General features: G+C 43.8%; 2 protein-coding genes across 8 annotated transcripts in view; one reads left to right on the plus strand and one right to left on the minus strand.

The window, feature by feature from the left end:
- Positions 1-291: 291 nt before the first annotated feature.
- On the plus strand, positions 292-38,172 carry LOC140422049 (ras-related protein ORAB-1). The gene is made up of 6 exons (XM_072507030.1): positions 292-479; positions 15,402-15,474; positions 25,272-25,367; positions 25,929-26,024; positions 27,389-27,520; positions 36,889-38,172. The coding sequence occupies exons 1-6, from the start codon at positions 457-459 to the stop codon at positions 37,084-37,086; spliced, it is 618 nt and encodes a 205-aa protein (XP_072363131.1). The 5' UTR covers positions 292-456; the 3' UTR covers positions 37,087-38,172.
- Positions 38,173-45,619: 7,447 nt separating this feature from the next.
- Positions 45,620-72,089, minus strand: part of cep68 (centrosomal protein 68) — a 57,257-nt gene continuing 30,787 nt past the window's right edge. For 4 of the 7 annotated variants that reach the window (XM_072506962.1, XM_072506988.1, XM_072506981.1 and 1 more), the window contains exons 2-7: positions 68,166-68,562; positions 64,306-65,850; positions 57,758-57,880; positions 54,320-54,416; positions 52,400-52,566; positions 45,620-46,749 (exon numbers count right to left, since the gene is read on the minus strand). In XM_072506962.1, the coding sequence (XP_072363063.1) occupies positions 46,678-46,749; positions 52,400-52,566; positions 54,320-54,416; positions 57,758-57,880; positions 64,306-65,850; positions 68,166-68,195 (2,034 nt within the window). In that variant the 5' untranslated portion in view covers positions 68,196-68,562 and the 3' untranslated portion in view covers positions 45,620-46,677. Of the gene's footprint in view, positions 46,750-52,399; positions 52,567-53,317; positions 53,585-54,319; positions 54,417-57,757; positions 57,881-64,305; positions 65,851-68,165; positions 68,563-72,089 lie in introns of those variants that run through there. The other 3 variants (XM_072506998.1, XM_072507016.1, XM_072507007.1) reach the window with 3 other exon arrangements.

The following is a 72,089-nucleotide window of genomic DNA, read 5'->3' on the forward strand; positions in this document are numbered from 1 at the left end:
AGCTCCCAACCCCCATCAGTTCCCAGTAACAGCCTCTGGCTCTGGGCTCAGGCCAGGCGAGGCTGCCACGTGTTCAGTGGTGACGCAATCAGGAGAGGTGTGGGGGGGAAGCGTCAGCAGCGCGCGCGCAAAGGCGCGGCGGGGGGACGTCAGCGCGCATGCGACGGTTGCGCGCGGTGACCGGCGGGTATTGCCGTCTTTCTGGCGGGCGGCGGCGGGGGGCTGGGGGCCGATTACGTCATGGGCCTACAACTCCCGGCAGGCAGCGCGGGAGCCGCCGGCTTGTTATTTCCTGGTTTCAGGCCGCCATTTTGGGTTGTCGCTGAGTGTTGTGGGGGGGCGAAGCACTGCTCCCTAACTATTCAATACAGAGTCTCAGACGCAGAAACATAACCTGGAGCCGTGAGAGGAAAGCAACAACAAAAAACATCCAGCTGACGGGGGTTGAAAAGTGAGATGTCAACCATGAATCCCGAGTAGTAAGTGCCTACTTTCTCTTTCTTTTTTCTGTCGGGGGTGAAGCCGCTGCCCCGGTTGGGCCCGGATCCGGACCTCGGTCAGGGCCTGGCAGCTGTCAGGGAAAGGACGAGCCAGCTGCTGCAGTTAGAAGTGAAGAGCGGCCTCCCTCTCTGGGCCAGCTGGCGGTGACAGTCACTGGGAGAGACCAACGGGAGGGTGGGGACCGTCTTCAAACTAGAACCAGCCCTTTGAGGCTTGATGTCAGGAAGCATTTCCTCACCCACAGCGGGGATCTGCCCCCCCCCCCCCCCCCCGGGCCAACTGTTCAGGTAGGGATGGAGTGGGAAATTTCCTAACTGAACGATTTCTGCCAGATTGGTATAAGAGTTACAGGGTAAATGGAATTGGGAAAAAAAGATACGGTTTGCTCTTAACAATTGAATGGCATAACAGAGTGGCTTCCTTCTGTCCCTTTGAAACAGACTCAAAGGGGACAGAATGGCCTTCTGACCTTTGTAACAAGCAAGGGGACTGAATGGACTCGTGCCACAGTTTTAACCGGCTCAAGGGGCCTGAATGGTCTTTTCCTGCCCCTCTGTAACAGGCTCAAGGGGACTGAATGGCCTCCTCTCTGCCCCTTTTGTAACAGGATGTGGAAATGCCAGTGTTGGACTGGGGTGAGCACAGTAAGAAGTCTTACAACACCAGGTTAAAGTCCAACCGGTTTGTTTTTATATCACTAGCTTTTGGAGTGCTGCTCCTTCCTTGGTGAATGAAGAGGTATGTTGGACTTTAACCTGGTGTTGTAAGACTTATTACTTTTGTAATAGGTTCAGGGGGACTGAATGGCCTCCTCCTTTTGTAACAGGCTCAAGTGGACTGAATGTCCCATTGCCCCTATTTTACAGGCTCAAGGGGCCTGAATGGCCTCCTGCCCCAGTTTAACAGGCTTGAGGGGGTGGAATAACCTGCCCTGTTGCTCAAGGGGACTGAATGACTTCCTGCCCCTTTGTAACAAGTTCAAGGGGATTGATTGGTGGTCTCCTGGGGTTTGATTGGTGGTCTCCTGCCCCAGTTTAACAGGCTCAAGGGGACTGAATGGCCTTCTGCCCCTTTGCAACAGGCTCACGGGGACTGAATGGACTACTGCCCCTTTGATACAGGTTCAAAGGGACTGAATGGACTACTGCCCCTTTGATACAGGTTCAAAGGAATTGAATGGCCTTTTGCCCCTTTGAAACAGGCTCAAGGGGGCTGAAAACCTGCCCTTTTGTAATAGGCTCAAGGGGACTGAATGGCCACCTGCCACTTTGTAACAGGTTCAAGGGCACTGATTGGTGGTCTCCTGTCTGTCTCAGTTTAACAGGATTGAAGGCTGATTGGCCTTTTGTCCTGTGTGTATGTGAAGTGAAGAACCTGCTCCAGGTGGGCTCTGCAAATGACTGTTAACTGCTGGCTACCCTCTGTTCTGAACATAACATAGTTGCATCCACCTTTTCATGCCTGACTTGGCATGGAACTGGCACCTGTAATTTCATAGCTGTTGATGTTTACAGTTAATGGTAAATCTATTTCTTCCACTTTTTTCTTACAAAAAGTGCCCGGAAGGTTTTTCAGCATACTTTCCTGATCTAGTCCAATGAGATCCACACAGGATGTGACAGGTGTAGGTCATGTGGACTTTGCTAAATACTGAACACTCAGCATAAGCAACTCTGGAATTCCAGCCGCCTTGCTGCTTTTTGGTAGCCTAGTAATTCAAAACTAGTCGAGCCTCAAAATGTCAGTCAATTTACATTTCACGTTTTTTAATCCGCTACAAGGCCAGCTTATAGAGAAGTGTGCTGAGCTTACAAAATGTACATGTCAGAAATGCGTGATAGAGAGGTGGCTCATCTTTGCCTCTGTTCTCGATTGGCTTGACAGTACGGTACTTCATGTTTGGTCTTGCATAGAATGAGACACTGAAGGAGAGGTAGTGAGTGGATCAACTCCTTAAAAGGAGCCAATTAGGAAATGGTTTCTAGCATGAGTAGCATGTATAAGCAGTTAATCTGGAATTTGAACTAAGGCCATTGAGTTAGTTGATCCAGTTTGGTTCATTGTGAAACAGGGGCAGGTTAAGTGTTGAGGTTTGCAAGTGTCCTGTATTTATGGAACTAATACTCCATCGAACAGTAATCATTTCTATTTGAGGCTGGTTTCATCTCTGACACTTTGGACAATGTAGCACTCAGGTGTGCACTAAACTGTCAACCTAGATAGAATCATAGAATTCCAACAGTGCAGAAGGGAGGCCATTCAACCCATCAAGTCTGCACCGACCCTGCGCAAGTCCACTCGCCCTGCCCTATCCCCATAACTCCACCTAACCTATACATCTTTGGATTGTGGGAGGAAAACGGAGCAGTTGGAAGGACCCCATGCAGACACTGGGAGAATGTACAAACTCCACACAGTCACCCATGGCTGGAATTGAACCTGGGTCCCTTGCAATGATGCTCCCTAAGGCCAAAGTGCTAACCACTATGCCACCGTGTAGTGCTGTTGGCAGGACTTGGAACTGTAACCTTCTGATCCAGAAGTTACCAGTGGAGCTATGCTTACACTTGCACAGTTGTGGAAAATGTGAAATGTAACCTATTGCTCTAACCATTTACCATACTGCCTATCTCTATTCACCTGCTAAACCCCTCATCCACTCCTTAGTGACTATGACTATTCCAGTGCTTTCCTTTTTAAAAAAAAAAAAAAAAATGTTTTTTTTTAGAGTACCCAATTCATTTTTTTTTCAATTAAGGGGCAATTTAGCATGGCCAATCCACCTAGCTTGCACATTTTTGGGTTGTGGGGGCGAAACCCACGCAAACACGAGGAGAATGTGCAAACTCCACGGACAGTGACCCAGAGCCGGGATCGAACCTGGGACCTCGGCGCCGTGAGGCCGCAGTGCTAACCCACTGTGCTGCCCTATTCCAGTGCTTTCCTGACCTACCTTTGTCTTTAACATTGTAAACCTGAGCTCATCAAAAAGTCTGCTGCCTATTTCTTAACCTGCACCATTTACCCATCACCACTTTGCCCACTGACCTACATTTGTTCCTGATTAAAATTCTCACCCACATGTACAAATGTCTCTGACCCTGCACAATCTCATCTCCAACCTCCTCCGGCCCTCTGAGAACTCTGCATTCCTTCAACTCTGGCCTCTAGTGCATTCTCCTCCCTGCCATGCTTATAATTGTCTGAGCCCTAACCTCTGGAATTCCCTCCCTCAGCCCCTTCACCCCTCCTTCCATTAGCCTCAAAATGTGCCTATTTGACCAATTTTCTAAACACCCATCCTAATATTTCCTCTTTTGGTTCAGTGCCACTATTTGTCTAACTTGGCTCCTATGGCAACCATTTAAAATTGTGTTATCAGTGCATGGATTAAAAAATAATAGAATTTACACATTGAGGCAGTTATTGTGAACATCACTTTAGGACAAGTAACGGAAATTAAATTTGTTTATAATTTAACTTAATGTGCCATATGTTTTGTATGATGATGACAAACTGTTACATTAGTGTTGCATCTGAGAGATTAAGAAAGTTGTTTGTGTTTATTCTGAGGTGAGGGGTTAATGTGTTCAATTATGCCAGTTGCTACTGTATTGTATTCCTAAGAGATCTGTGAGCTGCATGCTGCTGGTATGATTTGCTGGTAGCTTCCATTTATAAACTACAAAGTACAGCCCACGTCATCTGAGAGAACTGAAAAGGTGCAAGGTTAGATAATAGAATGTTATGGGCCAGGGTTTACAGAACCCCAAAGTGTATTATGGAGTTCATCTGACCCACAACATTTAATAGGTTGTGCTATGGGGAGCACACGCCCCACTCTGCAGGTGCGGTACAGCAAAAATGGAAAAGTATTTTTTAAAGCAAAACAATGTTTATTCTATGAACTCAAGTTAACTATTTTAAAACATAGTGAACATCTTAGCAACCATTAATTCAAATACAACCCCCAAAGTCTACAACACTACGTAATCCTTTTAAGCTTTTTTAAAAACATCCATACAACTTAAAAACAAAACCTTTAACAGAAGTACATCAGGTTAAAGTCACTACTGAAAACATTTATTATTCTGAATTCACCAAATGATCAAGAGATAGTCTTTTCATGGCACAGAGGACAGCAGTACAGCTGCTTTGTCTGGCTTCAGCTCCAGTACTGAAAACAAAAAGACACAGACACACCCAAGCTTTTCTCAAAGTGAAGCTAAAAAGCAGAGCCGGAGCTCAGCTCCACCCACACTCTGACATCACTGCAGTAACATGAGCAGCCAAACATTTCTTAAAGTGACATTCTCATGACGAGGTGGATTTATGATGTAATCTGAAACTCGTGCACAGTGGATGGGCATCTTTGAGTGTTCAAAAAAGATTTATTTGTGTTTGTTTATTGAATGTATCCAGTCTGAAGCTGCAATCAGTTGCTGGAATGGAGGTCAAGGGCACTTGATTATCATGTTATATCTCACTTTGTCTTACAGGCTGAATTTGGAATATTTTGTACACTTTTTATTCTGGAATAGGTTTGGTGAGGTTTAGATGAGAATTGCAAGTGGTTTTGACACTTGGTTTTGAGATTTGCAGGTAAGCTTGATAGTTATTGAATGCCTTGGAATAGAGGGAATGTGTTTAAGTGAAGAGCATGCCTAATACCAACTGTACATTGGTTATTTACTTGATAATACAATGGAAAAAGAGAGTATAATTTGTTTGAAGTCTTGAGTTGACAAAAGAAGTGGGAATTCTATTCCTGCCACAATTTGTGCTGTGCTGGTGAATTGTTACAGCAATTAAGCAATGCACAATGACGAGTAGGAACTGGAAACTCGAAAGATACTTCCAGAGTGGGTGTAAACACAGTTTAATAATGTTTAATGGCAAGTATAGAAGATTTGTTTTGAAACTTTAACCTGTCATTCATTTCCGTAATATTAAGTATGCAGAAAGTTTGTTCCAGCACCCTTTAACCGATTGGCTGCAAGGATGTCGGCTGAGAGATAGTTGCTGATTCCTTTAATCAACTCTGGATTTTGGAAGGGAATGAATAAAGAATTGGGTCAATGTGTGCTTAATTTTCAGATTTGCTTTCCCTCCCTCTGTCCCTACACTTTTGTTTGCCTCCAAATCTAAGCATCAGTTTGATTCTCAGATTTCTGAATATTTCTCATGGCTGTGAACTCTGGATTAGCGAAACAAGGACCCAGGTTGGCCTAGTTAGCTTCTTCATCTATACATTTGCTTCAGTTTGGGATGTAATTTGGTCCATGCATCAAAAGCAGAATGCTGGAAACACTCAGATCCAGCAGCGTCTGTGGAGGAAGAATTCTCTCTGAAGAGACTTGACAGCATATAGACGGGTTGTTTTCCCCTGGCTGGGGAATCTGGAACACGGGGGCACAGACCCGGGATAAGGGACTGATCAATTGGCACTGGAATGGAGACGTTACTTCACCAGTAGATTGGAAATATTTGGAATTCCCTATCCCAGGGATTCTCCATTTGTCATGTATTTTTGGCTGGGATGGAGACATTTTTGGCCTCTTAGGGAATCGAGGGATATGGAGAATGGGTGGGAAAGTGGAGTTGAAGCTCAAGGGTAACAATGACCGCATTAAATGGTGGAAGTTTTGGGATCAAGAAAACTGAGTGAAGATGTTCTACAAAACTATTGTGATCTTTGGACTTTCCATTGTAGAGGATACCACATTGTGAGCAGTAAATGGTCTTATGGTCTAAATAGTCAGTGGCAGTTTCACCTGGGAGGGGATACTGGACCGGCATTAAACGGTGGAAAGGGAGGTGCTGAAAGAGCACTGCTTGTATGGGAAGGCAGGGAGGTTGGTAAGGATAATTGAAGAGTGGAATGATCCAGTCAGAATGCTGGAGTTGGTGGCAATGACAGAAGGTGATTCAGTGAATTAAGGAGGCTGCTGGGTGGAATGTGGGGATACGTGGAGCTTTGTGGTTCTGGGATAGAGTGGAAAGGGTGCAAACCGAAATGTGGAAAATGGGACAGACCTGATTGAAGACCCCTGCCAACCACAGTGGAAGGGAATCCTCAAGTGAAAAAAAAAAATACTGCTAAAGCATAAATATAGAAAATAGTATCTTCAGAAAATTGCTTAAGAGGCAGAGAAACTGGCCGATTGAAATAGAACTACTGCAGGAAGTGGGATGAGGGGGAGCTTAATCAGGTTTTTGTATGAGTCAATGGGCTTGGAGAGAAGGTTGGTTGATTACTTGTTCCCAGAGATGGAAATGTTAGGCTGGGGAAGGAGGGAGATGGATCATGTGAAGGTGAGGGAAGGGTGGAAATTGGACAACAGTTGATATTTTCTAGTTTGGAGCGAGGGCATGAACCTGTGCCAATACATCATCCATGTATTAGCAAAAGAGAACTGTTAAGATGGGTAATGAGTGTTGCTCTGATGGTGTTTAAGATTTTCAAATCAAGACCAGGAACCTTACAGCATTCCCCTCCTGTTTCTGATGACCCTTTATCCCCATGCCCAGGTTTCACCTGATTCAGTGTGATTAAAACCATGTGCATTGCTGTATTCCGTAATGTTGAGTTTGTGCGGGTTCGGTGGATTGGTCATGCTAAATTGTCCTTGTCAGAAGCTTTGCGGGATAGGGCGGGTGAGTGAACCTGGGTGGCGTGCTCCTTCAGGAGGGGACTGGTGCCTTGATGGGCCAACTGGCCTCCTTCTGCAATGGAGGGATTCTATGGTTCTAAGTATCTGGATGAGATTTCACCTTCAATGGCGAGATGGGAACAGGCAACCTGTTTTATTTTCCTTACCTCCACACTGGTTTAAGGGGTATTCAAGCAAAAGTTAACCTGACATTGTTTTCCTCCCTTCTAACTGATGTCTGGCACTGCTCCTGATACATATATTTTGAAGACTTTATGTATGTGGAACTGCAGGGAATGATTGTCATGTTCGATTCCAGCTTGGGTCACTGTCTGTGCGGAATCTGCACATCCTCCCCGTGTGTGTGTGAGTTTCTTCCGGGTGCTCCGGTTTCCTCCCACAGTCCAAAGATGTGCAGGTTAGGTGGATTGGCCATGATAAATTGCCCTTAGTGTTCAAAATTGTCCTTAGTGTTGGGTGGGGATAGGGTGGCGGTGTTGACCTTGGGTAGGGTGCTCTTTCCAAGAGCCGGTGCAGACTTGATGGGCCGAATGGCCACCTTCTGCACTGTAAATTCTATGATCATCTATGTGCTACGCAAGCTGTTCACTCTGTTACTGGAAGACATTGTCCTTTCAAAACTCAATCTAATTACATGCTTATTTGTAGCAAACTATTTCCAAAAGTTCCATTGGGGTAACATTGTAATCTTTTTGTTCTTTGGACAACACAAGCACAATAACCCGTACTTTGTTCAGATGGCATTTAGATATGTTATGTATATAAATTATTTTTCTGAACGTCTTCAGTGCAAATATATAATATTGAAACCGTGATGTAAGTGACATACTAACACAAGGAGATAGAACTCTATTACCAGAAAACTGCTGTTATGGTGTTTGACCTTGTTCAAATGGTCACATCCTAACAAATATCACAAGATCCTCAGTCTGTAATGTCTGAATGTTTTTACTGTGGCAGCATGGTGGCGCAGTGAGTAGCACTGCTGCCTCACAGCACTGAGGTCCCAGGTTCGATCTAGGCTCTAGGTCACTGTCCATTTGGAGTTTGCACATTCTCCCTGTGTTTGCGTGGGTTTAGCCCCCACAACCCAAAGATGTGCAGGATAGGTGGATTGGCCATGCTAAATTGCCTGTTAATTGGAAAAAATGAATTGGGTACTCTAATTTATTTTAAAATGAATGTTTTTATTAAAAAAATGAATGTTTTTATTGTAACTTAAGGATTGACAATTTAAGGAGTTATTAACCTTTTGAGGATCTAATACGCAAGTAATTAACCAATGCCTACTCGTAGCTGCTTGGTGTAATCCTGAACATTGTAAACTTTGCGAACCACAAGAAAACATACAATGCTTGGAGTAGTTATAATAATGAACTATACAAAAAGCTGATGGTTGGTTTGGTTTCTACCAAAAGTAGATGATGAATGTGAAAAGGACTTTAGGGATAGAATACTGTCATTCCGTGATGGTAATTGTTATTCTCGTGTGGGTTCAAATTTTGTAGTTTTATCTATTTCTGTCATTCCCATTATGTTTTCTCATGTATGCCTGTGATGCTATAACAGAGGGATTACTCTGATAGCTCTTTCAAAGAGGCACGATAGATCATGTAGTTTCCTTCTGTGCTGTTAAATACAATGTATGTCTAATTTCCAGGAGGGAGATTAAAATACAAAGCTGAACTGGTTTTGGAATTATGTGATTGAAGTGTTGGTACATTTTGTAATTTGAGCATTGCTGGGCCAAACCAGAAAGTATCTATTGCTATAGTCTCCCTAATGGAGCATGCTAACATTGAGTTAATCCTGGTGACGATGATTCTGAACAGATTCCAAATTCACTTTTGATCTTTCTATTTCTGTTTTCAGCACTGAGTCAGTGTTGGGTTTTGTCCCTAAAGTTGTTTTTGTACAAAGGGCATGGAAAAAAGATAAGAGACAATCATAAAAAGTACGCAAGCAAGACTTAAAATGAAAATACAAAATGTATTGTCTACTAGGGAGAAAATAAAGAAATTACATTAGTAAATTGTCATTCAACCATGGATTGTTTATTAATGATTCCACCACAATCATTAGTGAGTCATTTTCATCAACTACACAGCTTACAATGTCCCAAACCTGACATTGTGAGAAGAAAGCCCTTCTGTGATAAAAGTTAAGAGTGACACCAGATCAGAGTAGCTGTACTAGACAATGAAGGAGAGGTGTCGGAAGGCAATGGTGTGGTATAGGGAGTAGAATTTTGAAGTTTTTGGATGGTGCAAAACTTGGCAACAATAAATATTGAACAGGATTGAAACGGAGTGAAATGGGCAGACGCAGGAGAGAAAAATTAGGATAAGTGTCAAGTAATTCCTCTAGGCTGGAACAGCATGGAAAGTCATTTAATGTAGGGGTGCATATTCCCAATCTATGAAGGTGGAAGAAGGGCAAGGTGACTTGGTTAAGAAAGTGTATGGGATGTTTGGCTTTTCAAATATGGGCATTGAAAAAACAAGGAAGTCCATTAACATTTTGAGCTCCTTTGTTGGACCAAGTTAGGAGAGACTTATGGGCATGGGTCAGTAATCTGACTTTGTGGATTTAGGATACTTGGTGCAAAGATTACAGGGAAAATGAGAAATGAGTGGGCGGCATGGTTGCACAGTGGATAGTACTGTTGCTTCGCAGCTCCAGGGTCCCAGGTTCGCTTCCCAGCTTGGGTCACTGCCTGTGCGGAGTCTATGTTCTCCCCGTGTCTGTGTGGGTTTCCTCCGGGTGCTCCGATTTCCTCCCACAAGTCCTGAAAGACGGCTGTTAGGTCATTTGGACATTCTGAATGTACCCGAACAGGTGCCGGAATGTTTATTTTTACAAATAATTTCAGTGTTACGATCTGGAATGCAGCACGTGAAAGGGTGGCTAAACCCAATTCCATAAGAATATTTAGACAGCATTTGGACATGTATTTGAGGGGATTAATTTTCAAGATTATGGGGAAAAAGTTGGGGTTCGGGCCGAAAGTGGACTGTCAACAAATAACTGGCTTAGGTGTAATGAGCTGAATGGCCCTCTATTCAGTAAGATTCCATGCTCCTGCTCCAACTTGGACCAGGAACAGAGGATTTAGACGCATTGAAATGGTCGACAACATGTCAAATTCATGAAATTTAAAGTGAAAATGATGTTCCAATATTCGTTTCCAGTAGAATTTAATTATTTACTATCTTGTGTATTTCCATGTGATCACTTGTTCAGTGTGGGCTAAGCATGGCACTGTTAAGTTGTGACAAGAGACCAAGAGTGGATATGACCCAAATTAATGGGTTAATAGCACATACTTGATTGGCTAACTGTTTTGTATCAGGTTGTGTTAACTCTATTGATTTTTGTGCAGGAGTTCATGGTGTTGGAGGTGATATATTGGTATGGATGGAAGCTTGACTAGCTAACAGGAAATGGGTAATTTTCAAATCGATGGCCTAACTGGTGGTGAGCCACAGGGATCCGTGCTGGTGTCTCCAATTTTTGCAATCTAGATTAATAACTTGGATAAGTGATCATAACCAAATATAATGGTTGGGTGGAAAGCAAGTTGTAAGCGGGATAGAGTCTGCTAAGGGATATAGATCGTTTTAAGTGAGTGGGCAAATATTTGACAGGTGATGTCCATGTGGAAAAATCTAGGTTGTTCACTCTGGCAGGAAGAATAGAAAAGCTAAATATTTAAATTGAGAAAGGCTGGAGGGGGAGCTGAGTGCTCTTGTCACAAACACTAGCATGCAGGTTTAGCAAGTAATGAGCAAAAACTTTTATTTGTTGCTAATCAGATAAACTATGCAAGTAGGAAGACTTTGCTACTGCTATAGAGGGCATTGGTGAGACTGCATCTGGAATACTGTGTACAGTTTTGGTCTCCTTGAGGAGGGACATAATTGTATTGGAAGGAATTCAAAGAAGGTTCGCTCGGTCCATTCCTGAGATTAAGGGTGTTCCAAAGAAGAGGCACTAAATGCTGGCAGATTTGATGCGTTTTTCCAGTACTTTTGTTTTTATTACTGTACTTGAGATGAAAGGCTTGTCTAATGATCAACGGTTGAGCAGGTTGGGCCTATACTCATTGGAGCTTGGAAGAATGAGGTGATCAGATTGAAACGTGTAAGATTCTGATGGGGGCTTGACCAGCTGGATGCTGAGAGAAATTCTCCTGCCATGGGGGAATCTGGAACAAGGAAGGGCAGTTTGAAAATAAGGAGTCCCTGTTTAAGATGGGAAGAGGAGGAATTTGTTCCAAGGGTTGTAGTCTGTGGAGTTGCCTTCCCCGGAGAGCAGTGGAGGCTGGTGCAAGGGTGAGTTAGATTTTTGATGGACAAGGGAGTTGAGGGTGATGAGGGACGGACAGTAAAGCGGTGTGAAGGCTGCGATCAAATCAGCCATTGTCGTATTGAATGACAGGACACTCATTTGGCTGAACGGCTCTCTTATTCCAGTTTCTTATGACTTTGTGTTCGGTTAGTGACACTTGTAATGTGTGTCACTCTGATTGAAGTGATTCTCTGAAAATTTAGTCTATTGTGTTTTTCTTGACAGAATTTATCTAAATATCGATTCTATAAAAATCAGAAATTCCACCTCTGACAGTTACTGTAATTGTTTGGCGATACCATGCGGGTACAGCCAGGTACAAGAGCGTCACTTCTGATACGGAAGGACGGGATAACATATCTACAGCTCGAGGTTCATCACTTTTGAAAACGCGAGCAATATCAGTCTCTCAGAAGAAGGCAAGACACAAAGTTCACCCTCACCAGTTCATCAATATAAACTTGCATCAGTTGGAAACAGTCTGTATGTCCATGGTTAGCACAGACAGACTACAGAACCTAATCCTCAATTGATAGCAACACAGATGTTGAACTCTTTTAAAAAAAATTTTGAATACCCAATTCATTTTTTCCTCTTAAGGGGCAATTTAACATGGCCAATCCACCTACCCTGAAAATCTTTGTGTTGTGGGGGTGAAACCTATGCAAATACTGGGAGAATGTGCAAACTCCACACGGGCCAGGATCCAATCTGGGACCTTGGTGCCGTGAGGCAGCACTGCTAACCACTGCGCCACCATACTGCCCCAACTGAAATGTTGAACTCGTCTGTATATTTATAATTGCCAGTTGGATACAGCTGAATTACTGCAAGAGGCCTGAACTGCCTTTCCAGTCATTACTTACATAAACATTGCTGAAGTTTTGTGTACTCAACATTTAATAAACCATTTGTTCATGACTGCAGTCTTGTAGTCTGTTTTTGACCATTGGCACAAAATTATTGATGCACTAATATTTGATATCAAAAATCTGAATTTTTCTCTGAGGGTCATGAATTCTCTGGAACTCTTCCTCAAAAGACAGTGGAGCAGAGTCTTTGAACATTTTGAAGGCAGAGCTAGATAGATTCTTGATTAACATGGTGAAAGGTTATTGGGGTCGGCAGGAATGTGAGGTTACAATCGGATCAGCAACTATCTTCTTAATGGCAGAGCAATTTCAAGGGGCTGGGTGGCCTACTATGCTCCTAATTTGTTTGTTTGTACCTCAAACTGTTGGACACCAGTTACTCCTGAATGTGGTGTGAAAAGCCAAGATCGGCATTTATGGTGAAGGTTTAAGAATGGAATTTGGGCTTTTATTTCAAGGAATTTGGTGTATAAAAGGAGAGCTGTTGCAGCAACTGTACAATGTACCCGTGAGGCCACGTTTAGAATACGGTGTGTAGTTTTGGTCCTTTAAACAAAGATGAGGAGGGTTTTACTAGGATGATCCCAGGTATGAAGGGACTGCCATATGAGGAAAGATTGTATTTGGCAGTTCAGAAGAATGCAAGGTGATATGGTTGAAACATAAGATTCTTAGGGGCTTAAGACAGGGTAAATGCTAGGAAGATGTTTTGACTCGTGGGAGAGCGTAGGACCAGACAGTCACAGAATAGGGGGGTGCTCATTTAAGATGGATTTGAGGAAAAAGTTCTTCTCTCAGAAGAGTGGTGAATGTTTGGAATTCTTATCCGAGGAAGCTGTGGAGGCCGAGTCCTTGAGCAATTTCAAGGCTGTGATTGATAGGTTTAAAATCACTAGCGGAATTGAGGGTTAGAGAGAGAAGGCAAGAAAGTGGACTTGGTGAGTGTTGGATCAGCCATGATCTTATTAAATGGCTGAGTAGGCTTGAAGGGGTGAATGGCCTACTCCTATTCAGGTTAGAATTTACACCCATGTTGTTTGAGACATGAGTTGGAGTATCTCATACTTGCATGAAGTATTGGGGATGCTTCCATTTTGCAGAGGATGGTGAAAGGTGTGCCTGAGAATGAAGTAGAAGAGTGGCTAATAAAGATAAATATTCATAAGGGCCTTGGGAGCCGTTTCGGAACTTCATTAGCTTTACTGTGGCCTATCTACTCAGTTTCAGTATTATGCAGCCAAAGATTTTTTGCTTTCCCTTGTCACGGCTTCCTCTTCCTTTGCCCTGCACACCCTGTTCCAACCCAAATAAAAGGCTTTTGTAATTTTGTTACAATCCCTGGGATTAATGCTGGAATGTTCTGTTAGTCTGTATTTCTGCTTGAATTATTAACCAAAGAAAGAAGGCATTATTGATCCTTCACACGTTACTTTAGGATTGAACAATGCCTTGATCAGCCTTGGCCCCCATCCTATCTCACCCCAAAACTCATCTAGATCTCTGCTGCTCCAGCTCTGGACTCTTGAACATCACAAATTTTAATCACTCTACAATTGCTTGCACTGCTTTTGGATTCCTGGGCACTCAGCTTGAATTCCCTCCCTAAAGCCTCTTTGCTTCTTTATCTCTCATTCTTTCTTACAGATGCTGCTTAAAGCTTAGAGACCTCTGACCAAGTTTTTGGCCATCTCCCCTTGGTGACTAAGTCTCATTCTGTTTGGTTATGCTCCTGTGCAACACTTTGGGACAGTTTACTAACTTGAAGTTACTGTGTCAGTACAAGTATAATAATCTTTATTATTGTCACAAGTAAGCTTACATTAACACTGCCATGAAGTTATTGTGAAAATCCCTTAGTTGCTACACTCCGGCGCCTGTTCAGGTACAGTGAGGGAGAATTCAGAATGCCCAATTCACCTAACGAGCGCGTCTTTCAGGACTTGTGGGAGGAAACTGAAGCACCCGGAGGAAACTCACGCAGACACGTAGAGACCGTGCAGACTCTGGGCAGACTGACCCAAGCCAGGAATCAAACCTGGGACCCTGGTGCTGTGCAGCAACAGTGCTAACCACTGACACTTTCCTGCCCTCCCATCACTCTTGTCTGTGCTGACCTACCTTCCCAACCTGGTCCCCACAACGCTCTAATCGTATATTTGTATCCTCATGTTTAAATCAGCTAGTGATTAGGAAGGAAAATGCAATGTTGTTTATTGCAATTAAATAAAATAGGCATTTTTGCAGCGCATGGTGAGACCACATCTGTGTACAGTTTTGGTCTCTTATTTAACAAAGTGTGTAAAGATATTAGAAGCAGTTCAGAGAAGGTTAATTCGACTCATACCTGGAATGGGGAATGTTCAGAGGAAAGGTTGGACGGGCTGGATCTATATCCATTGAATCCTGAGCGATTTGACAGAGTGAATTTGACAGAGTAGATGCTGAGGATGTTTCCACTTGAGAGATGAGAACTAGGGGATACAGTATTAAAATATCTATCTCTTTCTTGCTTTAAGACTCTGCTAATTACCTGTTTTGACCAAGCTTTTGTCACCTGACCTAATAACTCATTAAGTGGCTTAGTGGCATACTCTGTTTACAACAGCCTGGCATATTGCATTCCATCAAGGCACCGTACAGATGGAAGTTATTGGTACAGTTTACCTCCCTGCCTTCAGGTTGGCAGTTGGGAGAAAATAAACCAGATTGGCACATTGTTAGATGTGGACATCTGACCAGGTATTGAGTGCTGTGTTCAGTGAAGTCTGTTCACTCAATCTCATTGTTGTAAACTGCCAGGCTCTCGCATAAAGAATAATTATTTAGGTGAGGTAGCAGAGATTATTGGTGCCGACAGGAGTGTAATTGTTTTCAGGTGAGGTGACAGTTTTGTATTCATACAACTACAATAATGAAAGTTAACTCTCGGGCATAATGTATTAATAAGAACATGAAGTACCTCTTGCAATCTTTTGATAATGTCTCTTGCTTTTATCTATTTCAGTGACTATTTATTCAAGCTGCTGTTGATTGGAGATTCTGGTGTTGGAAAATCTTGTCTCCTCCTTCGATTTGCAGTAAGTACAGCATTCGCTTTTTAAAATGGTAACCATATGCCATTTCTTATGCCAGCTTTATAATCGCCATGAAGACCGGCTAGTTAATTACATGCAGTGTTTTGCACTTGGGTCTAGAATATAGCTTGCATTTCACAATGGCACACTGAAATCCAAATTTGCCTTTCCCATTGTTGCTGCAAGGATTATACAGTCATTGCAGGTAATGGTGATGAATGCTGTGCACGCAACTTTGTGTGTAATGAGTTACAGTGGGCAAGTGGAATTTCAAATGAAAATGTACAAGGTGCATAATCCTATTTTATCCTTCCAATCCTGAACTATGTCACTAGGTCGGCGTTTTTGTATTTTCAGATTGAGCACCAACAAGAAGAGGTGATCAAGGCTTGAACCTCCCACCCTCCCCCAGTTTGAGATCTGAATGATTGATCACTGAAAAGAAAGTTGTTTTTTTTAGGCTAGAAAAAAATGCTAATTCCCAGAACTGGGAAGAATCAAACCAAAACCGGCAGAACCAAAAACCTAGGCTGGGGTTTAGTGTAGTTCTGTTAAGGTGTTGGTACCCTTTTAGGTTCACTTTGGGAACAATGTCCAGAAAAATAACTGGGCCATGAGCTGATCAGAAATTAAAATGATTTGGCCAGTTGCAAGTTGTTTTTTTTAAATTTAGAGTATCCAATTATTTATTTTCCAATTAAGGGGCAATTTAGTGTGGCCAATCCACACATCCTGCACATATTTGGGTTGCGGGGTGAGACCCATGTAGACACTGGAAGAATGTGCAAACTCCACAAGGGCAGTGACCTGGGGCCGGGATCGAACCTGGGACCTCGGCGGCGTGAGGCAGCACTGCTAACCACTACACCACCCTGCTGTCTGTGATGTGGCAAGTTGGTTACCAGTTCTAACTTCAACCTAGAAGACTCTAAAAAGTGGCTATCTTCTTTCCCAGCCCTCCCAAAAAGCAAACTGAGCCCCCCACCATAAACGTACTTGACCAAGCAATTGCCATTGTAGATTGCTCTGTACAATATACATGATTGATATGAATAAGCTATTAATTTAATTCAAATGTGCAGCTTTTAAAAATGTTTCTATATTTGATACACTTAAGATTGCTTATTTTCCATAGTGTAATTTACTCACTGGTGCAAATGTACCTATTATCTGACCATATCTAGTCTGACTAATTTGTACTGCTGATTGCTAGTTTAAATATTTTATACCTCCTGATATTATTGTGGAAGCTATAAAGTTCTGTGTAATGCTCAGGTTATTTCATGAAGTAGCAGATTACCTACTTTATATTGTAATTTCAGCAATCTTCCAAAATGAAAACACTCCAATCTGTGATTGATGTCAGTGTCTGTTTTATTGAAATGAAGCCTGAAAAACAAGATTCTAAATAAATTGCATGTGCAAAATAGAAATTGCCCTTGAATTTTGGTCAGCTGATGACCAGGGTAGGAGCCTAAACATTCAGTTTGATCAACTCTAAATTAGGGAGAAATTGAGTGGGTGGATATATTTGAATGGGATCTCTGTTTAAGTGCATCCATCCTATTCCTCTTTTTTTTTAACTAAAGAGCCTTTGCTAATTAGGGGGGAATTGTATAAATGAAGGGTCTTGGCATATATTTTTACTTGTCATAGTCGCTGCCCTGATTATGAAGGCGATGCAACTCTGCTTTGAGTTTTGGACCAAATTATCATATGCAAAACTGTGACATAACTTAATTGAAATTTAAAGATAGTTTGTTTTGGCAAGAAAATTGAGGAATGCCTTTTTATACTGTTTTACATGAAAAACATTTTTAAAATGTGATCAGATACAGATTCGCTCCTGATATGCAACCATTTCCAAATCTCAACCTTGTGAATAAAGATCAGGTACTTCATAAAGAGTGGTTATTGACTTTTACTGTTCACTCTGAAGTAATATTGTGGCTTAGGAGCAAGTTGCCTTCTCATCCACATAGATAAAACACATGGGATATGATTTCAACTCTTTCCACCTTGTCTTCACTCGGAACAGAATTATAACCGCTTTGAAAAGTTTCTCGTCTTATTATGCATCCAAGGATATTTGTTTTAGCTGTTTAACACCAGATAAGTCTTTGGAAACTTACATTTTTGGCTAAGTTGTCTATTGTGTGTCTTAGTTTCACAGGTTGGAAGCAAATTTAGCTCTATTATGCCTGCTAACCACCTTTTCTATATACTATCCCAGTGCAAAACCTTGTACTTTTCAATTCACTTTTCACAAGAGAGAATTTTGCAATTCATTTCAAACACAGTAGTGAGTTACATTTTAGATTTACAGCATTCTGAGCCTGTACTAGTTGCATACATTTGCTCACAGGCAGTTTTCTGCATACCGATCAATAGTTTGCATCAATGGTGTGACAGTTTCAAATTTCTAGGTGTAAACATCACTAACAATCTGCCCTGGTGCACCCACATCGACGTTGCAACCAAGAAAGCACAACAATGCCTATACTTTCTCGGGAAACTAAGGACATTTGGCATGTTCACATTGACTCTCACTAATCTTTACAGATGCATCATAGAAAGCATCCTATCTGGCTGCATCACAGCCTGGCATGACAACTGCTCGGCCCAAGGCCGTAAGAAACTACAGAGTTGTGAACCATCACGCGAACCCACCTCCCATCCACTGACTCTGTTTATATCTCCTGCCTTGGGACAGCGGGCAGCATAAACAAAGACCCCTCCCACCTGGGGTATTCTCTCTTCCAACAGAAGACACAAGTCTGAGAACACGTACTAACAGCTTCAAAAGCAGCTACTTCCTCAGATTCCTGAATGGCCTCTTATGGACTGAACTGATCTCTCCATACATCATCTCTACTGTATAGCGCTGCACTCTGTATGCTTCACCCAATGTCTATGTATTTACATTGTGTATCTATCGTATGTCCTCGGTTTTTGTATGGTCCGATCTGACTGGACTGTACACAGAACAATACTTATCACTGTACCTTAGTACACGTGACAAAGCTAGAGGGCAAACCTGGATTTTCAGATTTTCTAAGGTCCAAAAATTCTGGGGTGTTAACTGAAATAGTGCAGAGGGTTTTAAAGAAAGACAGTGTATATCTGTACAAAAACTGGAAAAATCTCATTATTAAGCCCAGTGCTCTGTGGAGGAGTCATCTGTTAAATTAGATCTTGTCTTTGTTTAAATTGTTGCAAACGGGTGTGTGGAGGGGTGTGGCTGCAGTCACACTTTAATTCTTGCGGCTGGTAACAATTTAACAGGATCGGTTTCTACCTTTTTTGATCTAAATGGTTTAGTTCTCGGAGAGACAAAATGTTGATAATGGCAGTGGAGCAACATACTGTTAGAATGGTGAAACTCACTGATAATGTGAAAAATATAATAGATTTTTAATTTCCTATTGTGTTTTGGGGAAAAGTACCTAATTTTTTAATAGTTTGAATCTGTTAAGTTTGCATTGTTATTAACATCTTGTTGAGAGGTCAGGTCTCCCTTCAGTTTAACTTTCAAGTTAGTCAGTGCATTTTGACTTTCAATGGGGCCTGTTTTTCCTCTTTTATTTCCCCCCCCTCCAAATTTACAAGTATACTTTTATTACTGACAGAACTGGAAATAGGGTCAGATAGATACTGTTGTTTGAGGGAGGGGTTGGTGGCGGCATGGACCAGTGGGGCTGGATAGAGGGCCAGCAATAGGTGGAGATTGACGAAGATGTTGTGGATAGAAATGCCAAGGGGATGTAAATGGCAGTGATTAAGGCTAAGAAGGATGCTGATAGTAACACACAGATTAGACTGCGTTAATGGCTGAACCAAGGTAAGCAGTGTGTCAAAAGGGCAATTAGGAACGGGTGCCAAGATAAGCGTTATTGATTTGGTAAAAATGATGTACTTTGAATCGGTAATGAAAATATAAAAATGGAGACTGGTTGACACATTTCAATTTTGATACAAATGGTTTCTAAAGCATTCAGTGATGATACTTCAAGATGAAAAAAATTAAAAGATCCCCAAAATTGAGTATAATGTTAAAATGTGGATCTAGCTCTGATGCGACCACACCTTCTGTGCTGAAATTTCTGTCAGACAACATCACCCAAACTGCAGTAAATCTTCACCTACAATATAACAAAGTGGGAATTAGTTTATTGTATTACCATAAGTGTCATTATTTCAGTTTTTGCTGCTAAAATGCAGGAAATTGACATTTAATCGGGAGTGGTGTTGGAGTTTGGTGTAAATATGTGTGCTTCTCCCTTTTGCGCAGTCCATTCAAACATTTGATGTCAATAGCAGTGAGTTGTGTATAAATTGTATTCTGAATGAAACTGATTTTATTGGAAATGGTTGTCTTTGTAGGAGAGTTTGCTCAGGTTGAGCTCCACTTGGACATTGTATATTTATTTTAAAGTGTTTTAATTTTAATTGCATGCAGTCTACTGGAGCAAAACCCTTTGATCTAATTTAGTTCGACACAGACATAACCATTAGGCGAGGACTGAGACACTGAATTAACAAATAATATCAAAGCTTACTGAGCAAAAGATAAAATAAACAATGCACTTATCAATTAGCTAAAGGAGCAAAAGAACAAAAAGGTGTAGGTGTTGACTTCAAATGGGCAGCAGTCAAATTAAGCAGTAAACTACCTCAACCCTTAATGACCGGAATTCTGCCTCTATCTCGGCAGGAAACTGCACTATCCAAGGTCTGCACCTACACCAACAGGACTTCCTCCCGTGTCTCTGGGCTCAGTGCTATAATACTCCCTCTTGAGTTGATGGGAATTCTCCCTCTGAGAAAACACAATTGATGGTCCCTTTACTTAATGTGAGGGAAGGAATGCGGTGGCGTAATGGTATTGTTACTGGACTAGTAATCCAGAGACTAGTAATGCTCTGGGGAGCCGGGTTCGATTCCACCAGTTTATAAAAAAAAAAAAAGAAGTTTCAGTTAAATATAATCCTGGAAATAAAAGTCTAACGATGACCGTGAAACCATTGTCGATTGTTGTAAAAAAAAAAAAGATCTTTAAGGAAGGAAATCAGCTGCTTACCCAATTCATTTTTTTCCAATTAAGGGGCAATTTAGCGTGGCCAATCCACCTAGCCTGCACATCTTTTGGGTTGTGGGGGCGAAACCCACGCAAACACTTGAGAATGTGCAAACTCCTCACGGACAGTGACCCAGAGCCGGAATTGAACCTGGGACCTCTGAGCCGTGAGGCCGCAGTGCTCATCCGCTGTGCTGCCCGTGGTTGACTCTTAAATGGACTCTGAAATGGTCTAGTGAGACACCAAATGGCCTGGCGGGGACACTCTGGGCAACAAATTCTGACCTTGCCAGCAATGCCCATACCCCGAATGAATAGAGGAAAAAAAAGTGTATATAAAACAAGAGTTTCTAAAGCCTCCTTTTATACCTAATTCTGGCATCACCGTACCTTGATCAAAAGTTAATAGCCAATTGGTCAGTAATGTTTATTTCATTGGAACTGGCCATTTCTGCACATTGCCACAAGACAATGGGTTATTTCAAGATGTATTCTTTATCTCAAACTGAGCATACCCATTCATTAGGGAAACATACCAGACCAGTCGAGGACAGTTTGTTTTGACAGGAGCATTGGAGGAATAATGCATTTGCTTCCCACAGATCCTCTCTCAGCATGTTTAATATACAGATAGGAATGTTATTAGAAAAAGAAATATGTAAGAGTCCAACCTGTATTAACTCCAGATTATTTACTTCAAGTACAGAGTAATTTAGGTGCTTTTAATAATCATCTATTGGTCAATTGCTACTTTACAATACTAGTTGGTATACTAAAATATTGCGCAGTTTGGCAGGAAGTGGTCAAACACAAAATGGCTTCTCAAATAAGATGTTGGTACAAAATGGCAGCTTGACCTGATTAACCTTTTGCAGAAAACCGTCATACAAAAATAAAATCTAAAAGCCAGGCCAGCTTGCAGAATGTTCTGTATTCATAATGGGGAATTGTAATGAATTCCGACAATAATTCAATACTAGTTGATAAGCCTGTCCATGCATAACATTAATTACAGAACGTAGTGTCCTGTATCCATTTAGGATATTGTACTTGAGTGCTCCTCAGAGTTCCAGTATTGGAAATATAAAGGTTATTTTGTGCAACTGCATTAAAAAGAAACAAAGGATATTGCAAGACACAACATACATACTAGATAAGACCAAAGGAAGAGGGCGAGGTGATTTTTTTTTTTCTTGTGTGACAAACCCATGAACTTTATTGGTGAGAGGTACAGCAGAAGAAAGCTGTGCTAACATGTCTCACCATTCTTGCCTTGGAGGGAGGCAAGTTCCAACTGCTCACTTAAGCAAGCTGTCACAGGAAGATGAAGCAAAATTGCCACACCCAGAGATGCTAATGTTCCATTCTTCCTTCCCACATTTTTCCATTTCAAACTGAATCATTCTGCTTGTAAACCATCTTGCAATAAAACAGGCACTGTTTCTAGAAATATTGTGCTCTTTGGAAATGATTTTGCTGCGTAACTGCTGTTTTAAACTGGTTCTTTCTTCACATAGTAATATGAAGGGAAATGAAAGTATGTTTTTAGAAACTGTCCGATGGTTAACACCCTCTGTGTTGAATGAGTAGTGAGTGACTATTTTCATGAATGGACCATTCTGAAATAGAAAATAGGTGCAGGAGGAGGCCATTTCGGCTATTCGAGCCTGCACCACCATTCAATATGATCATGGCTGATCATTCAAATTCAGTATCCTACTCCTGCTTTCTCTCCATACCCCTTGATCCCTTTAGCTGCAAGGGCCACGTTCAGCTCCCTCTTGAATATATCCAACAAACTGGCCCCAACAGCTTTCTGTGGTCGAGAATTCCACAAGTTCACAACTCGAGAGAAGTTCTTCCTCATCTCAGTCCTGAATGGTTTACCCTTTAATCTTGGACTGTGACCCCTAGTTCTGGATGCCCCCAACATTGGGAATATCCTTCCTTCCTGCATTTGGCCTGTCCAGTCCCATCAGGATTTTGTTTCTATGAGATCCCCTCTCATTCTTCTAAACTCCCATGAGCACAAGCCCAGTCTATCCAGTCTTTCTTCATATGTCAGTCCTGCCATCCCAGGAATTAGTCTGGTGGTGAGCCTTCGCTGGACACCCTAATAGCAAGACTGTCCTTCCTCAAACTAGGAGACCAAAACTGCGCACACTACTCAGTGAGGCCTGACCAAGGCCCTGTATAACTGGAGCAAGACATCTCTATTCCTATATTCAAATCCTCTCGCTATGGAGGCCAGCATGCCATTAGCTTTCCTAATCACCTGCTGTACCTGCATGCCAACCTTCAGCAATTGTTCCACCATGACATCCAGGTCTCCTTGCACTTCCCCTTTTCCTAAACCATCCAGATAATCTGCCTTCCTGTTTTGCCACCAAAGTGGATAACCTCACATTTACCCACATTACATTGTATTTGCTCACTCAGCCAGCCTGCCAAGTCACCTTGTAGCCTCTTTGCATCCTCCTCAGAGCACACACTGCCTCTCAGCTTAGTGTCGCCTGCAAATTTGGAGATGTTGCATGCAGTTTCTTCTTCCAAATCATTAGTGTATATTGTGAACAGCTGGGGTCCCAGCACTGAACTCTGTGGTACCCCACTAGTCACTGCCACCACTCTGAAAAGGACCCGTTTATTCCCACTCTCTGCTTTCTGTCTGCCAACCAGTTCTCTCTCCATGTCAATACATTACTTCCAATACCATGAGGTTTAATTGTGCTCACTAATCACTTGTGTGGGACCTTGTCAAAAGTCTTTTGAAAGTCCAGATAACAATATCCACTGGTTCACCCTTGCCCACTCTACTGGTCATATCCTCAAAAATCCAGAAGATTTGCGGGCATGATTTTCCTTTAGTGAATCCATGCTGACTTGGACCGATCCTGTCCACGCTTTCCAAATGCTCAGTTGTTTCATCCTTAATAATTGACACCAGAATTTTCCCCACCAGCGATGTCAGGCTAACCGGTCTATAATTCCCCGTTTTCTCTCCTTTTTTAAAAAGTGGGGTTGCATTAGCTATCCTCCATTCCACTGGAATTCTTAGAGTCTGTAGAATGCTGGAAAACAATCACAAATGCATCCACTATTTCTAGGGCCACTTAAGTATTCTGGGATGCAGAGCAATGGCCCTGGGGACTTGTCAAGTTTTAATCCCATCAATTTCCCCAATACCGTTTCCTTACTAATCAGTATGTCCTTCAGTTCCTACCTCGTGCTACCCCCCCCCCCCCCCCCCCCCCCCCCCCCCGTTTTCCAGACGGTTATTTATGCCCTCCTTGGTGAAGAACGATCCAAGGTATTTTTTGTTTTTATAAATTTAGAGTACCCAATTCATTTTTTCCCAATTAAGGGGTACTTTAGTGAAGCCAATCCACCTATCATGCACATTTTTGGGCTGTGGGGGCGAAACCAACCCACGCAAACACTGGGCGAAGGTGCAAACTCCACACTGACAGTGACCCAGAGACGGGATCGAACTTGGGACCTTGGCGCCATGAGGCAGCAGTACTAACCACTGCGCCATCGTGCTGCCCTCAAATGTATTTTTTTCAAACTGGTCTGCCATCTCTTTGCCCAATATGAATTCACCTGATTCTAACTGTAAGGGACCTACATTTGTCTTCACCAGAAGCTTCACAAAGTAGCGGTTCAGAAGTTAAATTTTGTAACTTTCTGTCCTTCCATATCCTGTCCCCATGACCAGAGCACATGTTTTAACTTTTGCGTGATGCTGGCTCCACGAACAGCTGTAAAAACTACCAGGAGCAGCCTAACAGCAAAGGTGCGATCTGAATCGTTTCTATAAATATTTTGTAGGGTCTGAGTGCTGCATGTAACTGGCAGCTGGTTGCTGAGCAATGCATGTGTCATGGTTTCATGTGATTATCAAATTGTGATTATCTGTATTTGGCATAAGCAATATGCGGCACGGTAGCACAGTGTTTAGCACTGTTGCTTCACAGCGCCAGGGACCTGGGTTTGATTCCTGTCTGTGCTTGGATCACTGTCTGTGCGGACCCTGCACATTCTCCCCGTGTCTGCTTGGGATTCCTCCGGGTTCTCCAGTTTCTTCCCACAGTCCAAACATGTGCTGGTTAGGTGGATTGGCCATGCTAAATTGCCCTGTCGTGTCCAAATATTAGTTGGGGTTACAGGGTGGAGGTGTGGGCTTAAGTAGGGTGCTCTTTCAAGGGCCGGCCGTTGTAGATTCGATAGGCCAAATGGCCTCCTGCACTGTAAATTCTATGAATATCAATATTTGGGATTGCTTCCTTGGCCATGCATTGCACTCTGATTATGACCTGGGAGTGATCAATTCCTGATCCAAATTGATTAAATTTCTGCTCCTGTGCAAGTTTTTAAATTCACAAATGCAAATTGCAGGTGGCAGTACAACTAAAACTAATATGTAAAACTATTCCAATTGAAAATGAGCGGCAAAAGAAAACATATTACAACTGATCTGTGCATTTTCAGGCAGCAATTCATTAGCATCAAATATCAGAGAATCTCCACACTCATAGGATATTGCAGAAGTTTTTAAAAAATCACAAAACTGGGTTGCCCAGATATTACAGTCCAACAGATGGACAACATCCCAATATTAGGAATGTTTCAGGTTAATGGGGAATATATCAATGACAAAAGTAATTGTTTAATTGTGGTACTATTGTACTTTTTAAAGCTTGAATTTTCTGTTCATTTCCAGGATGACACGTATACAGAAAGTTATATCAGTACAATTGGTGTGGACTTCAAAATCAGAACTATAGAGTTAGACGGCAAGACTATCAAACTTCAAATTGTAAGTGTTTATAAATGCTGTAGCATTGAAATGGGGGAATTGCTAGAATCCATAGCTGATTATAAATTTAAAAGCTGGAAATTTCCAGCATTTTTTTATTGCTAATTTTTTTAAAAAATCTATCCATTTGTGAACAAACCTGCCTCCATTTAGATTCTGCAACATCAAACAACTCCTTAAAACCTACCTCTTTGGCCAAGCTTTTGGTCACTTGGCCTAATCTCCTGTGGCTCAGTATCAAAACGTGTTTGATGGTTGTTCCTCTAAAGAGCTTTGAGATGTTTTACTACATTAAAGGTGTTATGGAAATGCAGTTAACTTTAGAACTTTAACAAAATTGTGCCTTTTAAAAATATATGTGCACTATTTTCGCTCCAACTACTGTAGTTCTGAAATGATCCAAAGCTGTGGATTGAACTGGGAGATGGATAAGAACACAACTCTGGGGTCATTAGCTGGATTTCTGTGTTGAAACAGTTTTGTTTGAGATTGAAGTGTCATGCATGCTATGACTACATCAACCCTGACTTGAAAGGAATTTCTGTTTTTTCTTGTTTCCAGTGGGACACAGCTGGTCAGGAAAGGTTTCGAACAATCACGTCCAGTTATTACAGAGGAGCACATGGCATCATAGTTGTGTATGATGTTACAGACCAGGTACTGCGAAACCAAACACATTAGATCGGCAAGGTGGGGAAGTAAAGCAAATTGGGCAAATATAGTTACAAGTTAAACCATAAACGGTGAGCTATTGCTGTCCAATGTTTATAGATACAGGTGTAGGTACATATGAATATATAGAGATGGCTATTCTCCCCTACCCATTATATTTAATTGCTTAATTTAAGAAGATGGTTTTCAATTTAATTTGTACTGCAGTATTTTACAGAAGTCTATTTGATCACCTTTGGGGCATAGCTTTTTTTTTAACAGCATGAATTGAACTGGGTGTGGTAAAACAAAGGTAGGTTAATGGAGTGTGTAACTACAATTTGATAATTAACATGGCTAGTTTCTGTTATAAATATGAACATATTAAGTGAAAGACGTTAACAAAGGAAATATGCGCCAATGTAATATTTTGAATGTAGTTGCCTGTTCGTAATACCAACCATGCAGGTGTAAAACTAATAATGGCGACCAGTGATGCTTTGCTGTTTTCAGTGTAGTGTTTGGAATACTGCTGTACATGGTGATATTTCATTAAATGGAGGAGATATCAGCGTTGGAATATTCCACGTTGACTCAGTGAATAAATAGGTATAGCATACAAATGAGGAAGGTTAAGTTCGAGGTCTGTGTATAGTTAATTTCATTGGCACCAGGAGAGTCACTACAGTTAACCTCTACCTTCTTTGCTACGCTGGGAAGAGAGGTTTCGATTAGCAGACTTCTTCCTGTTTGAGCTCTACAGGAAGTGGCATCAACTTGGCCTGGTTAGTTGGGTAGTTGCTACCAGAGTCAAAATGAGAATTGAAATCCCACTCCAGGATTTGAGAGTACAATCTTGGTTAACATTTAAGTACTCTATTGTCTGGGGTGATATATTTTCAGGTGATGCATTAAACTAAGTCTCCCTGTTGAGCTGGATGTAACCGATCCCATAGCTATATTCCAGACCAACATTATCTCCAAAACAACAGATTAAGTAGATGTGGTTTACTTTTGCATAACCCTTGTGTACCATGATCTGTCTTCTGTGGATAACATCTTTGATTTCCTTTTGAGCTTTGCATTTTTGGTTTTATTTAGATTGTTTTTAAAAAAAATTAGTTTGGATGATGTATCTTTCTGATTTTTTTTTATTGGAGAAATGTATTGAAAAGAACTCCTATTGGAAATAAGTTTACATTGCTGTCAGGTGAAGACTCCAGGCATTCATTGTTCAGGCTTGAATACCTGAAAACCAGGACTGGAGTGTGGGGACAGGAGGGTTGATGTCATTTCTGAAACTGTTGCTGAATATCTTTAGAAGGGGGGGGAAGGCCACCATTTCAATCTTTTTGTTTCTTTTCCTCCAGGAGTCATTCAACAATGTAAAACAGTGGCTCCAGGAGATAGATCGCTATGCCAGTGAAAATGTTAACAAGTTATTGGTAGGGAACAAATGTGACCTGACAACAAAAAAAGTGGTGGACTATACAACAGCAAAGGTATGTGTGTGAAGTCAAACTCCTAACATAAATTTAAAAGCAGCATATTTTCCAAAACTGTTCTCTGTGACAGGAAGCATTCCAATTCGTATCTACAAATATGTTAATGAGGAAAATAATGTTGGAAGTATTAGATGTACTGAAAAATAAAAAACAATGTTCACAGCTATAAATACTTGTTTAAAATTTGTTTTAAATGAGTGAAAACTTAAATATATAGCACTGATAATGGCTTGATTGTTCATTATTTCTTGAGGTTGCAACCTGAATGCTGGTCTGCTGTTAAATTCAAGTAGAAACTAGATAGTTTATTTACTTTTTAAAAACCTGCTCAAGGTTTATATGAAAATGCATTTTTGAATTTCCAGAGTCTAGATAGATCACAGCGATCCATTGCCAGCCTTTTATACTCTTGTCTGTGCCAGTTGTATGTGTCCAGTGGGAGATTTCCAGGTAGAGTCATCTTTAGGTATCTGCTGCCTGCGGGCAGAAGCAACCTGCCTGTCTTATGGGCCACATGTTGGTTCATGATGTAGGGTTGCTTAACTTCATTTTTGAACATACATAGTGTTGAATACGGTTACATAGTTAAACTGCTTAATTTGAACTTCTTTGCACAAAGATTTTCAATGACTTGTATCTGTGAAGTAAAAGTGTTTTGGTTAAGTATTTCGGAAATGCATAACTGTGATTATCGACATTGTGTTAATGTACAAATTTGATTGCTGTCTAGTTTTTAAACATGTATGTCTTTTGTGGTTGAGTGCAACAGGCTTTGATTGCACTGGATTTTGTTTATTGTTAGGTGTACCAAGGTACAGTGAAAAGTATTTTTCTGCGAGCAGCTCAACAGATAAGTGCATGAAAAGAAAATGAAATAAAAGACAATACAGAATAGGGCAACACTAGGTACACAATGCAACTACATAGACACTGGCATTGGGTGAATCATACAGGGGTGTAGTGTTAATGAGGTCACTCCATAAGAGGGTCGTTTCGGAGTCTGGTTAGGAGTAACAACAGGGAAGAAGCTGTTTTTGAGTCTGGTTGTGCGTGTTCTCAGACTTCTGTAGCTCCTGCCCAATGGAGGAAGTTGGAAGATTGAGTAAGTTGGACGAGTGAGTAAGCCGGGTGGCAGGGGTCTTTGATTATGCTGCCCGCTTTCCCCAGGCAGCGGGAGATGTAGATGGAGTCAATGAATGGGAGGCAGGTTCGTGTAATGGACTGGGCTGTGTTCACGACTCTCCTGAAGTTTCTTGCGGTCTTGGGCCGAACAGTTGCTGTATCAGGCTGTGGTGCAGCCAGATAGGATGCTTTCTATGATGCATCTGTAAAAGATGGTAAGGGTTAATATGGACATGCCAAATTTCCTTAGTTTCCTGAGGAAGTATGGGCGCTGTTGTGTTTTCTTGGTCGTAGTTACGACGTGGTTGGACCAGATGTGTACCCCATGGAATTTAAAACTGCTAACCATGTCCACCTCAGCCCTGTTGATGCTGACGGGGGGGTGTACAGTACTTTGCTTACTGAAGTCAATGACCAGCTCTTAGTTTTGCTGGCATTGAGGGATAGATTGTTGTCGCTGCACCACTCCACTAGGTTCCCTATCTCCCTCCTGTATTCTGACTCGTCGTTATTCGAGATCCGGCCCACTGTGGTCATATCGTCAGCAAACCTGTAGATGGTGTTGGAACCAAACTTTGCCACGCAGTCGTGTGTGTACAGGGAGTATAGTAGGGGGCTAAGTACGCAACCTTGCGGAACCCTGGTATTGAGGACTATTGTGGAGGAGATGTTGTTGTTTATTCTTGCTGATTGTGCTCTGTGGGTTAGAAAGTCGAGGATCCAGTTGCAGAGTGAGGAGCCAAGTCCTAGGTTTTGGAGCTTTGATATGAGCTTGGTTGGGATTATGGTGTTGAAAGCGGAGCTGTAGTCAATAAATAGGAGCCTGATGTAGAAGTCCTTGTTGTCGAGATGCTCTAGGGATGTGTAGGGCCAGGGACATGGCGACTGCTGTGGACCTGTTTGCATGGTATGCAAATTGCAGTGGAACAAGGCGTTCTGGGAGTATGGAGGTGATGCGCTTCATGACCAAACTCTCGAAGCACTTCATTACGACTGAAGTCAGGGCCCCCAGACGGTAGTCATTGAGGCACATTGCCTGGTTCTTCTTTGGCACTGGTATGATGGTGGTGGTCTTGAAGCAGGTGGGAACCTCGGAGTGAAATAGGGACAGGTTAAAGATGTCTGCGAACACATCTGCCAGCTGGCCCGCGCAGGGATCCCATCCGGACCTGTCGCCTTCTGAGAGTTCACTTTCAGGAAAGCCAATCTGACTCCGGAAGCAGTGATGGTGGGTATGGGTGTGTTATGGGCTGCCGGGGCACTCGACAGCAGATCGTTGGTTTCCTGTTCGAACCAAGCATTGAATGCATTTGAGTTCCTTGAGGAGGGGTGCGCTATTGCTGGAGATGCTGCTTGTCATGATACATACAGGCAGTGACAGACACCCAGTACAGCCAATCAACACACAGGGCAGAACACAGCCAATCACCAGGCACAACACTAGAAGGTGGTCTCCCACTATAAAACACACGAGGCATCAACACTCTGCCTCTTTCCACTGGTGACAACTGTAGTGACAGTCAGGGTGTATATATCAGTTAGCACCTTTTACATGTGGCTCAGAGCTAGTCTGGTCTCGTTAGTTATAGTAAGCACGCATAAATTAGTAGTGTCAAACCCACAGCGAACGGTGTGCACTGCTTAACAAGTTCAATAAAGCGTATTGAACTAACATCACAGTTTGGAGTCTACTTTCAAGTACAACTGCATCCAGTTACAGTCCGTGTTACCCCAGGTTGAATAACACGCCATGGTACCAGTAGTCTACTTTATTAAGTGAATTACCTCGAGTGATTCCGTGATGACCAGCAAGTGCCTTCCAGCGGCATGGAGAAGATCCAGACCCCTCCACAGCTATGGATCTTTGGCAATCTCGGCGCCAACTGGCGGGTCTTCAAGCAAAGGTTATTTCTCCACATTGAGGCCTCAGACCTCGAGGATGCGTCCGATGCCAGAAAAATCGCGCTGCTCCTATCAACTGCGGGGGACCAAGCCATCCAGATTTTCAACTCTCTTAATTTTACCGACGGCCAGGTCAAGACCGTTTTGGAGAAGTTCGACAATCACTCTGAAGTCAAAATAAACGAGACCTTTGAGCGCTATATCTTCCAGCAACTCCTTCAAGGTAAGGATGAACCATTCCAATCCTTTCTAGCTCATCTCCGTATATTAGCGCAGTCCTGCAATTATGGTGCAACCGCTAACTCCATGATCCGGAATCAGATCGTGTTTGGGGTGCACTCCGATTCCTTGCGGAAACAACTCCTCAAAATTGAGCAATTTTGCCTGCCAGTCGCAATCGAGACATGTATAGTGCATGAGCATGCGTGAAATCGGTACTCCCGTCTCAAATCGGCAGAATAAGAAAAACCTGCCTCCCACGAGGCAGTGTGTTTACAGGCCATCGACTGGATGCAGTGCCTCAGTATCGATGAAAGTGGCCATTTTGTGCGCTTTTCCTGGGGCCCCACGCATGCGCAACATGAACAGGAGAACGAAGCGGCCGAAAACCAAACTGCGCAGGTGTGAACGTCGGCTGACCGCACTGCACATGTGCGACGACGCACTGAGCGTAACGACGTCAACGTCACGATGTGCCTGAACTGTGGCACCGCCCACCTAAAGTGGCAATGCCCTGCAAAAGGCAGGCGATGTTTAAATTGTGGGAAGCCTGGACATTATGCAGCCTTGTGCAGGTCTGCACCCCAGTCAAGGGCCAGCGATCCCAATTCCAACGCAAGCACGTTCGATGTGCACAGCAAGGCTTACTGGATTCTGATCCTGATAGCACTACGGATCCAGAGGACGACTGCCTGGAGTCCCCCTATCATGTGGGCATCATCACGACATGTGAGTATGCCTCCTCAAATTCAGCAAGACGCCTATCTATCCTCAATGTGGATTCCACGGACGAATCGTGTGCTGTCATACAAGTTGATCAATGCAGCATCCAGTTCAAGCTGGACACCAGTGCTTCTGCCAATCTCATCTCTCAGCTGATTTTGACCGCATTAAAAAGCAACCCAAAATTCTTCCGCCAGCCTGCCAGCTCCTCGATTATAATGTCAATGCCATAATGGCACTAGGATCTTGTAATCTATTTGTCTCTCAACAAGGCCATCAATGTCACACTGCACTTTGAAATCGTCAAGCCTGATAAGGCATCCCTGCTCGGTGCCCATGCATGCAAGCTATTCAACCTCTTACAACGAGTCCATGCCATGTCTTCCAATGTGGATCTTCTGGCTTTGATGACATCCTTGCTCAATATCCTGATGTGTTTGATGGAATGGGCACTCTGCCGTACTGCTACAAGATCTTACTCGGGCCTAATGCCACGCCTGTAATCCATGCACCCGGTGCCGGCTCCTCAAGGAAGATTTAAAGGCACAGCTACAGGAGCTCCAAAACCAGGGCATCATTTTCAAAGTGATGGAACCGACTGACTGGGTCAGCTCGATGGTTTGTGTGAACAAGCCCTCGGGAGAGTTGCGGATATGCATAGATCCCAAAGATCTTAACCAGAACATAATGTGGGAACACTACCTGATTCCGAAGCGGGAGGAACTGACCAGTGAGATGGCACCCGCCAAATTCTTCACGAAGCTAGATGCAGCGCGCGGTTTCTGGCAGATACAACTGAGTCCAGCAGGAAGCTCTGCACGTTCAACACGTGCGTAGATGATGTAATCGTATGGTCCACGATCCCCGAGGAACACATCTCGTCTCAAACAAGCCTTTTGACCTATCCATGCAAACGGCCTCAAGCTGAACAAGGCCAAGTGCTGCTTTGGCATGTCAACCATCCAAGTTCTTGGGCGACCAGATCGGCAGGGTGTGTGACCAGATTTGGTCAAGGCCATTAATGCCATGAAGACCCCGGAAGACCAGGCAGTACTACGCTTCCTCTGAATGGTGAACTTCTTGGGAAAATTCATTCCCAACATGGCTTCACACACCACAGCTCTCTGGCATCTGGTGAAGAAGTCCACTGTATTCCAATGGCTACCCACACATCAAGCAGAGTGGCTCGAGCTCAAAGCAAAGCTCACCACTGCTCTGGTACTGGCGTTTTTTGACCCGGACAGGGAAACAACAATCTCCATGGACGCAAGCCAGGACAGCATTGGTGAGGTGCTCCTCCAGGGGGATGACTCCTTGTCCTGGGCTCCAGTTGCTTATGCGTCAAGGGCCATGACTCTTACTGAACAGAGGTACGCCCAAATAGAAAAAGAGTGCCTGGGCCTCCTAACTGGCATTGTAAAGTTCCATGACTACGTCTGCGGTCTACCAACATTCACAGTGGAGACTGACCACAGACCCGTGGTCCATATATATCATAAGGACTTGAATGACATGACGCCCAGGCTTCAGCGCATTTCCTTCGACTCCGCAGGTATGATTTTGAGTTAGTATACACACCAGGCAAGGAGCTAATAATTGCGGATGCCCTGTCACGCTCCATCACCTCTCCCTGTGAACAGGTTGACTTCATCCGCCAGATTGAGGCACAGGTGCATCTGTGTGCCAGCAACCTCCTGGCCTCAGATGAAAGAGTGATCATCATTTGTGAACAGACTGCCAAAGACCCTCTTCTGCAGTGTGTAATGCACCACCTTGCAAAGGGCAATGTCCTCAATTCTTTAATGTGAAGAACGACCTGACAGTTGTCAAGGGGATCCTCCTCAAGCTAGATCTTATCACAGTCTGCAGAGCTTAGTGCTCAAACAAATCCACGAGGGACACCTAGGTGTCAAAGTGAAGGCGCAGGGCCCGGCAGGCTGTCTATTGGCCTGGAATCAGCCAGGACCTATCCAACATGGTCCTCAATTGTGCGACCTGCCAGCATTTCCAGCCTGCTCAAACAAAAACCTCCAGCAACATGAGATCGTGACCTCTCCGTGGTCCAAGGTGGAAATCGACCTTTTTCACGCCAATGGGCGTGACTATGCGCTCATCATAGATTACTTCTCAAATTACCTTCTCAAATTACCCAGAAGTTGTGAAGCTGCCAGACCTCCCATCAAGGACAGTCATCAAGGCCTGCAAGGAGACATTTGTCAGGCATGGTGTTCCACTCACTATCATGAGTGACAATGGTCCCTGCTTCCACAGAGAAGAGTGGTCCAATTTCTCCAAGTCGTACCAATTCAACCACATTACCTCAAGCCCACACTACCCGTAGTCCAACGGGAAGGTTGAGAGAGGGGTCCATATAGTGAAGCAACTGCTCTGCAAGGCTGCGGACTCTGCTTCTGACTTCAACCTTGTGCTGTTGGTGCACAGGGCAACCCCTCTGTCCACCGGTATGCCTCCGGCTCGACTCCTCATGAATAGAGACCTGCGGACGACTGTTCCAGCCATACACTTAACAGACCTGGATCACCTCCCAGTGCTGCAAAAGGTGCAGCAACTCGGGAACCGGCAAAAGCTGACGTACGATGCTCATGCTAACGATTTTGCCTGTGCTATCTCTGGAAGATGCTGTTCGGATCAAGCTACCTGATGGAGGCTGGTCAGCTCCAGCTGTTGTTGTTCGACAGGCTGCTCCCCGATCGTTTGTGGTTCGTATGGCTGATGGCTCCATTGTCAGGCGCAACAGAAGGGCACTGCGCAAAGTTGCCTGCCCACCACCAGATCCTACTTTTCCATATGTTGTCGTGCCTCCTCCGGACACCTCTCACCACGAGGCCACCAATCTGGCAGCAATCCCGCCTGTCAAGGTGCTGTCGTCCCCACCTCCACCTCTCAGGCGGTCAACAAGGATCAGATGCAAGCCCCAAAGGTTGGACTTGCAGAGCAGAACAAAATTTACAAGAGCAGTGTCTATATCTGCACATTAGACACCTTGTGTATAGATTCAACCACTCGCCATTTTATGTAAATAGCTCTACATGTAAATACAGTCGCATATGCTCCAAGCAACCCATTTAATAAAAAAAAAAAAAAAAAAAAAATTTTTTTTAATGTAGAAGATGTCATGATATGCACTCATGCACATAATGAGATACAGACACCCGGTACAGCCAATCAACGCACAGGACAGAACACAACCAATCACCAGGCAGAACACTAGTAGGTGGTCTCCCACTATAAAACACACGAGGCATCAACACTCTGCCTCTTTCCACTGGTGACAACTGTAGTGACAGTCAGGGTGTATATATCAGTTAGCACCTTTTACATGTGGCTCAGAGCTAGTCTGGTCTAGTTAGTTACAGTAAGCACGCTTTGATTAGTAGAGTGTCAAACCTACAGCGAACTGTGCACTGCTTAACAAGTTCAATAAAGCGTATTGAACTACATCAAAGTTTGGAGTCTACTTTCAAGTGCAACTGCATCTAGTTGCAGTCTGTGTTACCCCAGGGTGAATAACACAACACTGCTCGGCTTCGCTTTGTAGTCTGTTGTTTAGGCCTGGCCACAACCGCTGAGAGTCTGTAACTCTAGCTTGGTCTGATATTCTCTCTTGGCACCTTGGATGGCTTTGCGGAGGTCGTACCTGGATTTCTTGTAGGTCAGGGTCACCTGACTTGAACATCTCAGACCTGCCCTTCAGTCGGGAGTCAATCTCGCGATTGAGCCATAGTTTCCGGTTGGGGAATGTACGTACTGCTTTTTTTGGCATGCAGTCATCCACGAATTTGCTGATGAAGTCTGTGACGGTGGTGGCATACTCATTTAAGTTGGTCGCTGAGTTCTTAAATATGGACCAGTCCACTGTCTCCAAGCAGTCACGTAGGAGCTCTTCTGTTTCCTCGGATCAGCACTGCACGACCTTCTTAGCTGGATTCTCCCGCTTGAGTTTCTGCTTGTATGCCGGGAGAAGGAGCACCGTATTATGGTCTGATTTCCCAAATGCGGTCGGGGGATAGAACGGTAGGCGCTCTTGATTTTTGAGTAGCAGTGGTCAAGAGTGTTGTCGCCCCTGGTGGAACAGGAAATGTGCTCGTGGAATTTTGGCAGTACACTCTTGAGGTCAGCCACGATGAACAAGGGCGTAACATGATACCATAAACATGAACTATTTAAAAATAAATTTAGAGTACCTGATTCATTTTTTTTTCTAATTAAGGGGCAATTTATTGTGGGCAATTTAGCGTGTCCAATCCACTTACCCTGCACATCTTTTGGGTTGTGGGGGTGAAACCCATGCAGACACGGGGAGAATGTGCAAACTTCACAAGGACAGTGACCCAGAGCCGGGATCGAACCTCGGCACCGTAAGGCAGCAGGGCTAGCCCACTGCCACTATGCTGCCCTCAAAAACATGAACTTATCCAACCTATTCTGCTGAAGTCTTGTTCACCCATTCATTGCTGTATTCAATACACCTTGCTTCTGTCCTGACAATGCCTCAGTTTTAAAATCCTCCGTCTTGTTCTCAAATCCCTCCATGATCTGGTCCCCCCTCTAATACTGTAACCACCTCCAGCCCCACAAACTTTGGACATCTACCCCACAGTTCTGGCCTCCTGCACCCCCCCCCCCCCCCAACCTCATTCCCAATTTCAGTAGCTCCACCATTGGCAACCATGCCTTCCACTGCCGAGCTCCTAAACATTGCACTTCCTGACTTCCTTTAAGAAATTCCTTAAAGCCTACCTCCGTCTTGGTATCTCACTACTTGAATTGTTTGGTAATGGTGTTTCTATATATTTTACTGCGTTAAAGGTGTTTTTGTTTTTTTTTTAATTTTTATTTTTAATGCTTTATTGATGCAGGTAAGGAGTGCCATCCAACCCTCCCTCTTCAGTCATTTAATGCCTTTCATTCTTAAATCTTAGTTCATGTCCATGCACCACATCCTTGCAGGGAATGAATAGAAGAGGACTAGCAACTGGGTGCAGAACGAGGCCATTCGGCCCATCAAGTCTGCACCAACATGAAGGGGCAATTGGCATGGCCAGTGCACCTAACCTGCACATCTTTGGACTGTGGGAAGAAACTCACGCAGATATGGGGAGAATGAACAAACTCCATAGACAATGACCCAAGGATGGAATTGAACCTGGGTTGCTGGCGCTGAGAGGCTGCAGTGCTAACCACTGTCACCCTATATTGCAGTTTTCCATGTATATTCTTGATGAATGTGCATTAACACAATTCAGTTGCTGAACAACTTTGTGGATTGATTAAGTATTTTACTTGCAATTATTGTAGTAAATTGCATAATAGAAACTTGAAGAAATGTTATGAATTATTCTTGTGGATTAATTATTTCCTCTTTCATTGGTCCACAGGAATTTGCAGACTCCCTTGGGATTCCATTTTTGGAAACCAGTGCAAAGAATGCAACCAATGTAGAGCAAGCCTTCATGACAATGGCCGCTGAGATTAAAAAGCGAATGGGTCCTGGAGCTACATCTGGTGGTTCTGAAAAGTCAAATGTAAATATCCAGAGCACACCAGTGAAGCCGTCCAGTGGAGGTTGCTGCTAAGAGTTTTCACATTCTCCCAATAAATTTGATTTAATAGGCCCAAAAGTAAGAAACGTTGCCTGAATTGTACTGTATGTAGCCACACTACTGCAGACTTGTCCCTTTCCTGCTCCCTTCCAGACACACAATTGGGGACTAAAAAGCCGCTATTGGCTGCGATTTCCAACTTGAGACTAACTTCATTTTCAGAATGGTTTTTAAACTTTAAAACGTGCAGGTCATTAATAATGTGCATAAATCTCATACCCGTTATCAAAGTTTCCTGCGGTCGGTTTATTATAAAGATTGATTTTGTTTATAATGGCATGTTTTAAATGTCAACATTGGATCTCCTCTGAAGACGAAGTTTAGCCATTTTGCATCAAGTGACATAAATAAAGTTTAGTGAAATGTTGCGTCAGATCTGATTTTGCCAGTACTTTGTGGAGATACGAGAGAATTACACTGCATTACCTTCATTCTCTGCATATAACTTGTGGCTGCAGGATATTGTAACTTGTTGCACATGTAACATTAAACAACTGAAGAAATGTTTAATGAATATTGTACTTGCTAGAATTACTTAGAACTAACATGGTGGCACAGAATGGTCCACAAAGCTTCATGGCCTTCAAGGCAAAGCGGGCTAAATTGCTGCAGAGCTTTAAATGTCTTAATTATTTATTCTGCATATATCTCATTTGTATCTCAATGTAGATTTGGTTGTGGATGACAGTTTTCAATATGTAGATCACTGGTTGTTACGATTCCCATTTGCCTTGGAAAATGGCTTGTATTTATAAACTGCATATGTGAGCACAGGGACATTGCTCGTTGAAGAGGTGCTCGAAACAGGTGACATTTTTACAAGTGAATTTCATTTATTTTTGTGGATTTTTAGGAACTGTACATCTGGATACTGGTGGTTTATTTTCTCCTGAAATTTTCGTAAATAGTTACAGTATATCAGGCATGCTAACCATTTCATTTTCTAGGACTAGTCTAGGTACCCATATAATTTGAAACAATTGAAATATTTTAAGCATGGTTAAGGGTGATTTAATTCAAATTTATTTTTACTCATTCTAAATAAAATGCTTAATGGCACATTTTCCTCCACATTTCTTTTATTTTGTATGTATTCATTAATTCCATAGAAGACATTGACTTGCATGATCCAAGTAAAGTTTACCGATTACAAAGTAAATCATAAAATTACATAGAAATGCATTGGACCCAACCAGTCTGTTAATGTTTACCAGCACATGAGCAATCTTAATGCTATGTGCTAGTTTCTGTTATAAATTCCCCCAGTCTTACAATTTTCTGGGATCTCAAGCTCTCTTCTGATTGTGCCCTTTCACACATTTCAGGTTGGCAAACTGGTGAGTGAAGTGTCACTGGGATCAGTGCATGGAGCCGTAACAATTTAAAATTTGTGTGAATGACTTGGATGAAGAGGCAGAATGTACTGTAGCTGAAATGAAGCAAAGATAGGTGGGGAAAGTAAGTTGGGAGGATGCAAAGAGTCTACGATAAAGAGTCTAAATCACAGTATGTAGATAGGCCAACGAGAGGCGAGGCCATATTGGATTTGGTACTGGGTAATGAACCAGGACAGGTGTTAGATTTGGAGGTAGGTGAGCACTTTGGTGATAGTGACCACAATTCGATTAAGTTTACTTTAGTGATGGAAAGGGATAGGTATATACCGCAGGGCAAGAGTTATATCTGGGGGAAAGGCAATTATGATGCGATGAGGCAAGACTTAGGATGCATCGGATGGAGAGGAAAACTGCAGGGGATGGGCACAATGGAAATGTGGAGCTCGTTCAAGGAACAGCTACTGCGTGTCCTTCATAAGTGTACCTGTCTGGCAGGGAGGAAGTGGTCGAGCGAGGGAACCGTGGTTTACTAAAGCAGTCGAAACACTTGTCAAGAGGAAGAAGGAGGCTTGTGTAAAGATGAGACATGAAGGTTCAGTTAGGGTGCTCGAGAGTTACAAGTTAGCTAGGAAGGACCTAAAGCGAGAGCTAAGAAGAGCCAGGAGGGGCATGAGAAGTCCTTGGCAGGTAGGATCAAGGATAACCCTAAAGCTTTCTATAGATATGTCAGTAATAAAAGAATGACTAGATTAAGAGTAGGGCCAGTCAAGGACAGTTGTGGGAAGTTGTGCGTGGAGTCTGAGGAGATAGGAGAGGTGCTAAATGATTATTTCTCATCAGTATTCACACAGGAAAAAGACAATGTTGTCGAGGAGAATACTGAGATTCAGGCTACTAGACTAGAAGGGCTTGAGGTTCATAAGGAAGAGGTGTTAGCAATTCTGGAAAGTGTGAAAATAGATAAGTCCCCTGGGCTGGATGGGATTTATCCTAGGATTCTCTGGGAAGCTAGGGAGGAGATTGCTGAGCCTTTGGCTTTGATCTTTAAGTCATCTTTGTCAACAGGAATAGCGCAAGAAGACTGGAGGATAGCAAATGTTGTCCCCTTGTTCAAGAAGGGGAGTAGAGACAACTCCGGTAACTATAGACCAGTGAGCCTTACTTCTGTTGTGGGCAAAGTCTTGGAAAGGTTTATAAGAGATAGGATGTATAATCATCTGGAAAGGAATAATTTGATTAGAGATAGTCAACACGGTTTTGTGAAGGGTAGGCCGTGCCTCACAAACCTTATGGAGTTCCTTGAGAAGGTGACCAAACCGGTGGATGAGGGTAAGGCAGTTGATGTGGTGTATATGGATTTCAGTAAAGTGTTTGATAAGGTTCACCACGGTAGGCTACTGCAGAAAATACGGAGGCATAGGATTCAGGGTGATTTAGCAGTTTGGATCAGAAATTGGCTAGCTGGAAGATGACAAAGGGTGGTGGTTGATGGGAAATGTTCAGACTGTCCAGTTACTAGTGGTGTACCACAAGGATCTGTTTTGGGGCCACTGCTGTTTGTCATTATTATAAATGATCTGGAGGAGGGCGTAGAAAGATGGGTGAGTAAATTTGCAGATGACACTAAAGTCAGTGGAGTTGTGGAGAGTGCGGAAGGATGTTACAAGTTACAGAGGGACATAGATAAGCTGCAGCGCTGGGCTGAGAGGTGGCAAATGGAGTTTAATGCAGAAAAGTGTGAGGTGATTCATTTTGGAAGGAATAACAGGAAGACAGAGTACTGGGCTAATGGTAAGATTCTTGGCAGTGTGGATGAGCAGAGAGATCTCGGTGTCCATGTACATAGATCCCTGAAAGTTGCCACCCAGGTTGAGAGGGTTGTTAAGAAGGCGTATGGTGTGTTAGCTTTTATTGGTAGAGTGATTGAGTTTCGGAGCCATGAGGTCATGTTGCAGCTGTACAAAATTGGTGCGGCCGCATTTGGAGTATTGCGTGCAATTCTGGTCGCCGCATTCTAGGAAGGATGTGGAAGCATTGGAAAGGGTGCAGAGGAGATTTACCAGAATGTTGCCTGGTATGGAGGGAAGATCTTATGAGGAAAGGCTGAGGGACTTGAGGCTGTTTTCGTTAGAGAGAAGAAGGTTAAGAGGTGACTTAATTGAGGCATACAAGATGATCAGAGGATTGGATAGGGTGGACATTGAGAGCCGTTTTCATCGGATGTTGATGTCCAGCACGAGGGGGACATAGCTTTAAATTGAGGGGAGATAGATATAGGACAGATGTTAGAGCGTAGTAAGGGCGTGGAATGCCCTGCCTGCAACAGTAGTGGACTCGCCAACATTAAGGGCATTCAAATGGTCATTGGATAGACATATGGACGATAAGGGAATAGTGTAGATGGGCTTTAGAATGGTTTCACAGGTCGGTGCAACATCGAGGGCCGAAGGGCCTGTACTGTGCTGTAATGTTCTAAATCAATACTTTGCCTCAGTTTTCATGGTGGAGGGCACTAGTACCATTCATATAGGACCGGGCAATTCAGAGGTAATAGAAACTTGGAACAATCAGCAGCAATAGGGAAATTGTACTCCACAAACTCTTGGGTTTGAGGGCAGACAAGTCCCCAAAGCTTGATAACCTACATCCTGGAGTATTAAAGGAAGTGGCAGCAGAGATAGTGGATCCATTGGTTATAATGTTCTAAAATTTCCTAGACACTGGAAAGGTTCCAGTGGGTTGGAAAAATGCTTATTCAAAAAGGGAGGGAGGCAGAATGTGGGAAATTACAGACCGGTTAGTTTAACATCTATTGTTGAAAAATTGTTAGAATCAATTATCAAGGACATATATCAGGACATTTGGAAAGCAAAAGCACGATCCATCAGAGTCAGCATGGTTTTATGATGGGCAAATCATGTTTGACTAATTTGCTAGAATTCTTCAAAGATGTAACCAGCAAAGTGGATCATCGGGATCCTGTAGACGTAGTACATCTGGACTTTCGGAAGGCGTTTGATAAGGTGCCTCACGGAAGATTAATTCACAAGGTTAGATTACCTGAGATATGTGGTAATTTATTAGCTTGGATAAATGACTGGCTGACGGACAGGAGACCGAGTCGGGATAAATGGATCTTTTTCTGGATGGCAAGATGTCACTAGTGGGGTGCCACAGGGTTTGGTCCTTTTGGGCCCCAGCTATTTACAATCTATAATCAATGATTTGGATACTGGGATAGAAGGTTCTGTAGTCTGATTTGCAGGTGGGAAAGTAAGTTGCAATGAAGAAATAAAAATCTTGCAAATGGATATAGATAGGTAGGGCAAAATGTGGCAGATGGAGTTTAACGTGGATAAATGGGAAGTTGTGCATCTTGGTCAACAAATCGGAAAGTCAACTCACTATCTAAATGGGGAGAGACTTTGGGGTGCTCCAATGCAGAGAGATCTGGGAGTCTCGTGCATGAGTCACAGAAAAAGAGCATACAGGTGCAGCAGATAATAAGGAAAGCAAATGGCATGTTGGCATTTATAGCAACAGGTATTGAGATGATTAAGTGTTGTTGCAACTAGACAAGGTTGCAACTAGTAAGACTGCACCTGAAGTATTTTGCACAGTTTTGGTCTGCTTATTTAAGGAAAGATGTAGTGGTATTGGAGGCAGTTCAGAGGAGGTTCACTAAATTGATTCCCGAGATGAGGGGTTTGGTGTATGAGAGATTGAACAGTTTAGGCCTATACTCTAGAGTTTAGAAGAACGAGAGGAGATCTATTGAAGTATACAAGATGCTATTGTGGGGCATTCTAAAACGAGAAGTCATAATCTTAGAATAAGAGGTAGCAAATTTGAAACAGATTTGAGGAGAAACTGCTCCCAAAAGGTGGTGAATCTGTGTATTTATTACACTGAGTGTGGTGGATGCAGGGACAGTGAGTAAATTTAAGGAGGAGTTAGACAGATTTTTAATTGGTAATGGGTTGAAAGGTTGGGGTTAACCCTAACACCTAATTTGGATGGGATCAGCCATTATCACATTGAAGGTGTTTAGGCTCGGGAGGCTAAATTGCTGACTCCTGCTCCTAGGTTGTGTTCTCAGGAGGAGATGCTCTGGCTGATTTTACATCCAGCTCTTGGTCTGTAGCATTGTATTTAAAAAACATTTTTAAAAATGTTTTATTGAGGCATTTATAATTTTAATTTTAAACGTCAAATTTCAAAAACACTAACCAACAAAGCCCAGCCAACATGGCTTACACAAACAATGCCACCTTCCCCAACCACCCTTCCGTTGGTTCTCCTATCCTTAGTCATCACTCCCATTCCTCCCTTCTCCCTCCATCCCCGCTGACAGCTTAAGTTTCCTCAGAGAAGTCAATGGATGACTACCGCCTCAGAGCGAACCCCTCGAGGCAAATTTAATTTTTTTGATTCTGAGAAATCCCAACATGTCCCTAACCCATACTCCCGACTTTGGGCCACCAGGGAGGCAAAGGCCAGGACTTCGGCCTCTCTCACCCCCTGGGCTCCCGGGTCTTCCAACTGCCACCTCTGGACTCTGAACCACCCTCACTTTTAAGACCTCTGACATGACATCAGAAAATCCCTGCCAGAAACCCCTCTGCTTCGGACAGCCCCAAAACATATGGACACTGTTTGCAGTACCCCCTGTACAGCGCCCGCACTTATCCTTCACCTCAATGAACCTGCTCATCTGGGCCACAGTAATGTATGCCCTGTGGACCACCTTAAACTGTATCAGGCTGAGCATGGTGTATGATGAGGACGCATTAACTTTCCTCAGGGCCTCCTCCCATTACCTGGCCTACTCCTCACCCAGCTCTTCCCACTTTCTCGTCACCGCATATCAGGGCTCCCTCCCACTCCATCAGTTCCTTATTATTCTCTGAAACCTTCCCCTCTCATACTCCTGTTCTTGATACCTTATCCTGTAGTCCCTGGGGAGGGTCTGTAGTATTGTCGGTAACAGATGAAGAACATATCAGCCATGATAGAATGCAGGAGCAGACTGATGGGCCGAATGGCCTAATTCTCCTATAGCTTATGAACTTTGGGGGTGGGGGGGAATATAGATTGTTAATGGAGAGGAAATTGGGCAGATGGAGTATATTGTGGCTGGCGGGGGGGGGGGGGGGGGGCCTGCAGGATATTGCTTGACTGTAGAGTATCAGGATCTGGGCGGCCTTGTACATTAATCACAGATCAGCATGTAGGTAATTGGGAAGACAAAGGATGTTGGATTTTATTGCAAGGTGAGTGGAGTACAAAGTAGAGATGTCTGGCTACAACTGCAGAGCATTTGTGAGACCAGACCTGGAGTAGTGTAGTTTTGTTATCCTTTTTAGAAAATGTATTCATGAAATGTGGAGCTCGTTGGCTAGGCCAGCGAAGTGTAATGGAATACTCACCATTGCCTGGATGAGTGCAGCTCAACAACACTCAAAGCTTGACACCATCCGGGCCAAAGCAGCCTGCTTGATTGCTCAATTTTCCACAAACGTTCAAACCCTCCACCACTGACGAACAGTGGTAGCCATGAGTACCAACTACGAGATGCACTGCAGTAACTCACCAAGACTCCTTCGACACCTTCCAAACCCATTACCATCTAGAAGGACCGGAGCGGTAGACACCTGGGAACCCCACCACCTGGAGGCTCCCCTCCAAGTCGGTCACCACCCTGACTTGGAAATATATCGCCGTTCCTTCACTTTTGCGGGGCAAAATCCTGGAACTTCCTCCCTAAAGCACAGTGGATGTACATACACCTAAAGGACTGCAGTGGTTCAAGAAGGCAATCACTGCCTTCTGAAGAGCAACTAAGGATGGGCAATAATTGCTGGCCTAACCAGCATGCCCACATCCTGGAAATGAATTTTTTTTTAGTGCCTATCCCAAATTGCTATTGAAAGTGGCAGTGAGCTGCTTCCTTGAACCACTGAAGTCCCTGTGGTGTAGATGCACCTGCAGTGCTGTTAGGGAGGGAGTTCCAGGATTTTGACTGCTCTTGTCCTTCGAGTGGGTTTGGTGAGTTTTCGCAGTGCATCTTGTAGATGGTACACACTGCTGCTACTGTGCATCGGTGGTGGAAGGAGTGAATGCTTGTGGATGGGGTGTCAATCAAACGGGCTGCTTTGACCTGGATGTTGTCAAGCTTCATTGTTGGAGTTGCACTTATCCAGATAAGTGGAGAGTATTCCATCACACTTGTGCCTTGTAGGTGGTGGACAGGCTTTGGCGGGTCAGGAGATTAGTTACTTGCTGCAGGATTCCTTGCTTCCAACCTGATCTTGTAGCTACATTATTTATATGGCTAATCTGGATCAGTTTCTGATCAATGGTGACCAAGCTGTTGCCAGTGGGGATTTTAACAATGGTACTGCCGTTGAATGCCAAGTGATGGTTGCATTCCGTGGAAGTGGTTATTGCCTGGCACTTGTGTTGCACTAGTTACTTGCCACTCGTCTTGCTGCATATGGGCATAAGCTGCTTCAGTATCTGAGTTGTGATGAATGGCGCTGAACGTTGATTCGAACATCCCCACTTCAGATGTTATGGAAGGAAGGTCATTGCTGAAGCTGGTTACGTCCAGGACACTACCCTGAAACTCCTGCTGTGATGTCTAGAACTGAGATGATTAACCTCCACCAAACACCTTTTCTTTTGCTAGGTATGACTATAACCAGTAGAGAGTCCCCCCCCCCACTGCATCTCCTGATTTTCTTGACTCCAGTCTTGCTAGGGCTCCTTGATTTTGCATTGAGTCAAATGCTTTCTTGATATCAAGGCAGTCACTCACCTCCACTCTTAAGGAAGGATGCACCTTTGTTGCAACAGTTCAGAGGTGATGATTACTGGGATGATGGGGTTCTCTTATGAAGGTAGTAGATCACAACTAGGAGATGTGATCTGAAGAGTGAGAGGATTTGCTGCTGGGTGGATGTTTCCCTTTGGAGAAATCTTTAAATTGGAGCCCCCTTTACTTTTAGACAGGTGAGGAATTTCTTGTGAATCGTCTTCACCAGATAGAAATGGAGGCTGGATTTATTTGAGGCCAAGTTGGACATTGATTTACAGGGGACTGTGTTTATTCTAAAGCAAACCATTTTTGCTCCCAAGATCCATAAACATGCTGAAACAAGTTGAGACACAAGACAACAAAAACTTTAATAGAAAATGACATAACACAATAGAAAATTACACATTACAAATCCATTTTTTGATGCCTTTGTTTATAAAAGTGATTTTGAAAAGGTTACAAAACTGGGTTACATCTAATTACTCAATACATTTGGAGCAAGTTATTGCTGAGTTTGTTAGTTCACAGCATTTACACTACCTGTCGGACTTCATACGACATTGCAGTCATTGTGTGTTGTAGCAGAAAATAGAAACTTGTTGCAGGACATTGTGCTGTAGCAAATTGTGCCTACATCAACTAAGTTCATGTCTTTTAAACTCTGGGAAGTTTCTGTCACCACCTTCCCCTTTAATGGTGTTGGCATTGAAAAGTTTCTGTCACCACCTTCCCCTTTAATGGTGTTGGCATTGAAACAACAATCCACATCAATTAAAGTTTTTCTGGAGTAGTGGTTTGAGATCTTGTTTCCTGGTTCAGGTTGAACATTGATCATGTCAATTAGGGCTGGGCAGAATAGGATCTACTTTTCTCTCTAGTTGGTTAGAGGGCTATCCATTTCTCTTTGCAGTATGGAGGAAGAAACCTATAAGAATCAATTCCTATTAATTTGATGCTTTTGAATGTGTCATGTAGTCACCAGGTTCCGGAATGAGGTGGGTGGGGGAAGTGGTGCTCAACACCCATATGTGGGAACTGATGACACCAGCTAGAAAATAAAGAGCAAGGAGTGACCATCAGACTTCTAGCTCATAGACCCCCTTTGGACGTCCAGTTACAAGTGACAGAGGAGCTCTGCAATTCAAAAATATTTAATGCGGTTCAAGAACAGCTTTTAATCCATTGCCTCTGAAAATTTAATTAAATTTGTTTGGCAATGAAAGTAACCATGTGACTGACTGCATAGAAAGAAAAGCTTTGAAATAATTAGTGTATCCACGAAATGTATACACCCTTTACTTTGACTGCTAAAAGAAAGTGTAAATGTAAAACCAATGGTTTGATAGAACAAGTTCTGTCCCAACTTGAATTAAAGGAAGGAGCTTAAACCTCCCACTGCTCAGCATTTTATAGAGGATGATCCAAGTTCATGTGGTTTGATGCACCATGTTCCTCAAAGCATGCTGCCATCTCTGGAGTCTGGAAAAACAACATTGTCATCAGTTTTTTTTGGGGGGGCCAGTTGTAATTTGGAAGTACTATAGTTTGTAAAATTGAAGGCTTCCACAAGGTAAAGACTCTTGGTTAATAATTCAATTAACAATAGAAGGAAGCTTGTGTGTAGTTTACTTATTTCAAATTCGAAGTCTAAAAATACAAATTTGCTCCTCACTTAAGATTTAATTGTGAAAGTAACATATTACTTGAGTGATTCAGTGAATCACATGTTGGGAAATACAGAAACTGATCCCCACATCCAGTTTCTTACTAACCACCAGCTGATTAGGAATGACTAGTTCCAGTGCAGGCACGTGATTCACTTATACCAAAAGGATGCAAAGTTTTAAAGATTTTAATTAAAAACAGAATTCCCAACTCTGCTAAAACTTCAGATGATTACCATTAATGTTGAAGCAGTGCTACCAACATAGAATCTTCAGTGTACAAGGAGGCCATTCGGCCCATCAAGTCTGCACCGGCCCTTGGAAAGAGCACCTCACTTAAGCCCATGTCTTCAACCTCGCCCCGTAACCCAGCAACCCCACCTAACCTTTTGGACACTAAGGAACAATTTAACATAGCTAATCCACCTAACCTGCACATCTTTGGACTGAGTGAAGGAGTCTGTTGTTAAAACTGGTCTACTCAAAAGGGATGGGTTGCTATGTTCTTAGCAAAGAGTTATAAAAACAATGTACTAAAAAAAAAAAACAGCTAAGCTTTTTGTAAATGGTTGGTAAACCCATATCTGACTGCCATTAATATGAGTCATCTCAAAGCTCCATGGTACCCTCTAGTGGAATTGTTTGCAAGGAAGGAGAAAAGAAGCATTTGTTTAAAACTAACGCTGGCTAAGACCCCGAACTGGATTCTCCGATTCTGGAGGTTATGTAACCAAGAGGGCGTGGGAACGGTGGCGTTTACGGCAGGAAAATTGGTGCAAAACAGCCACCGATATCCCGTTTTGCTGGGGGCTAGCAGGATGGCAGTGTAGAACACACGGCTCGAGCAGCCGATATGCCCCGGAGAATGGCCGGGTCCGTGGCCACGCCACGCATGCGCACAGCGGTGGCCTGCAGCGGCAGCGCCGTGCTTCATGGCGGAGGCAGCCCACAAAATAGTCTCTTCCCCCCCCCCCCCCCCCCCCCCAACCTTTGGCCAGCTCGTGCACCCCGGCCCCACCCCCCCCCCCCCCCCCCCACCCACAGTGCCCCGAATAAAGTCCCGCCCATGAATCGGCCCTCCCCACCAAGCCGGGTTCTCGATGAAAGACCAACGCCGCAAGGGAACAATTGCCCTTAGTGTCCAAAAAGGTTGGGTGACGGATGTGGGGTGGAGGTGTAGGCTTGGGTGGGGTGCTCTTTCCAAAGGCCGGTGCAGACTCGATGGGCTGTGTGGCCAACTTCTGCACTGTAATTTTAAAAAAAAATTTGAGTACCCAATTCATTTTTTCCAATTAAGGGGCAATGAGCGTGACCAATCCACCTACCCTGCACATCTTTGGGTTGTGGGGTGAAGCCCACGCAAACATGGGGGGGAAATGTGTAAATCCACACGGACAGTGACCCAGGGCCGGGATCGAACCTGGGACCTCTGCCATGTGGCAGCAGTGCTGACCACTGCGCCACCGTGCTGCCCTCTGCACTATAAATTCTATGATTCTAATCATGTGTTGCTTTCAAACGGCACTTTGGAGATGTTGGTGTGGGACGAGTCAAAGACTGGTTTCCTATCATAGAAAAAATAGGTTAACCAGTTGAGGTGTAGAAGAACATTAGTTAGCCAGTTGAGGTTTTAAGATAATCGTAGTTTTCTGGTTGCTTTTACTGAGGAATTTTTTCTAATTTAATTGTTCCAAAAGAAATTGAACAGGCCAGGGCTTAAAGGCAATAGAAAAATGTTAAAAAACAGGTGAGATAGATGGAATGGAGGAGTGTATGGGGATTATAAATACCACCATAGGTCTTCCAGTAGTGTCCATGGAGTGAGTGAGTGGTCGCACACAGGGCAGCTCTGGCTCAAAGGTGGTGATTTGGGCTTTTTATAGCGGGGTTGCTCCGCCAGGAAAGTGGTGAAGGTGTAGAGGGGGAAGTTCTCCCCAAAATTGGCATGTCTACTGTTTACCAGACCCAGCAAAAAACAGTTAAAGATCTGGCTAAGTTGGAGGAGACCTGTGGCGCAGCAACAATTGCGAGAATAGTAGAGGGGGAAGGTTCGCCGTCAGTAGGAAAGCCCCCCATGGAGCAGTCGATGGCCTTAATTAAGGAGGAATTTCCCCAAAGGAAGGAGCTGCACGATGACTGGTCAAATGCCATTGAGGGACCAGTAGCACTTCTGCAAGTATCAATGGACCGGGTGGAGAAGTGCCTCGAGGCGCAAGGGGCGACGATACGAGAGGGGGAGGTGGTGGTGTCCGACCAGAGCAATTGGATTGTGTCTTTGGAGGCCGAGGTGGAGATCCTGGGGGATTATGCAAGTCGCTGCGAGTGAAGATGGGGGAGCAGGAGAAAAGGTCCAGGCGACAGAACCTGCGAATTGTGGGACTGCCAGAGGAAGATTATATGGGAGGGGAAGATGCCGAGGGTAAAGAGGACTCTGTGACAGAGACAAAAAGAGGGGTTAGCGCTCCCAAACCTGCTGCAATATTATTGGGTGGCGAATGTGCAGATGTTAAGGCGATGGTTGGGGGGGGGGGGGGAAAGAGTTGGAGTGGGTTAAGATGGAATAAGAGTCCTCTAGGGTATCCAGTCCGAGGGCTCCACTGCTGTTAGCTCGGGGAGAAGTATACAGGGAGTCCGGTGGTGCAGTCGACAGGGTGTGGAATCAGTTGAGGAGACATTAAGTTTTTTAAAAAATATCAGAGTACCCAATTTTTTTTTTTCCAGTTAAGGGGCAATTTAGCATAGCCAATCCACCTACTCTGCACATCTTTGGGTTGTGGGGGTGAAACCCACGCAGACACGGGGAGAATGTGGAAACTCCACACGGACAGTGACCCAGGGCCAGGATTCGAACACCGGGTCCTCAGCGCCGTAGATGAGTTGCGGGAGAGGCTGGAGTTGCGAGTTTAGATATATGCTGGTTAGGGACTTTGCATAGAAAGCGTGGAGGGCATTTCCCAGGTTGCCAGAGTACACTTTACTGGAGCAACTGCTGCTCCTGGATGAGTTGGGGGAGGGTAGAATTGGAGAAGTTTACAGGTGATTGGGGGAGCAGGGGAGGTGCAAGTTGCGAGGATCGCGAACAAATGGGGGGGGGGGGGGAGCGAAATAGGCTGGGGACTGTGGTACAAGGCGATGAGTAGGGTGAAGTCAACCTGCGCGAGGATAAGCTGGATTCAGTTCAAGATGGTGCACAGGGTTCATATGACTCGGGCGAGGATCAGTGGTTCTTCCAGGGGGTGGCCAATGAGTGCGAGAAATGTGGGTGGGGCCTGGCGAATCATGCATACATGTTCTGGGGTTGCAAGGAGCCGGAGAGATACTGGGAAGTGGTGTTTGGGATGTTGTCTCAGATAGTGGGGTGGAGGTCAGGCTGGATCCAATGGTGGCGACTTTTGGGGTATCGGAAGTGCCAGAGCTGCTGGTGGGGAAGGGGGCCGATGTTATGGCCTTCGCTCTAAGGGGGGGGGGGGGTAAAAGGCCTGGCTGGGGGACTTGCACGACTTTCTCCGGGTGGAGAAAATTAATTTTGAGTTGAGGGGGTCAGCGGAGGGCTTAGAGATGCGGTTGTTCACGACGCTGTTTGAGGAAATAGTTTGTCGCGGGGAGGAGAAAAATAGCACAGACTATGGACTGATTTGTGGAGAGTGCATTTTATTTGTTGCTGTGTTACACATGTTTATATTAAAATAAATAAATAAAATACCAGCATAGACTAGTCGGATAAGCTGGCCTCCCAAACTCTACCCTATACAAACCAGAATTCAGCAAAACCCTGCTGCACACGACCCAACTCTCACCACATCCTGGTCACCCATTCTTCCCCTCACCTGCATGGATTCCTGATTAGGCAATGGCTCAATTTTAAAATTCTCACCGTCATTTTCGAATCTCCTCCAGCCCTACAATCCTTTTATTTGCACTTCCAATTCCGGCCGATCGTACATTCCCTATTTTAAATCGTTCCACCATCGATGGTCATGCCTTCATCACAATCCGCTCTAAACGCTGGAATTCTTCTATTTAAATCTCCACCTCTCTCTTTAAGATAACAGCTCTTTGACCATGCTTTTGGTCACCACCGTAATATTAATGTACATGACTCTGTATCCAAGTGTGTTTGATAAATCGCTCCTGTGAAGCGCTTCGGGATATTTTACTGTGTTAAGGGTGCTATACAAATGCAAGTTGTTGCTGTATCTTCTCCACCATCATTCTTTGTTCAAAATTCTCAAATTGCAATTCGCACATTCTCTGGATCATTAGTCCAGCGACAGAACAACTACACTTATAGTTGGTGAATAATTCAAAAAGGAAGCCAGAATAAAATAGCACGACTAAATTTTAAACTTGGAAACACCTCAATCAAATGCTTTCAGTGGTATGCATGCATGTCAAGGAGGCTAGAATTGGCACACTTGCTGCATTCACCATGATACCACCAGCATATCAGCTGGAATTATCAGTGTCAGCAACTCTTTCTTACAGTCACAGGGTCGTTAAGAAAATCCAGCTGAATTTCTACTAGAAAAACAATACCGTTCTAGTTTAGAACATAAGACACTGGAGTACGCCATAGGAACCCCATTCCTGCTCCATCATTCAGTGAGGTCATGGCCGATCTTCTACATCAACTCAACTCTCCCACCCTTGCTCCATATCCCTGGATTCCCTTGGTGTCTAAAAAATCTGATCAATCTTAGTGCTGAATATATCCAATCACAGATCATGTACAGCTCTCTGGGGTGGAGAGCTTCATAGACTCACAACCTCCAGTGAAGAAATTGCTCCTCATCTTGGTTAGAAATGGCCAAAACCTTATTACAAGAATATGTTGCCTAATTCTAGACAAAAAGTTGCATCAGAGAAACAAAAACGCAAAAAATCAATAATTCTCCAGATTCTGGTCATTCCCAAACCAAGAGGATTGATATTCTGTCTAGCTATGTGTGAAAACAATGTAAAGTATTTAGAATCACAACACTCGGGCCTTCATACAAAACCTTTTTAGAATACATTATAGAGCCCCCCAACTGCAAACTAAAATTCACGCATGGTAGCACAGTGGTTAGCACTGTTGCGTCACAGCACCAGGGTCCTTGGTTCACTGTCTGTGCAGAGGCAGCACGTTCTCCCGGTGTCTGCTTGGATTTCCTCCGGGTGCTCCCGTTTCCTCCCACAAGTCCCGAAAGACGTGCTTGTTAAGCAAATTGGAGATTATGAATTCTCCCTCAGTGTACCCGAACAGGCGTCGGAGTGTGGCGACTAGGGGATTTTCACAGTAACTTCACTGCAGTGTTAATGTAAGCCTACTTGTGAAACTAATAAAGATTACTATTAATAAGAAATCGCTGTCAATGAAGCTTTAAAGAACACAACAGCACATTATACATATTCTCTAGCAATAAAACAATACAGAAGCAAGGCTCTTGATAATCACATTCGAGCCATAATTAATTACTCTTTACCAGTACGGAGTGCCCTTTGAAACCAGCAGTTTCAAATTCCTGATGCTTTGGCTCCAGATCACCTTTAACTATATTCATAGCTGTAAGAACTGATAAGTACAGGTGTGCAGCATGCCCATTCAGTGCCTTGGATTGTCTTGCTATCAATTCGAGTGTCTCCTTGAGAACTAAACAGTAGCAGAAGTGATCAGAAAAGCAACTTAAAGTAACATGGCTGATAAGTACAAAAACAAAACGCTGCAGGTTCTGGAAATCTGAAGTAAAAACAGAAAAAGACTGGAAATATTCAACAGGTCAGGGAGCATCTGTGGAGGGAGATAATCAGGTCAATGACCTTTCATCAGAACTGAAACGTTAACTCAGTTTCTCTCTCCACAGATGCTGACTGACCTGCTGAGTACTTGTAGCATTTTCTGTTTTTAATGACCAGTAGCAAACAATCTCCACAAAGGTTGTGAAGAATTTTCAGAAATTATTTTATGCCATGTAAAGATAATTGATACGTTTACTAACCAGTATCGCCAAAGCCAATTATCTAGTCATTATATCATCGCTGTTTGTAGGAGCTTGGCCATGTGCAATTTGGCCATTGCATTTCTCATGTTACCACAATGACTGCACATCATTGGTTGTAAAGCAGTTTGGGCTGTCCAGAAGTTGTGACAGACATGATTCTATCTCTCCATCATCTCTTACAACTTTTCCATTGATTTTGTGTTGTCAAACTGCTCAATCTGCAGTCTCCAATAAAGAGCTCAGAGCCATCTTAAAGCAGCATTGGGCACCTTCCCTTCGGTTCAGTCATTTTATTTGACTGTGCTTTTGTGAAGCACTTTGGGATGTTTATGTATACTATTCAATGTAAATACAAGCTTTGTTTTTTAAAAAGAAGAAAAAATAGCCATTTTGGCTTGAGTCAATTATCTTAAAGTACAGAAGGATCATTTTTTTTTTTTTTTTTTATAAATCCACCACCTTTCCAATTTCTTTTTTGTTTCAATCATATTAATAATAATCTTTATTAGTGTCGGCAGCGCCATAACACAGCTGGTTAGCACTTTTGCTTCACAGCTCCAGGATCTCAAGTTCGATTCCCGGCTTGGGTCACTGTCTGTGTGGAGTCTGCACATTCTCCCGGTGTCTGCGTGGGTTTCCTCCGGGTGCTCAGGTTTCCTCCCACAAGTCCTGAAAGACATGCTGTTATGTGAATTGGACATTCTGAATTCTCCCTCCGGTGTACCCGAACAGGTGCCGGAACGTGGCGACCAGGGGATTTTCACAGTAACTTCATTGCAGTGTTAATGTAAGCCCACTTGTGGCAATAATGATTATTATTCTATACAAGTAGACTTACATTAACACTGCAATGAAGTTACTGTGAAAATCTCCTAGTCGCCACACTCCAGCTCCTGTTTCAGCAACAAAATTAACAGATCTCTGACAGGAAGTAAGTGACATATTGCTCTCTCACAAAAAACAGTAACTGAAATAAGAACTTTACATTGGAGATCATGAAGTTTGCGTTGGACAAAGGCACTAAGGGAAACTGAGACAAGGGAGTTAATTTTCAGATCAGTCATGATCTCAGCTGATGGAGCTGATGAATTCCAAACAAACCTGTTGGACTTTAACCTGGTGTTGTAAGATTTCTTACAATGATCCCATTGAATGGCTGTGGAACTGACACAAGGGGCCGAATGATCTCCTCCTGGTCCAAGTGAATCATGATTTAGATCACTGCACATTAGCAGTATCCGAGGGAAAAATAAAGGAGTGAAACCCTTCTGCCTCTAAGCCTCCTATTAATAATGATTTTCATAAGGATTCTTCTGAGTTTTCATGCATTAAAAAAAGGAGTGCAGATAAAAGTGCGGTATTAAATATGAAATGTAGCATTTCCTGCACCCTAAAGGTTTGTACCTGGGGTGGTGGTGGTCATTGACTTGAGCAGGTGTTCTCCAGATTTTAATACAGTTTCAGTCAGCCCTCTGTGTTCCTTAATATCATTCCTAAAAGCCTGGAAAGACACAAACTCACATTCTGAAGCTTGATTTTTACACAAGAAAATCAAAAGTTGCATTTACTTTACAACATATAAACTCATTCCTCTGTAATAACATAATCTATTCACTTAGTGATTTTCTGTCCATTTTGTCTACACCCGTGTTGTCCCGGACTGCTGGGCCCACCATCCATCTACCAAACGCACAGCAGGTCAAAGGTCTGACACCCTCCTCCTCACCCACATTACAGGTGCACCTAATCTTCATACACATCCAGCTCATCAACAACCCTTATCCCCACCCGCATTCCCAGCCACTCTGACACTCATCTTGGCCAATGGCCCCCTGCCCTGTAACCCTGCTTCACATGAAGCCTACACCTTGCTTTGATTTTCTGTTTGCAACATCAAGGGAGGTTGATCAGCAATTAGATCTATTACCAGAGTTTTGATTGAGAAAGTCTATAAATCAACCAAAGCAATCATAACTATTATAAATAACGCAGATGTTGGAAATAAAAACAGAAAATGCTAGAAATACTCAACAGGTGTCTGTGGAATTAACATTGTGAGTGTGTGTAACTCTTCTTTAGAGATAAAAAAAGGTAGAAATGTGATAGATGTTATATTGTTTAAGAGGGGAGGAGCAAAATAGAAGGTCAGGGATAGGTTGAAGCTCAGGAGACCTTTGACAAAGATGTCTTGGACACAAGATAAGGGGAGTGTTTTAAAAAAATAAATTTAGAGTACCCAATTAATTTTTTCCAATTAAGGGGCAATTTAGCGTGGCCAATCCACCTACCCTGCACATCTTTGGGTTGTGGGGGCGAAACACAGGGAGAATGTGCAAACTCCACACCGACAGTGACCCGGGGCCAGGATCGAACCTGGGACCTCGGTGCTGTGAGGCAGCAGTGCTAACCACTGCGCCATCGTGCTGCCCCAAAAAGGGAGCGTTAATGGTAGTCAAAACTAAAGAAGATGCTAATAGTGACAGAAAGGCAAGATCGCAGAATGTGTAATTGGCAGAACATCACGACTATTGTTGTTTGAGAGAGTTTGTGGTGTAGAAATTGGTTGCAATGCTTCTTTCATTACAACAATGACACTTCAAATAGTAACTGCATTGGCTGTAAAGCACTTTGGAATAACCTGCGGTCACTGTAAAAGTGCAAGTTTATTTTACAATCAACCAAAAAGTTTTTTTTTTAAACATTTAGGATTGATTAGCACATAATTGAAGAGAGTACATTGGTCAGTACAAAGCATCAAGACGACGACATCAGAAATACAGGATTAACTAAAAATAAGTGCAATTTTCATGAGGTCTCAATCCAAATCTCTTCAAAAATCCATAATTCTAACCCATAAAGTTTTTTTAAGAAAATATTTTATTGAAGCATTTGTAATTTTCACAGTTTAACACATTAACATTTCTTAAACAACCGCGCGGGCCGACGCACGCAAAACACCTAAAAGAACGAAAAACAGAAAACAACGTCCCCTACTATCCCCGCCCTATTCCTTAATTACCTGTATACTAAGTTCCCTGTCCTTATCTAACATTGCCATGCCTCCTGGTTTCCGCCCCCCACCCCCACCCCAAACACACTTTTCCCCTGCCCCTCCCCCCCTTATTGCTGACGTTCAATTTTCCTTGAAGAAATCGATGAACGGTTGCCATCTCCGGGCGAACCCCTGAGTTGATCCTCTCAAGGTGAACTTGTTTTTTTTCCAGACTGAGAAGCCCTGCCATATCGTTGACCCACAGTCCTGACTTCGGGGGCTCCAAGTCCCGCCATCCCAGCAAAATCCGTCTCCGGGCCACCAGGGAGGAGAAGGCCAGGACATCGGCCTCCCTCCCTCCCCATGGCCCCCGGATCTTCCGATACCCCAAATATTGCCAGTTCTGGTCTCGGAGTTACCTTCCTCATCCGGGCTGCCGTCATGTGGGCCCTGTGGACCACCTTGAACTGGATCAAGCCAAGTCCTGGCACACGACGAGGATGAATTGACTCTCAAGACTTTTTCCCCCACAGTTCAATTTCCAGCTCTCCTCCCAGCTCCTCTTCCCACTTCCTCTTCACCTGTGATAGGGGCCTCTTCCTACTCCATCAACTCCTTGTATATCTCCAAAACCCTCCCCTAACCTACCCCTGTTTTTGACATCACCTTGTCCTGTAGTCCCCTCAGGGGGAGGCGGGGAAAGCTTGGAACCTGCCTCTGTACAAAGTCCCGCACCTGAAGGTACCGAAACTCGTTCCCACCCGGCAAATCAAACTCCTCCTCTAATGTCTCCAAGGTCAGAAAGCCCTCCTGGACGAATAGGTCCCCAAATCTCTCAATCCCTGCCCGCTGCCATCCCTTAAAAGCCCCCATCCAGCCCCCCCCGGGGCAAACCGGTGGTTGTCACAAATCAGTGACCACAATGATGTCCCCTCCAATCTCATGTGCTGCCTCCATTGCCCCCACACCCTTAGGGCTGCCACGACCACAGGGCTTGTAGAGTACCAAGCCGGCGAGAACGGCAGTGGCGCCGTTAGTAAAGTCTCCAAACTCGTACCCTTGCAGGATGCCACCTCTACTCGCTCCCAAACCAACCCCTCCCCCATTACCCACTTCCTGACCATCGCTATGTTGGCCGCCCAGTAATAGTTAATAAAGCTCGGGAGGGCCAAGCCCCCCTTTCCGCGACCCCGTTCCAGGAGTGCCTTCTTTACTCTTGGGGTTTTACCCGCCCACACAAAATCCGATATCGGCGTGTTCATTTTCCTGGAAAAAGCCTTTGGGACAAAAATTGGAAGACATTGAAAAAAGAGCAGTCTCAGAAGGACCATCATCTTTATCGCCTGGACCCTCCCCGCCAGCGGGAGCATGACCCATCTGCGGCAGTAAGTCCCTTTTCATTTGATCAACCGCTTTGCCCAGATTTAACTTATGAAGGTGCCCCCAATCCTTAGCCACTTGAATCCCCAGATAGGTAAAACTCCTCTCAGCCACTTTAAAAGGTAACTCCTTCAGTCTCCTTTCCTGCCCCGCCCCTGGATCACGAACATCGCGCTCTTTCCCATATCGAACTTGTAGCCTGAAAATCACACATTCTCCCAGTATCTCCATGATTTCGGTGATCCCCCCACCGGGTCTGTGACATAGAGCAGCAAGTCGTCCGCATAGAGGGACCCTGTGCTCCACCAACCCCCACCAGGCATTCGATGATCTCAGGGCCATTGCTAAGGGCTCTATGGCCACCCCATAAAGTTTTAATCTGAGGAAAACAAAAATCTCGATTGGTAATTTTTTGAAAATAATAAGAACTAACTTTCAACAGTAAAAAAAGGCTGATGAAAGTTGCTTACCATGCATTTATCCAGGGATGTCTTGATACTGTCCATCCGGGGCTGTGGTGGCATCCAGTTATCTGTGGTTTCAGCAACCTCGTACAACCATTGGATCATCTCTTCAAGTTTAGAACTGAAGTTCTACTTGAACAAAACAGCTGCCCAGTTACACAGAATTACACAGAACATACAGCAAAGAAACAGGCCGTTTGGTCCAACTGGTCTGCACTGTTTATATTCCACACCAGTCCCTCCCATTCCATCTCATTTCAGTCCCAGTCCATCTTTCTATTCCCTTTCCTAGGAATAAAGGACCAATGGGCTCGTTGGCCGCTCAAACCTGCTCCGCCATTCAATTAGATTGTGGCTGATCATTTACCTCAACATCACTTTCCTGCACTATCTTAATATCCCTTGATGTTCAAGACAGAAATTAATGATTGAGCTTCCGGGGTAGAGAATTCCAAAGATTTGCCACCCTCCTCATCGCAGTTCTAAATGTCCTGTCCCTTATCCTGAATTTGTGTCCCCTAGATCTGGAGCCTCCAGCCCAGGGGAACATTCTATCTACATCTACCCTGTCATGTTCTCTAAGAATTTTGAACACTTCAACGAGATCTCCTCTCATTCTTCTAAATTCTAGAGAATGCAGGCCCAGTTTCCTCACCGTCTCCCCCCGCAATTCCAGGGAGTAGTCTGGTGAACATTTGTTGCATTCCCTCTATAGCAAGTGTATCCTTCCTCAGGTAAGGAGACCAAAACTACACAATATTCCACCAAGACCCTGGCCTTTACAATTACAAGACATCCTTACTCCCACACTCAAACCCCCTCATGATGAAGGGTTGTTTTTCTTGGAGAAGAGGAGATTGAGGGGGGAATTGACGGAGATGTATAAAATTATGAGGGGCATGGAGAGAGAGTAGACGGGAAGAAACTTTTCCCCTTGGCAGAGGGATCAATGACCAGAGATATGGGGCAGGAAGTTTGGAGGGGATGTGAGGGAAACATCTTTACACCCAGAGAGTGGTGCGAGTCTGGAACTCGCTGCTTGAAAGGGTGGTGGAGGCAGAGATTAGCGTATCATTTAAGAAGTATTTAGATGTGCATTTGCGATGCCAAGGCATACAAGGCTATGGGCCAAGTGCTGGAAAATGGGATTAGAATAATTAGATGGTTGTTTTGACACGATGGGCTGAAGGGCCTTTTCTGTGCTGTAGACCTCTATGACTCTATATAGCCCCCCAATCCCATGTACTCTAATTTTATGTACTAACCTCCTGACCTTATCAAAAGCCTTCTGAAAGTACAAATAAACCACATCCAATGGTTCTCCTTTTATCTCTGCTATATCCTAAAAAGAAACTCCAATGGTTGGTCAAACATCATTTCCCTTTCATAAATCCATGTTGAATCTGCCCAATCATACAATTATTTTCAAAGTGTCCAGTTATCACACACTTTATAATAGATGCTAACACTTTCCCTATTACTGATGTTAAACTAACAACTCTGTAGTTATTCATTTTCTCTCCCTCCCTTCTTAAATAGTGGGATTACATTTGCTACCTTTCAGTCTGTAGGAATCTTTCCAGAATCTGTAGAATTTTGAAAGTTAACCACTAATCCATCCACTACCTCTATAGCCACCTTCTTCAACACTCTGGAGTTGTAGCGCAACTGATTTAGGGAGTCTTATCAACCTTCAATCCAGTTAATTACTGCCTCTTTATTGAGAATTTCTTTAATTTCCTCCTTTTCACTGGTCTTTTGGTTCCCCGGTTTTTCTGTACCTTCCTCCGTCAAGACAGACACAAAATAATTGTTTAGTTTCTCTGCCATTTTCCTATGCTCCATTGTAAATTCTTCATCTCCACCTGTAATTGACCCATTTTTGTCCTTCCTTGTCTTTTTCACATACGTAGAGAGGCTCTTACAGTCTACTTTTATGTTCCTCATTAGCTTGTATTCATATTCTCTTTTCCCTTTTTTCATCAATTTCTTGGGCTGCATACTGAATATTGTCAATCCTTGACCTTACCACTTTTTCTGACAACCTTTAAAGCTACTTCCTTTGATCTAACTTATTTTGTTAGCCATGGTTGATTCATTTTTCTTGTTGGGTTATGTCTTTGAGGAATGTATATTTGTTGTGGACCATGTACTGCTTCTTTAAATGCTAACTACTGCCCGTCTACCATCAACTTTTCGTATTTTCCATAATCTGCCATGCCAATTCATCCCTCATACCTTTATAATTTGGTTTCTTCAGATTTAAGGCCCTCTTTTCATAATGAACTGTATCACTTTTAATGTAAAATTCTATCATATTACGGTCACTATTTCCAAAAGGCTCCTCTACAGCAAGGTTTTTCATTATCCCTGTATCAACAGATAATACGAACTCTAAATTAGCTCAATCTCTAGTTGGTTCTTCAATGTACTACTCCAGAATTCCATCTGGTACACACTCCTGGAATTTATCCACGTCAGCACTGTTGCAAATTAGATTTACCCACATTAAATGCAAATTGAAGATGTCCATTATTGTATAACCCACGTTAAACACAAATATGCACATAACATTACTGATAAAAGGTTGGTGGCCTAATAACAATTCCCACCAGCGTTTAGACCATAAGACATAGGAGCGGACGCAAGGCCATTCGGCCCATCGAGTCCACTCCACCATTCAATCATGGCTGATTTCAACTCCATTTACCCGCTCTCTCTCCATAGCCCTTAATTCCTCGAGAAATCAAGAATTTATCAACTTCTGTCTTAAAGACACTCAACGTCCCGGCCTCCACCACCCTCTGTGGCAATGAATTCCACAGACCCACCACTCTCTGGCTGAAGAAATTTCTCCTCATCTCTGTTCTAAAGTGACTCCCTTTTATTCTAAGGCTGTGCCCCCGGGTCCTAGTCTCCCCTGCTAATGGAAACAACTTCCCTACATCCACCCTATCTAAGCCATTCATTATCTTGTAAGTTTCTATTAGATCTCCCCTCAACCTCCTAAACTCCAATGAATATAATCCCAGGATCCTCAGACGTTCATCGTATGTTAGGCCTACCATTCCTGGGATCATCCGTGTGAATCTCCGCTGGACCCGCTCCAGTGCCAGTATGTCCTTCCCGAGGTGTGGGGCCCAAAATTGCTCACAGTATTCTAAATGGGGCCTAACTAGTGCTTTATAAAGCTTCAGAAGTACATCCCTGCTTTTATATTCCAAGCCTCTTGAGATGAATGACAACATTGCATTTGCTTTCTTAATTACGGACTCAACCTGCAAGTTTACCTTTAGAGAATCCTGGACTAGGACTCCCAAGTCCCTTTGCACTTCCGCATTATGAATTTTGTCACCGTTTAGAAAATAGTCCACGCCTCTATTCTTTTTTCCAAAGTGCAAGACCTCGCACTTGCCCACGTTGAATTTCATCAGCCATTTCTTGGACAACTCTCCTAAACTGTCTAAATCTTTCTGCAGCCTCCCCACCTCCTCCATACTACCTGCCCCTCCACCTATCTTTGTATCATCGGCAAACTTAGCCAGAATGCCCTCAGTCCAGTCATCTAGATCGTCAATATATAAAGAGAACAGCTGTGGCCCCAACACTGAACCCTGCGGGACACCACTCAGTCACTGGTTGCCATTCCGAAAAAGAACCTTTTATCCCAACTCTCTGCCTTCTGCCTGACAGCCAATCGTCAATCCATGTTAGTACCTTGCCTCGAATACCATGGGCCCTTATTTTACTCAGCAGTCTCTCGTGAGGCACCTTATCAAAGGCCTTTTGGAAGTCAAGATAGATAACATCCATTGGCTCTCCTTGGTCTAACCTATGTTATCTCTTCAAAGAACTCTAACAGGTTTGTCAGGCACAACCTCCCCTTACTGAATCCATGCTGACTTGTCCTAATCCGACCCTGCACTTCCAAGAATTTAGAAATCTCATCCTTAACAATGGATTCTAGAATCTTGCCAACAACCGAGGTTAGGCTAATTGGCCTATAATTTTCCATCTTTTTCCTTGTTCCCTTCTTGAACAGGGGGGTTACAACAGCGATTTTCCAATCCTCTGGGACTTTCCCTGACTCCAGTGACTTTTGAAAGATCATAACTAACACCTCCACTATTTCTTCAGCTATCTCCTTTAGAACTCTAGGATGTAGCCTATCTGGGCCCGGAGATTTATCAATTTTTAGACCTCTTAGTTTTCTAGCACTTTCTCCTTTGTGATGGCTACCATATTCAACTCTGCCCCCTGACTCTCCTGAATTGTTGGGATATTACTCAAGACTGACGCAAAGTACTTATTCAATTCCTCAGCTATTTCCTTGTCTCCCATCACAAAATTACCAGCGTCATTTTGGAGCGGCCCAATGTCAACTTTTGCCTCCCGTTTGTTTTTAATGTATTTAAAGAAACTTTTGCTATCATTCCTAATGTTACTGGCGAGCCTACCTTCAAATTTGATCCTCTCTTTCCTTATCTCTCTCTTTGTTATCCTCGGTTTGTTTTTGTAGCCTTCCCAATCTTCTGACTTCCCACTACTCTTTGCCACATTATAGGCTTTCTCTTTTGCTTTGATGCATTCCCTAACTTCCTTTGTCAGCCATGGCTGCCTAATCCCCCCTCTGATAACCTTTCTTTTCTTTGGGATGAACCTCTGTACTGTGTCCTCAATTACTGCCAGAAACTCCTGCCATTGCTGTTCTACTGCCTTTCCCACTAGGCTCTGCTCCCAGTTGATTTTCGTCAGTTCCTCCCTCATGCCCCTGTAGTTACCTTCATTTAACTGTAACACCTTTACATCTGATTCTACCTTCTTTCTTTCAAATTGGAGATTGAATTCGACCATATTATGATCACTGCCTCCTAAGTGCTCCCTTACTTTAAGATCTTTAATCAAGTCTGGCTCATTACATAACACTAAGTCCAGAATGGCCTGTTCCCTCGTGGGCTCCATCACAAGCTGTTCCAAAAAGCCCTCCTGTAAACATTCAATGAATTCCCTTTCCTTGGGTCCACTGGCAGTATTATTTACCCAGTCCACCTGCATATTGAAGTCCCCCATGATCACTGTGACCTTGCCTTTCTGACATGCACTTTCTATTTTGTGGTGCATCTTGTGCCCCTGGTCCTGACCACTGTTAGGAGGCCTGTACATAACTCCCATTATGGTTTTTTTGCCTTTGTGGTTCCTCAACTCTACCCACACAGGAGTTTGCTACTCCTCGCTATTTCCTAGCTTCATCCAAACTGATTCTATACCCAGATTCTTCAATCCTTAATTAACAGCACCACCCCAAATCTTTTTCTTCTTTGCCTATCCTTCCAAAATGATGAATAACCTTGGATATTCAATTTCCGGTCTCAGTCACCCAGTAACCATGTCTCTGCAATGGCAATTAAATAATACCCACATACCTCTTTGTGTGCCTTCAAATCAGCTGCCTTGTTGTGAATGCTACGTGCATGCAGTTAAAATGCCCTTACCTTTGTCTTTTTAGCATTATTCCACATTCTGATCCTATCTGATGCTTGCCTTCACTTTGTCTGCTTTCTAATTTTGCTTACTATCTTTCTACTTGCCGTTACCAGTTTTGCTTCCCTCCAATCTGAACTTTCTCAGGTCCTTTCTCTCTCTCCCCCTCTCCTCCCCTCCTCCTCCCCCTCCCCCCCCCCCCCCCCCCCTCTCTCTCTCTTTCCCTCTCCTCCCCTGGCCAATCTAGTCTAAACCCTCCCACATGTTTAAACTTTTCTCACGCCCCAGTCTAGTTGCCCTTGGAAAGTGCCTTTTTTTAAATAAATTTAGTGCAGCCAATTCAGGTTTTTCTTCCAATTAAGGGGCAATTTAGCGTGACCAATCCACCTAGACTGCTCATCTTTGGGTTGTGGAAGGAAAACACACGCAAACAGGGGGAGAATGTGCAAACTCCACACGGACAGTGACCCACAGCCGGGTTCGAATCTGGGACCTCGGCGCCGTGAGGCAGCAGTGCTAACCACTGCACCACCGTGCTGCCCTGGAAAGAGCCTTAAACCATTTGTTATAACCATTTCCTGTGGTAGCATATTCCACATTCTAAACACAAAAGAGTAAAGAAACTGCTCTTTATTTCCCTTTTGGATTTATTAGTAATTATCTTGTATTTATGCTCCCTGGTTTCCGACTCTCCCGCAAGTGGAAACACTCTCCACATCTATCCTGTCCAAACTATTCAGAATGTTAAAGACCTCCATCAGGTCACCTTGAAGTCTTTACTTTTGTAGAGAACAGAGCCCCAATCTTTCTCAATAACTGTAGTGAAGTGAATGTGGCAGATGAATGCAATTCAGTTAAATCCTCACTAGATCTTCAAGTTTGAAGAAACAACAAAATCTATTCACAACTGAAAGTAGCAGTGTGATAATTTCATCCATTAACCTTTTTGTTTCCAGCTGCTCTAATCCAACACTTTTTGTCCAAGCAACAACACAAGAGCAATTTATTCTGCTTGTGTGAGGTAGCCGACTGAAACGTTAAAGTTTCACAACAAATAAAATGTGCAGTTTTACCTGAATGTGAGCCAGGAGACTATCATTCTTCTGCTCCTCAGATACTTGTTCCACTGGTTCATTGGATATCAGTTGAGAACCAGGACACCTGCCTAGCTTTTCAATAAAGTCATTGGCCTTTTTTATATCATTGATTATATCTTCGCGCCTCAGATCGTTGGGTGCATTTCTAGGACTACTTTCCAACTGCCAACTTAACTGGGCAACTGCAGTACTGTGGCTCTGGTCAATAAGGCTATCGTCAGAGCTGCCACTGTGAATGGCCATGTCCTCTCTTGGCTTTACAATCCCTCCTTTTTCGTTGGTTGTCAAAGCTGACTGGTTATCCAAGTGGATCGAGAGGCCGTCCAATTGCTGAGCCAAGACTTTCAATTCATTCAGCTTGTATGGGAGAGTTAGGAACTCCTCATCGCTCTCCCACTGCTTATTTAAGGGAAGGATTTGTGTTGTTAGTACGAAACCTGCAGGGTCTTTTGCAGAGATTAACAGATTGGAAGATTCTTCATTTGAGTTCCTTGATAGAAGACTGGAGTCAACAACTGAAGTGGCCATGGTGAAATCAGCTGGCATTGCATGGTTAATGGAACCCTCTGAAAGTTGCATTCTATTAGTCGAAGGACCTTCCACAAAGACTCTTGTCAACATGCCAGCTTTATAGTTTGGATGAGAAGTCCAATTGGATGGCTGCCTGTACATATGTAAAGGACTCGAGGAATGATGAGGAGAGTCCACATTATTATCCTCCCTGTGGCTGCTCTGGCCCCAGGCAGGGTTAGCAGTGTTGCTAGGACCAGATTGGTGAGCAGGCAATGTATTGTTTGTTATTAATGTACTTGACAGAGAGGGCAAAGAACTGTCATCCATGATGCCCGAATCCTTCAAACACGAGTCAGAGGACAAATCATCATCTTCTAAATAGTCCTTGGGGGTGAAATGCCCTGGTCTTAAGGGATACGTAAAATCAAGCAGAGCTTGGTATTCCTCATCAGGGTCCCAATCAGGTGACATCCTGTCCCTAAATGGCCTGAAAATATCAGTGTGGCTTGGTGTCCAGTATTCTGATAAGTAGGGTTGCATCTCTTTCTTGTACAGAGCTTTATGGTTGGAGACGGTAGAGGCAAGACACCCATTAAAATTTTGGTCTAATGACTGATATTTGTTGAAGCTTAAATCTTGAGAGCTAATCGTGGCTTTTTGTTTTGGTACACATTGAGAGAAAGTGGATGTATCTAGACAAGTACTGTACTTCGGAGTGGAGAGACATCTCGGATTGTTTGCTCTTTCAACCTCAGGTTTCTTTAGTGTTCTCGGTGATGAAACATTGAATCTGGTCATTTTCAGATCAAATCTACCACCTGGATCATACGCTTGAGAAACTGACGGTAATGAAGATTTTGGCTGATATTCAGGGTATGAAGACTGTAAGGATTCACGTGGCAAAGAGTAGGTCACATTGTCACTCCCACTTTCTGACAGTATCCCTCTCGATGAACATCCAGAATGTGGGTAGGAATATCTTTTATTCAGCTCCTGCATATCAGCTCCCTTAATAAAAAAGGGAATATTAAATTTGTGTTTCTGTATACCAAACATCAAATTTTCAGATGATAGATTCCATTGACAAGACCTCTTTGGACATAGTCATAATGGCACAGGAGGAGGCCATTCAACATTAGGGTAGCAAGGTGGCACAAGAGGGTAATACTGCTACCTCTCAGTGCCAGGGGCCCGGGTTCGATTCTGGCCTCCGGTGGCTGTCTGTGTGGAGTTTGCACATTCTCCCCTTGTCTGTGTGGCTTTCCTCCAGATGCTCCGGTTTCCACCCACAGTCCAAAGATGTGCGGGTTAGGAGGAGAGGCTATGCTAAAATTGTCCCTCAGTATCCAAAGGTTAGGTGGGGTTATGGGGATAGGGTGGGGAGTGGGCTGAGGTTGGGGTGCTCTTTCGGAGGTTCGGTGCAGACTCTATGGGCTAAATGGCCTCCTTCTGCACTGTAGGGATTCTATGTGCACGATCTTCCAAAAGGGGACCAAAGTCCCCTAACGAGCGTGTTTAGCCACCTGTTTCCTGGCACTCGCAGTGCCGAGAAACGCATGGCTATTCAGCGCTACACGTTTGAATAAGGAGACTGGATGGCGAATGTAGCCTCATGTTTTAGACCGGCAAGTTCTGCTCATCATAACTGCCCGTTGTAGTGAGAAATCAAGTCACCATTTTTAAATGGCGTTCTGATCTCAGAGGCCCACAAATAAAATCACCAACCTCCCCCCAGCCCGAACGCAACATGGGAGGGTCTCCCCCACACGCACCCTCTAACACCCACGGTGGGCAATCCCGGCCCAATCGCGCAAATGCAGAAAATGCCAGCATGGCACCTTGGCAGTGCCAACCTGGCACCATGGCAGCGTCCCTGCCAGGTGGCAGTGCCACCTGAGCAGTACCAGGATGGCACCCAGGTGGTGCTGCCAGGGTGCCAGGCTGGCACACCCAGGATACCCAGGTGGCACCAGTGTCAGGGCACCACCGTACCCAAAAGGCATGCAGCTGGGGGCCTCCCAATCCCCTTGGGGACCCGCACAAGTGCCGTTCCGTCTGATCCCTGTTTGTGGGGACCAGTGCTGAATGGCGCTCGCCTGAGGTCTTCGAGGCGAAGTGATTGAATCCCAAAGCCTCAGTATCTTGGAAACCTGTACATTAGAGTAAGGCTTCCTGCATCGCTCTAATATGCAGATTTGCTAAAAAGTGATCCCGCCCAATCTCCTCACGAGATTGCATTGAATCTCACAAGGCATTGCGAGCCGGGTGAATCCTGGGAGCGGGGTCTCCCGGCTTTCACCGGCCATGCTGCGCCGTAGCAAGATGCTTTTCTGGCGCAATGTGGCCAAAGGATCGTGCCTTATGATTCTATGAATACATCCGGTAACTTATCCAGAAAACACAGTGCAAGAGCCAGAGAGAGAGAGAGAGAGAGAGAGAGAGATACGAACATACAAATTAAGACCAGCAGGAGGCCACTCGGCCCCTTGAACTTGCCCCACCATCCAATACGATCATGGCTGATCGGATTGCAACCTCAACCCCACATTCCTGTCACCAACACCCCCAATAACCTTGTTAATCAAAAATGTTTAAGACTCTGCTTCCACTGCCTTTTGAGGGGGAATCCCAGAGACTCATGACCCTCAAGAGAAAATATTTCTCCGCATCTCTGTCTTCAATGAGCGACTCCTTATTTTTAAATGTGACCCCAGTTCTAAATTCTCCCACAAGACGAAACATCCTCTCCACATCCACACTGTCAACATCCTCTCAGGATCTTAAAGGTTTGATCAAGTCGCCTCTCACTTTTCTAAACGCCAATGGATACAAACTTTCCCCAAGAGAATGTGCTCATTCCTTGTATTAGTCTAGTAAACCTTGTGTGAACAGCTTCCAATGCATTAACATCTTTCCTTTAATAAGAAGACCCTGTACTGCAAAAGGTACTCCAGATGTAGTCTCACTAGTGCCCATACAACTGAAGCATAACTTTGATACTTTTGTATTCAATTCCACTCACAAAAACATTCTATTAACTTTCCTGGAGAAAGAGAGAGAGACACACACACACACACACACACACACACAAAAATTGTATAGATAGAGAGAGAGTAGTTTGAGAGAAAGAGCTTAAAGCCAAACAGATAAACAGTACTGGCATTCTGACTGTCAGAAAAAGGTCAGTAAGTGACACTGCTTATGTGCAGGAGTGAATTGAACAATTAAACATCAGTGTAGGTTAATTTGTATTGTTCAAATTTCTAAATAGGTTTTTTTTTAAAAATGGACAAATGTGCCCATACAACACTCATATTTCTTACCTGCTGAGGTCTCTGGAATTGACTGGACATCTGCTTGTAGTCGATAGATCTTTGATCAGTTGTGAATTTTCCCAGAATGATTTTTGAGTTGCAAAGCAAAGAACAATTTGGACATTTTTCCTCTGGATTTGCTCCAATGATCCCTCATTCAAACAAACACTGATTGGATTTTGGAAGCTTTCGCAGTTAATGGTGATGAATCTAAGTAATTAGAGAACAATAACTGATATACAGGGTGAAGAAGCTTTCGATCAATCTGCCACTAATGCAGTACAATTCCATTTACTGAACCTCTTGGAGTTGGAGATTTGCACCTGGTTTTGAAACATCAGGAAAGATCACAATCTTCATAGCCATGGAAATCTACACCGGATATAGTTACAACTGCTAGCATTTTCTGAAAAATAAAAAATATGTAAAGTAATTAATCACATGGAGTCTACAACACAGAAACAGGCCATTCAGTCTAACTAGCCTATGCTGTACTAATGCTCCACAGGAACCCTCCTCCCAATTCTGGGTATGCATTTTGCACCTAGAGTTCCACTTGCGCCCATGGTGGAACCTCTTGCTAATAGTTGTGGGCATAATCTAAATGAGTGAGCATTTAGAAATGGTCGGGGTTTGTTACAAGTATATTGTCATCTGAATGTAAATACATATATTCCAGAACCAGGGCAAGCATTTAGGACTGACATTAATAGGAATGTCTTCATTCAGAGGGTGGTGAATCTTTGGAATTCTCTACCCCAGAGGGCTATGGAAGTTCAATCATTGAGTGTATTGAAGACAGAGATTGGTAGATTTCTAGATAATTAAAAGATATCAAGGTACATGATGTAGTGGTGTTCAGGTAGATGATCAGCCATGACCATATGAAGAGTGCAAGCTTGAGGGGCCTAATGGCCCTACTCCTGAACCTATTTCCTAAGGAAAAGATTATGAACTGAGAGTTAGTTCTCCTCCTTATCTAAGAACTTTCCATAGAGGGAGTGCAGCGTAGGTTCACCAGACCGATTCCTGGGATGGCAAGGATTGTCGTAAGAGGCGTGATCGGGCCAGTATTCACTGTAAATTTACAAGATTGAAGGGGGGTCTAATTGAAAGAGGTAATAAGTTCTGACAGGGTTGGACAGGCTGGATGCAGGGGTTATTTCCTCTGCCTGGTGATGGGGGGGGGGGGGGGGGGGGGGGGGGGGTGTCTACAACAAGGAATGGCAGTCGCAGGATATGGGGGTAGGCTATTCTAGGACCGAGATGAGGAGCAACCTCTTCACTCAGAATGGTGAACCTGCGAATCTCTACCATCGAAGGTGGTGGAGGCCAAGTCCCTGAATATCTACAGAAGAAGATGGAAAGAGAGATAGACTTCCAGGCTCCAAATGTAATCAAGGGGTATGGGGAGAGTGCAAGAAGTATAGTGTTGAGATAGAGGATCAACCGGTAACCAAGTAAAACACATTATTAACCAGAGTACAATAGATCAGCCACCTTTCCCTCATTTTACAGTCTACAGAGTTCCTTCCATATTAAGAGTTATTTGGTACAATAAAACTTTGGTTTCACAGTTTGAGGACACAGATCAGAAGAACATGATGTCCACTATAGGCCTCGAGTAGTTCAGAAATTCACAGATAGAGTTCACATTTTTCCAGTTAAACAGACAGATTTCTCCTTTTACAGCCTTTTCCCATTCCTGAACTAGTTGCTATGAGATGTGGAGCTAAGATGTCCCTCCCTTTTCTACCAGGAAGTAGCTTCTCTCGAGTCAGGTCGACACAATTGTAAAGACATTTGTACCAGACTGTGGCACTATACATTGAGAGTTGCTTTTCGTCCGGCTGAAGTGGGTTTATGATACAAGGATTCTGGTCTACACAATGTCGACATTTCCCCATCAACTCTTCTTTATAACCCCATTTTTCAAGAATCCATCTTCGGCACAGAGATTTGTCGTGAGTGAGTGCTGTTACATTACCATGATTGGTAATATGTTGTATTCTTTGTCTTTTCTTCCAGAATGACCCGATGTAGTGTTGACAAAGAATATACCAATCAAAAGATTGAAACAAAACTGATTTATTACCCTACTAATTATTATTATTTTTAAAAATTATTTTTATTCAAATTTTTATCAAAACATCATTTTTTGCATAACCATTAACAACATTTAACATAACAAAATAAATGTTAACCTTATATACAGAAAAAAACAATAATATGTAACATTCCTCCCCCCCCCCCCCTAGAAAGTCGCGGAACGACTGCCATCTCCGAGAGAACCCCGCCATGGACCCTCTCAAGGCAAACTTTATTTTCTCGAGGCTGAGAAACCCAGCCATGTCACTGACCCAAGTCTCCACACTCGGGGGCTTAGAGTCCCTCCACATTAAAAGGATCCGTCTCTGGGCTACCAGGGAGGCAAAGGCCAATACATCGGCCTCTTTCGCTTCCTGAACTCCCGGGTCGTCTAACACACCAAAGGTCGCTATCTCTGGACTCGGCACCACCCGAGTGTCCAAGATCTTGGACAATGCCTTAGCAAATCCCTGCCAGAATGCCTTAAGAGCCGGGCATGCCCAGAACATATGGACGTGATCTGCTGGGCTCCCACACAACTTGCACATTTATCCTCAACCCCAAAGAGCTTGCTCATCCTGGTTGCCGTCATGTGTGCCCGGTGGACCACCTAATAAGCTAAGCCTGGCACATGATGAAGAGGAATTGACCTGTTTAGGGGCATCCGTCCACAGACCCGCATCCAGCTCCCCATCTAGCTCCTCCTCCCATTACACTACTAATTAAATGAAGTTCAAACACTCTACTGAGCTACAGATGATAATTAAATGATATTGAATCTGTCTTCCAGATTCAATCTATCTAGTCACTAACTATGCTATGATCTACCCTCGTGCTATCTCTAATTAACATTCACTCTGCTCTAGGCTTCTCCTTGTGCTTTCACCATGCTTCTCCCAGAATTCCCAGAGTGGCTGTCTTAAATACAGAGAAGTAGTAGCGCCCTCCTAGTGTTTGATTTACACAAATGTTAATTATTAACCCTTCACTAACCTGACTATATACATATCATTACATGTGCTCATCAGGAAATTGGGCATATTTTGAGGCAAAGAATTTGAGCAAGCAATGGATTGCAGACCAACGCAAACACCACCAAAATACATATTTCATTCAATTCAATCCCATGCTGTATTGCGCACACGCTGGCTACATCCCCATTACAAACCGTACTCAAGTGGCCAAGCTATTGATTTGACCAGGCAGAGCTGGATTCTTAACGCTCAAGTTTTAAACCTTAATCTTACTTTTGATATTGCAAAAAGTGCTGATAGTTTTTGTTGCTATGCAGGGTCCCCATTTTTCATGTTAACCTCCCCCCCCCCCCCCCCCCTCACCCCCAGAAGTATGAAATGATACGTTTTCAGAGTACCATTATGCAGAGAGTGGGCGGGATTCTCCGAAATGGAGGCAGAGTGTCATTGCCGTCGTGAACACCGTCGCGTTCACGACGGCGCGAAACAGACACGGGCACTACCGGGGGCCAGCACGACGCTGGAGCGGTTCAAGCCGCTTCAGCCTCCCTTCCCGGCACCAACTGGGGACCTCGCCAACCCGCACTGGCGCTGCGCCAACCCACGCATTGTGCGGGGGACTTCCTCAATGTGCCGGCCCTGACGCAACATGGCGCGGGGGGTTCAGGGGCCGGCCGTGTAAACAAAAATAGGGCCGGGGGCTGAAGAGGCCGACCCGCCGATCGGTGGTCCCAGATCGCGGGCCAGACCCCAATGGAGGCCCCCTGTTGAAGGAGCCCCCCCCCCCAGGCCGACCCGCCGACCCTGTGCGCAGAGTTCCTGCCGGCTGCGAGCAGGTGTGGACGGCACCGGCGGGACTCTGCCGTTTCAG

Source organism: Scyliorhinus torazame, chromosome 1 (assembly GCF_047496885.1).
Source record: "Scyliorhinus torazame isolate Kashiwa2021f chromosome 1, sScyTor2.1, whole genome shotgun sequence".
NCBI lineage: Eukaryota > Metazoa > Chordata > Chondrichthyes > Carcharhiniformes > Scyliorhinidae > Scyliorhinus > Scyliorhinus torazame.

Excerpts from the sequence above, each read along its gene's own strand:
- LOC140422049 (XM_072507030.1), top strand. The coding sequence starts at position 457 with ATGTCAACCATGAATCCCGAGTA. Across the intron at positions 26,025-27,388 it reads TGTATGATGTTACAGACCAG|GAGTCATTCAACAATGTAAA; the intron begins GTACTGCGAAAC and ends CTTTTCCTCCAG. Across the intron at positions 27,521-36,888 it reads TGGACTATACAACAGCAAAG|GAATTTGCAGACTCCCTTGG; the intron begins GTATGTGTGTGA and ends ATTGGTCCACAG.